The 72,089-nt window shown below is 33.0% G+C and overlaps 4 protein-coding genes across 4 annotated transcripts; 2 read left to right on the top strand and 2 right to left on the bottom strand.

Moving 5' to 3' along the window:
- The first annotated feature begins 13,772 nt into the window (after nt 1-13,772).
- Nucleotides 13,773-23,982, top strand: LOC115993082 (proline-rich receptor-like protein kinase PERK15). The gene is made up of 8 exons (XM_031117361.1): nt 13,773-14,106; nt 17,522-17,875; nt 18,383-18,469; nt 18,563-18,633; nt 21,103-21,179; nt 21,362-21,509; nt 23,180-23,341; nt 23,764-23,982. The coding sequence occupies exons 1-8, from the start codon at nt 13,944-13,946 to the stop codon at nt 23,980-23,982; spliced, it is 1,281 nt and encodes a 426-aa protein (XP_030973221.1). The 5' UTR covers nt 13,773-13,943.
- A 16,803-nt stretch (nt 23,983-40,785) lies between these two features.
- LOC115990176 (G-type lectin S-receptor-like serine/threonine-protein kinase At1g67520) lies at nt 40,786-43,511 on the bottom strand. The gene is made up of 6 exons (XM_031114029.1): nt 42,920-43,511; nt 42,656-42,795; nt 41,921-41,981; nt 41,435-41,672; nt 41,185-41,335; nt 40,786-41,094 (listed from the first exon to the last, which is right to left on the bottom strand). Exons 1-6 carry the CDS (start codon nt 43,509-43,511, stop codon nt 40,786-40,788), a joined length of 1,491 nt encoding a protein of 496 aa, XP_030969889.1.
- A 10,514-nt stretch (nt 43,512-54,025) lies between these two features.
- On the top strand, nt 54,026-63,433 carry LOC115990175 (proline-rich receptor-like protein kinase PERK1). The gene is made up of 7 exons (XM_031114028.1): nt 54,026-54,410; nt 54,989-55,075; nt 55,178-55,248; nt 57,171-57,247; nt 57,431-57,563; nt 58,687-58,812; nt 63,203-63,433. Exons 1-7 carry the CDS (start codon nt 54,026-54,028, stop codon nt 63,431-63,433), a joined length of 1,110 nt encoding a protein of 369 aa, XP_030969888.1.
- Nucleotides 63,434-66,806: 3,373 nt separating this feature from the next.
- LOC115990174 lies at nt 66,807-68,116 on the bottom strand. Its single transcript, XM_031114026.1, has 2 exons — nt 67,498-68,116; nt 66,807-67,117 (listed from the first exon to the last, which is right to left on the bottom strand). The coding sequence occupies exons 1-2, from the start codon at nt 68,114-68,116 to the stop codon at nt 66,807-66,809; spliced, it is 930 nt and encodes a 309-aa protein (XP_030969886.1).
- Nucleotides 68,117-72,089: the final 3,973 nt, after the last annotated feature.

The raw sequence follows: 72,089 nt of genomic DNA, 5'->3' as shown, positions 1-72,089 counted from the left end.
CGGAACTGAGACTGACATGTATGTCACATTTATCATATATTCATTAGATGGTTCTCCATATCTAACGAATTATTTTAGGCGTAAATGCTCTTTTCGTCCCTATATTTTGGAGTCATTTTTATTTTGGTCCCTACATTTTTATTTTATCACTTTTAGTCCCTAAACCAATTAGCGCGTGTCATATCAATCCTTGCCGTTAGCCAACTTACAGAAAAAGCTGATGTGGTTGACGACACTATTAAAATAATAAAAAATATATATATTTTGGCATTAAAAAATGCCACATCAGCATTTAAATTAAAAATTCATTTTAACTAAATAAAAAAATTAAAAACAGAATTAAAAACAAAAAATAACATGAATTGAGATTTAAGAGTGCCTTGAACAAGAACAATAAGAACACAAATCTAGATTTAAGAACAAGAAGAAAATTTTCCTTTATTTGACATTTTCTTTTTCTTTTTTTCTTAGAAAACAAACACAAGATTAAGCAAGAACAAATTCAGATCTAAGAACACAAACCTAGAAATTAAAATCCAAAAATTAAAAAATCTAAAAATTACCATTTTCTCAAACCCAACAAAATCATCAAATCCCAAAGCACCAAAGTACCAAATCAATCCAAAAAAATACAACACAACCAATCCAAACAAAAAAAATCTCAAACTCAGAAAAACCCATCTCAAGTAAGTTGAACCCAACAAACCCACCTCACTCTCAAAAACCCAAACTAAAAACAACAAAAACAAAACATAAAAATCGAAATCAAAACACTGACTCTAAAACACTATGAAGATTTTTCTGATTCTCTCATTAGCTTCAATCTTCTACTTTTCTCTAAGCAATTCCATTGAAGACGATGTGATGTGCTTGCAAGGCGTGAAGAACTCTCTCTTCGACCCAGCCAACAAACTGAGTTCATGGACCTTCACAAACTTGTCCGTCGCTTCAATCTGCAAGCTCCAAGGAGTTGTGTGCTGGAACAAGAAGAAGAACAGGCTTATCAGCCTTCAGCTTCCGACGATGCAGCTTTCCGGCGAGGTTCCGAAGAGTCTGAAGTATTGCCGGAGCCTCCAAACCCTATATCTCTCCAACAACTCCATCTCCAGTCCAATCCCTTCTCAAATTTGTAACTGGTTGCCACGTGTCTCCTTGTAGATCAGACCGCTAATACGCTTCACTCCACCCCTGTGAGCCAAATGACGAATCACAGGCTTCGTGATCCCCTAGATCTGGGGTTTGTGGACCCATTTTTGCTCTTTGATTTTCTGTAGTTCAATTTCATAAATCTGGGGTTTGTGGAATCATTTTTGCTATTTGATTTTCTATAACTTTGGGTTTTTGATTTTCTCTAAGTTGACTTCTCGTGCCTGGGTTTTGATTTCTATGTTCTTCTTGGGTTTGTGTCAATCTTCATTTTCCCGTATTTGCTTTTGTTCATGCTTTTTGATTTGGTGATGTTCAAATTTTTTTTTTTTCCCTGTAGGTTTGATATTCATGTTCTTTGATGTTCATGATCTTTTATTCTGGGTTTGCTCTTTGATTCTGGATTTGATGTTGTTGCTGGGTTTATTTCTTGATTTAAGAAGAACATTGAAGAACAAGTTCTTATGTTCTCATGTTCTTAGATCTGACTTCATGTAATTTTTTGTTTTTAATTTTTTTATTTAATTAAAATTAATTTAAATGCTGATGTGGTATTTTTTAATGCCAAACTAATTTTTTTATTATTATTTTAATAGTGTCGTTAGCCACGTCAGCTTTTTCTGTTAGCTAGCTGACAGCAAGGACTAATATGACACGTGCTAATTGGTTTAGGGACTAAAAGTGGTAAAATAAAAATGTAGGGACCAAAATAGAAATGACCCAAAAATGTAGGGACGAAAAGAGTATTTACGCCATTATTTTATCCGTAAGAGCTATAGCGTTAATTATGACCATTACTGGAGATTTTCATCTTCACGCAAGCATAAACATCTGATTTTTTTATAGTAATTATGGTGTATAAAAATACATATAGTGGGCTCACAAATTATGAATGGTTGTGATTGATTACCACTCACATTTTGTAAGTTGGAAATTCCGAAAGAATTGAATGCTCACTTGGTGTGTAAAATACTAATGAATGTTTAGACCCCCAATTTCAAACTAACCAACACAAGTTTATACCAAAAAAATATAGTGCGGAATGATAAGTACAAGCTATACCCAAATAAACAAACTACTCTACACCATAATTAATCACATCTATAGCAGTAATTAAAAGGCAAGAGTAAGGGTTAGAGAGATGCAAACATAAAGATAATACCGGCACGTGTTATCAAAGAGGAAACCGAAGAATTCGGCGTAAAACCTCTCGCAGCCCTCCAAGCGGTAAAATGATTCACTAGAAAATCAGTTGAGATACATGAATAGTAATAGACCCTTCAAGCCTAATCTACCTGATGCACCTAAACCCTTCAAGCTTCTTACTCAACAAGGTTATGTTGGGGATATTACACAAAGTAATAATGGAAGAATAAGGTTAACATCAAAGACAAACAGAAAATAGATAACTTAGAGGCACTATATCGTTTTCCTTAGACAATATTTGCCCCCCCACACTTTTGTTGCTAAAGGGTTATCGCAAATTTGTCCTCAAGATACAACCAAGATGTTGGGTTCTACATATAGCAATTCTAGAGAATGACTACATGATTTCTTGTGTTTCTTTCCAACTTTTGATTTTGTGGAGGAGTTTTTCAAGAGAACATAAGCCTTTATTTATAACCATAAGGTTATGTTTCATGAAAATGTATGTATGGAGAGTTAGTTATTTTTTCATAATACGGTTATCAAAGATTGAAACTGCTTCAACCTTTCTGAATAGTCACCAAAATTTTTTGCAAAAAATTCTAGAAAATTCAGATATTCTTATTTTCTCTTAGAAAATTCTAGAACTTGAATTTTCACTTTATGAAACCATATTCTCCAAACTCAACATCATTATTACAACTTATCCTTGTATATACCTATATATACAACAACCCCCCACTAGGTTGTAATAATATGTCTCACTTGATTGATATCCTATTATAATGGAAGGTGTCTTTCAACTTAAACCTTCCTTTAATGTAATTGCTCAAGAAATCAACAGAGTTAATAGTGGCTTGGTGCTTAAACCAAAACTCTTATGTGTTGAAATTGAAAACAACACACACATGAGAACACCAACAACACATTTAGAAATCTAAGTTGTTAGCACTATTATGGCCTTGTGCTTTACTTGGTTTAGTGAACATGTACAAGAGAAAACCCTTTTACTCTTACTAGAAGCGGCACTACTCCTATGTTCACAAAGGTAAAGTTCCTTCTTATGTCCTGGTTACACAGACATTTGTGATCTATGAACTTTATTAAGAGTTTAAAATTTATCCTAAATTTCATTGTAACAGTCTGCACTAATCCATCTTGAATGAGACATAAATTTAGTGCTTTTACTAACCACGTATCAATAGCTTGTTGTTACCTTTTAAACCTCTTAGATATAATCAGTTTGAGGTTGGGTTCCCACTATTGGTGATTCTCTTTAAAGAAGGGTTTTAGTCCCATTCCAATGGATGTTATCCTTACCAAGTCTCAAGACACACTTTGGTAAATGACCTATTTTATATATAGAATTACGTAGGTAATAGACTAGTCCAACCACATTTGACTTGCCTTACGTATTATTGTCTTACACTCTTAAGTCTAAGTTCACATTGTATACAACTCATGTATACCATATGCATTGTGGTTTCACAACTACAGTACAAGGAATGACTTACTATGGTCATGGCCACGACACTTTATCAAAACCTTAGCCAATTTGTTTCCTTGTTCGTTACCATTATATTCAATGCTCTCAATTTAATTTTATAGTAGAGTAAGAAATACACCTTATTTCTTTAATGCTTACATATAACACCCCTACATGTAGTGATTATCTAACTAGATATAAATGTTTCACTCACATCAATAATAGAATTAAACTTGAATATTCTATATAATAGATATTCATCACAATTAAGTACTTTCTAGTGATCAATCTTAAGTTTTAGAAACTTAGAAAGTCTACATACTATGAAGGCAATGTCTAATTTAGTTCCATACATGATACGTAATATGTACTTAATACACTAGCAGACTCGAGCTATGCATCTGCCCTTCCAGTAATCTTTTTATTTAATATTGGAATCAAAGTGTCTTTGCCTCTTTAAAGATATTAAAATCTAAGAAGCAAGTTCTCAACACTAATCTCAACACAATGAGATAACACAATTCCCAAAAGAATGAGAAATTACTAATCTCAACACAATGAGGTTACTCAAATCTCAACAAAATGAGATAACATAAATCTCAAAATGAGATTAATATAGTGCACATCTCCACTATATTTCTTTACTTGGTTCTAATTCATAAAAGACTTTCATTTAATTAAGTAAGGACATAAAAACCCACAGGTTTTTCAAGCAAACTTCCTTACCAAGATCACTTTTCAAGAAAGTCACTTCATATCTATATGATGCATACTCAAATTATATGTGGAGACACAATCCAATATTTCATTATTGATCCTTGAATGTTTAATTAATGAACTCACTTGTACTCTCTTTATTTCACAAAGAGGTACTTTCAAAATACGATCACAATATGTGCTTGTTTAAACTTGAGACATCTACCACACATGGCAAAATTTAATCACAATGAATTTAACATCCCTCGATATTAATTCCCAATACCTTTATCAAACACATCTTTAATGAATATTAGCATTTTTATGAGTCCATGACTTGTTTAAGGGTTATACACCCCACAATTTGGGTTCTCAACCATTCCAAAATTCACATATATACAAACACACCATAATTACATATATCAAAATGTAATAATAGAATATAGTAAATTTCTTTAAAATTATATGAATGGTTTTAAAGATATCAAACTAATAAGACAAATAGTTACTAGTGTATAGATATCAAAATCTATCTTTTCCCTTTGTTTCATACCTTTTACTATTAACCTTAGACCAAAAGATTTTATACCTTATTTTAATACCCACTCACAACCAATTGGTTTTAAAACTAGAGGTAGATCCATTAAGACCCATTTATTATTATTAAATAATATCAAGTCTATCTCATCATTAATAGCTTTTACAATAGAAAGCTACATCTTTTTAGAAGCACAAAGCTTTCTCAAACTTTAGGATCACTTCCCTCAAAAAATATCATGGGTATTTAATTAGGACTATACTTTTATTACCTTTAACAAGGTAAACAAGAGCTTCACATGAAATAAAAATTTGGATTAAAATCCTCTTTATTTCTCAAACTTTGACTCCACCTTTGTTCACTTGGTGAACCACATTTGAATCTTTAATATTACTTAATGTGATATTTAAGATTGGAGTCATTTACTCGTGTTTAAATAGGTATCGGGGTATCCTTGAAATCATCTTTGAATTTAAACTTAATAAATTTAATATTCTTTAATTTCACTCTTATATTAGACATTAAGTTTAATAAACTACATACCCTCGAATTTACTCAAAACCTACATATACACTTTATATAGCTCTTTGACTAATCAATTCTTCGTGGTCTATCATTTACAAAAGGTTAAACACCCCCACAGTTTAAGATGATAAGCATTTGGTCAATTTCTCATTTCATAACACATATGAAATACTTTCGAGATGAAACTCTATTATGCACATAGCATACACTAAGCAAAGCTTCTTCCCATTGATCAGATATGAGCTTAGCTGATTGCACTCAAGTTTATAGTATTCACCATATCAAATAGAGTTATCTCTTTTAACCAAACAATTTTATTAGGGTGTATAAGGGATTGCACTTTGGTGTATTATGACATGTTCCTCACAAAGAATAATACACATTTAGAGATATTAATCATTTCTAGTTAATGCATCATTCAATTCAAATCATCATGCTTATATAAATTATATCATGCTTAGACATAAATTTCAAGAATTTGAAATTTAAAAGTCTCAATCTAGCATGCCACAAATAAAAGATTAACAATATAAGCACAACCAAAACATATTGATAAATAACACTCAGATAGTAGCATATCTATTGCCTACTAATATCCCATTCTTGGACAAGACCATTCTTAAATAACAAATTGACTTTTCTTGATATTAGGTACATGAAAATATAGCATTGGGTCAAGAGAACTTCTTGCCAAAACTCAATTTCACTTCAACAATGCAATTTCCATGAACTTTTGCCTTACTGTGGATGTCCACAAGCACTTCTAGTTCTATGGAAGACTCTTCATAAGTCTTGAATTGTGACTTGTAGTTGCACACATGCAACATTGCACCTGAATCAAAATACCAATCGGAAGGATCTGTAATTATAGCCATATGAAATATAGCGATCTTTATTACATACATCACTCATCATAGCAATAATGTTCTTAATGACAATTGCTTCATTGACATTTCCATCTTCATCCTTCTTATTCTTTAAGAACTTACATTCTCAAGTGTAATGGTCTTTCTTTCCATAAAGGAAACATGACATTCTACTTGTCACTGTTGGGATTCTTAGAGTTGTTCTTTTAAAATGATTCACACTTTTATTCACATTCAAGTGTTTATTGTTCTTATTAGAACTTCCAATTTTAATATTGTTCACATTCACTTTAGAATCGGTGTTAGATACACTTCTAACTAGACCTTCCTCTTCAATTCAGTGATGTAGTCTGAATTGATCTAAAGTGATATCTTTTGACATGTTTCTTAATGTCTTCACATAGTTTAGAAAATCACTTAGGAAAATATTCATATCATAAGGTTGAATTTTATCAACCATCTTGTTGGCTTTATTCCGTGCCAAATTTGCTTGTATTTTAGCAATTAGTAACCCTGTATTTAGGTGGGAATCATATAAGGGTAGTGAGTGAGAGAGTGTGAAGAAATGCTCAAGATTGTGCAAGGATGCAAAGACTTGCGGCTGGACTTGTGGGTGACTCGCGAGTGGCAAGCCGCCAAAGTTGGCACTCGTGTGGAGCATGCAGGGGAGCTGAAGAGTCATGCTAGCTGTTACACTAGAGGACAAAAGTCCCAGGCTGGTCAGGCCGTTAGCTCGCGGTTTGAACTCGCGACTCAGTCCAGTCGCGAGGCCAAGTCACCAGACCACTCTGTTTGGGTAAAACTGACTTTTCACATTCCTTCTCACCCTACTATATATAGACCTTTATACCCATGATATTCTGAGAGCTTCCAAAGAGAATTTTGAGAGAGAAACCCTAGAGAAAAACAAGATTGACTCATTCACAATCTTCACATAGAGACTCTTCAAATTCCTCTACTCTCTTCCTCTCCATTGTCAAAACCTTGAGAGGTACATTACCAAAACCTTTTCTCACTATACCCATATATGTGAGAATGCCATTTGGTGTCTGGGATTAAGAAGGGACCAATTTCATATTGGTTGATGCTATGGTCAAGTAGCGGAATCCGGTAAGTTAAAGAAGAAATAGGTTCGGTGTAACCTCGTTGGAGTAGGAGTTTGGAGGGCTTAGGTACATTAGGTAGATTAGGCTTGGAGGGTCTTCTGCTGTTCATGTATCCCAACTACATTCTTTAGTGGATTGTTTACCACTTGGAGGGCAGCGGAGAGGTTTTAAACCGAGGGCTTCGGTTTCCTCTTCAATAACATATCGTGTGTTGTCCTTGTATTTGCATCTCTTTTCCCTTAATCTTTTCCATTTAATTTCTGCTGTGGATGTGATTTTATTTGGTTTAGATTGTTTATCAATTCTGTTTTAAGCTTATGTTCATATTCCGCACATTAATTGTTTGACATTAAGCTTGAATTGATAATTTGTAAATTGGGGGTCTAAACTTTCATAGTGTTTTAAACACTAATTGAAATTTCACATATACTCTATCACTTTAAGAGTTTAAATTCCTATTCTTTAGATTTTTTACTTCACTTTATAACATTTAAACATGTTAAAATTTCATTCTTATATCTCAATTCAAATAAATTTGCAACACATGCTTTTAATGCCCACGAAATTCAAATTGCCCATGAACAAGAAATTCGTATCTTCAATGTTCAAACTATGAACATGGCTTTTAATGCATTCACAATGTGAAAGAATCATCACCTTGTCTTGCCAACAAAGAAACTTGTTTCTTTAAGCCTTATTCCATTGAATCTTTTTTATGATCGATTCATCATTTCGATTCATCATTTGAAGAACTCTTCAAATCTAAGCCAATTTCTCTTTCTCCTGTGTAAAATTGGTTCCATCAAAACGATCCAATTTCACCAAACCATGGTTCAACATCTTCAAAGTTGTACTATCATTTACTCCTTGTCTAGTAGTCAAATTTTGTCTAAGATTGTTGGGGATATTACACAAAATAATAATGGAAGAATAACGTTAACACAAAAGACAAACAAAAAATAGATAACTTGGAGACACTATATCGTTTTCCTTAGACAATATTTGCTCCCCACACTTTTGTTGCTAAAGTGTTATCGCAAATTTGTCCCCAGAATATAACCAAGATGTTGGGTTCTACAGATAACAATTTTAGAGAATGACTATAGGATTTCTTGTGTTTCTTTCCAACTTTTGATTTTATGGAGGAGTTTTTCAAGAGAACATAAGCCTTTATTTATACCTATAGGGTTATGTTTCATGAAAAGGCATATATGGAGAGTTAGTTATTTTTTTTAAGTGAACATAAGCCTGTTTCATGAAAAGGCACGTATGGAGAGTTAGTTATTTTTTCATAATACGGTTATCAAAGATTGAAACCTCTTCAACCTTTTTTAATAGTCACCAGAAAATTTTGTAGAAAATTCTAGAAAATTCAGATTTTCGTATTTTCACTTAGAAAATTCTAGAACTTGAATTTTCACTTTATGAAACCATATTCTCCAAACTCAAACATCATTATTACAACCTATCCTTATATGTACCTATATGTACAACAGGTTAAGCCTAACCGTGTTTTCTCTAACTTTCCAGATCTCGTAATAAGCCTATTGTATCAACCAAATGAATTGGTCCTTTCTGAACTGCTTCCCAAGCACCAAATAACCTTCTCACTAATATGGGTATGGTGAGGTAAGGATTTGGCTAAGTATCCTCTCAAGAGTATGACAATGGAGAAGGTGAGAGTAGAGGAATTTGGAGAATCAAATGTCTAAGATTGTGGATGAGTCAATCTTGTTTTTCTGTCAAAATTCTCTCTGGAAGCTCTCTACATTTTGTGGGTATAAGGGTATTTATAGTAGAGTATGTGAGGAATGTGAAAAGTCATTTTTTTGCAAAACAGGGGGTTCTGGTGACTCACTCACGACTGGGACAAGTCGCGAGTTCCAGTCATGAAGTAACTAACTGGTCAGACTGTCCTTTTTATCCTGTAGTGCTCCAGCTGTCATGACCCTTCAACTTCCTGCATGCTTCACACGTGTGACACTTTGACGAGTCATCAGTCGTGAGTCACTCGCGAGCTCCAGTCACGAGAATGCTCTTGAATGTACACACACTTCAATTCTTCACACTCTCTCACACACAACCCTTATATGATTCTCACCTAAATACAGGGTATCTAATTGCTGAATTACAAGAAAATTTGGCATGGAATAAAGACAACACATGGTTTAATAAATTCAACCTTACAAGAATTTTTAACAACAATTGACTCAAGAACTTAGAAGGTATATAAAGCATACATGTAGGGGATGGATGACAATTCGTGGTAGCGGGTCATGTATGTGTTGTGTCAAGAGAAAAATATTCAGTTATATGACCTAATCCTAACTTGACTCATTTAATAATCATATCAAAAGTCCAGACCTCTCAATACTAACATGATTAGTTTATCTAGCGAGTTAACATAACACGAGTACACGACTCATGTAACACTTAATATATATACAAGTTGTGCTGGGGTTGATATAGATATGACTCATTTCAAGTTGATTACGTGTTAAGCAGGTTAATATAAGAATAGACTCACTTATTAATTGTGTCAAAACATATTCACTAATTTAGACATGAATCTATTTACCCCAACTTGAAAAAATTGTAAAATGATTGTGTTGTAGTCATATGTTGCTATTGTTACTGTACATGATATTTAGTAAGTAGTTCTGTGTTAAATTACTGATTGTTCCAAAAATTTAAACTCTTAAGAAATGGTAAATTTAATCATTTAACCATAAATTTCTAATACTTCCCCTCACGTGTGGGCTCAAACTCCCCTTTAATAAGAGAGGACCCAGTATGTGAAATTTTAAATGAGAAATGCTACGTCCACAATAATTTTACAATATTTTCACAACATTTCCTACCTGTCACTACCAAGTCACAAAACACAACTTAAAATAATCTGACTTGGAAAAGAAAACAAAAAAATAAAATGAAATTCAAAACAAAATAAAAAAATTAAGAAAACAAAACAAAAAATCAAATGAAATTCAAAACACCAGCATATTTTGGTGAGGAGGGAAAAGATGGGGTTTTGGAGAAGAAGGAATCTAGCTCTCACACACCAGAGGCAGAGGTGGAGGTAGAAGGCAGAGGGCAGAGGCAGAGGCACTTGACTTCTTCTCCCTGCCGTCGCCCATCATCGATACTCTATCTTCCTCAAAACGGTGAGACCCACATCTCTTTACCTTTCTCAAATTTTGTTTCTTATTGTAATTACTGAGTTGTGATTGTAATTTGTTGTTTCTTGCTTTGTAACCTTTCATTCTCATTGAAAGAAAGTTGGACTTCTCTGCATTCACAACAAAAAATAATAATAATTGGACTTCTCTATTTATTTAGTTTCCAAATAAAAATGTCATTAAAATTTTAAAACTTTATTTTTAAGAAATTTTTTTGTTATTGTTTTCCTATACACCCATTTAAAAAAAAAAAAAAAAAAAATCAAATCGATGCTTGAGGTGGGAGGATTGAAACTGGAGGTATAAATGATAGTGTTTGATACAATGCCTGAAAGAAATCTTTTTGAAGCCTTGAATTGTTCCAGATTGATGGTTAATGATGGTTGTGATCCCAATAATTATAAATATGTTGGTGCTTTATCTGCTTGTATTCTCATTACGTGATGCAATAGCTGGTAAGGAGATTCATGGAAGTATTTATAGGCATGAGCCATGAGCAAGAGTTGAATGGCAAAGGTTGGGATGCAAGTGCATTCCCTTGTCATCAAGTGTGGACTTGAATTTGATAATTTTATTGTGATAACATTGATAAATCTTTATGCGAAGTGAGGAGAATTGGGCTATGCTTGTCAGGCATTTTTGGAAGTGGAGGCGGACAAGCCACAATTGCAGGCTTGGACTACCCTAATGGGAGGCTGCGCTCAACAAGGAAAAGCAAGAGAAGCAATTGATCTTTTCCACAAGTTCCATTCTTTGGGTTTGAAACCTAGTGAAAGAACATTCTCATCAGTACTTGGAGTATTTGCAGATACAACATTAAAATGGGGTTCAATTCCTTTATATTAATTGGCAATGCAATTCTGGAGTTTTACATGTGGGTTGGTATAGATTTCGGAAGCCTCCAAACTGGAATTTGAATGCACTTCGAGGGTCTTGTGTGCTTCTCTTTCAATCTTTTTAAAACAATAATACCGATTTATGTTTCTAATTGATGAGCTTTCTCTTTTCATTCATAAGTGATTTGGGTCTTGCTTTTGAAGTTGTGTGTGCAATGTAAAACAATATATAGTGATTATGAATATATGAAAAATTAAAATGTTTCATTAATTGTATTTAAATGATGTAAGTTTTTATTATTATTAGTAAGTTGTACATGCAGTTAATGGGTCCTCCACTCCCCACCATTTGAACAAGTAGTATTTGAAGAGCCAATTACTAGTCCAGCCATGTACCTTGTAGAATACAATAAATTCATCACTCATCCAATTGAAATGACGGTGTACACCTTGATAGATATACTAAGTTCTAAAGATAGATTGTTTATAACTCAATGGAGGATCACATTTCTTGAAGTTGACAATTCTTTATTTATTTATTGGTCTCGTTGTTGGAAAAAAAGAAAAAGAAAAAGGCACAAATTGTTGTTTATTTCTTTTTGGCAAAAATACAAAACTGACCCTCTAACTTTTAGTATTTTTCATTTTAGTCTTCTAACTTTTAGTTTTGTCATTTTAGTCCTCTAACTTTCAATTGTTGTCAATTTGGTATTCCGTTAAACCTCAATTATGTCCTGCCGTTAATTGAGCCAAAACGATGCTGTTTTTTATTTTATTTTATTTATTTTATTTTATTTCATTTTTAATTTTTTTAATAAATTTCGGAATTAAAAGAAAATAAAAAAACTAATATTAAAAAGAAAAAACATTTACTCAGTCAAAACTGAGAAATTGGGGAAACGATTACACTTGGACTCACTTTTTTCATTTCTCTCATTCCCAAAGAAAACTCTTTCTTCTTCTTCTAATTGTTTCAAAACAGTTAATAATTATCTAATCGATCTGAACACCACCGAGGAGGACGAAATGCTGTTGTCGGGCTCGTCTTCAACATCTTCAACGTTGTTCTCTGTAGCTGGGTTGAATACCAGTGGTGGGTCGGGTTCGAATTTGGTGGTGGGTGCATTAGCATCAGCTTCGGCTTTGTCTTTGGTGTGTTTGGAGCTATGGCCCACTGATATCTATGTTGAAGAAAGGTAGTGAATTTGAGAAAATGGATGGGAATTTGAGAAAAACACAGAACCTAAATCGGTGACGAAACAAAATGGAAAAATAATCGAGGTGATTATTACGATGGCGATAAAACCCTAGTATTTTTTTGGGGATGAACGCAATCGACGATGGAGAACGAAGTTTGTGTTTTGCTTTTGGTATCGAATTCTTGCAGAAAAAGCAAAAAGCTTTTCTGGTTTTTTTTTTTTTTTTTTTTTTTTTTGGGTTTGGGAGGAATTGAAATTGGAGAGAGATGGAGAGATTTTAGGGGGGTGTTTGGTTTGTGTTTTTAAACAACCATTTTCAGTTTTTAAACAACATTTCACGCATTTCAACGTACTTTTTCACCCACATGTATTTCCACAAATGTTTTCAAACAACAATTTTCAGTTTTTAAACACATGTACCAAACGGGCCCCAGGTTTTGTTTCTTTGGTTTGAATTTGATCAGAGCGCTGTTGATCGTGCTGTCAAGGAGAGAGAGAGAGAGAGAGAAATATAATAAAAGAAATTTTTTTAGTATCAGTTTTTTATTTTATTTTATTTTATTTTAATTTTCTTTTAATTCTGAAATTTATTAAAAAAAAGAAGAAGCCAAAATGACGTCGTTTTGACTTAATTAACGGCAGGACATAATTGGGTTTTAAAGGAATACCAAATTGACAACAATTGAAAATTAGAGGTGAAATGATAAAACTGAAAGTTAGAAGATTGAAATGAAAAAAATTGAAAGTTAGAGGACTACTATTGCTTTTTTTTTTTTTTTTTCCCTTCCAGCAAGGCTTGAAAAAGAAATTGTAGTCGACTCTTCCCCACCATTTGAACAAGTAGTATTTGAAGAGCACAAACTGGTTCCGGTTTACGTGGAAATCGTGCTTTGCCCTGCGTAGTCGTGAGGCTAAGTTTTTTTGACTCTAGTAGTCAAGACTGCCAGTCTGCCACACAATTTTTCTTCACCAACTTAACCATATAATTATATATTAATTATAGATATGTCATTCTTCCCTCCAACTCTCAAATTCTACTCCTTTCTTTCCTTCATAGAAGAGTAGGTCAGGTCAGGTCAGCTCTCACTCCTAGACAGACTCGGTATCAGTACGTACAGTATAGAAAAAACCATCACCGGAAAATCCCTCTGGATAAGTCGTTTCCGGGTCTTCCACCGTCGTCACTGGAACCTCCTCCGGCAGATGAATTGCTACCAGATATGACACCGTCACAGTCAGGGCTGATAGGAGGGGCAGTGGTAGGAGGGTTTGTTCTGCTTGGTGTTTTGAGGTACTGCATCATTTGGTATAGGAGAAGGAAGGTAGACAATCAAATTCCGTCTAAATCTGAGGATGGAATTTCACGACCAAAACCACAACCAGGTGAACCTAAAAGTTAGGGTCTTATTTTATTTATTCTTTACTTTAACGAGTTAGTTAATTAGTTTTATACTTTCTTATATTTTTTGACATATAATTTTACTTTTAGTCATTAGTTTATATTTATATATAACATGGGATAGAGTACAGTTATAATCGATGTAAATTTTTTATTAATTTTAGATTCATTCATATATGTGAAAATATACTATTGGTCTTCAAGTGTAGCACCATAGTGATTTAGTCCATGAAGTTTAATGTTTTTTATTTTATTTATTTTAAATATAAAGCTTCTTAAAAAAATTAATGTAGAATTAATAAATTGTACAAAATTTTTTTTTAAGGAATTAATGTAGATTTTTTTAATATATTTTATTTAAAAATATATAATTTATTAAATTTAAGAGCATTTTAAACATATTTTCCCAAAGAAAAAAAAAAAAAACTTTAGTTAAAGCTTTATTTTATTTTATTTTTTTATAAGTTCTGTCTGTTTGCTTGTATAATGATTTTGAAAAATGTTTTCTACATTTTCAAGTGATAAGAAATTTAGTAAAAGTTTAAAATTAACTTGAAAAAAAAATTTCCATTAACCGAAATATTATTTGTAAAAATTTGAAAAGTTTTTTATTGGAAAAAATTTCTATAAAACAATTTTCAAAACACACCCCTCTTCTTTATCTCATTTGCACACACTGCCTCCCCCCTCCCCCCCCCTCCCGTCTTTTTCTCACAAACCCTCACGGTAGTGGGCAAATTGGGGCAATGACAATCATTATTCACAGATCTGAGGCTCTGTTGTGACCCAGTTATCACCGTGGAGCTCAGTCACACTCATTGCCCCTTTAGATCTGGGCCACATCATGGAGCTTTGTCACAATAGTTAGATCTAAGAGCATTTAAAACATATTTTCACAAAGAAATTTTTAAAAAATCTTTAGTTAAAGCCTTTTTTTTTCCCCTTCTTAAGTTCTTTTTATTTGCCTGTAAAATGCTTTCTTTAAAATATTTTCTATATTTTCAAGTGTTTGTTTCATTGTAAAATTTGGTCAAATTTGAAAATATTTTCTGTTTATGAAGAAAATCTTTGCGAAAATTTGTAAAATTTTTTACTAAAAATTTTTCAATAAAAATTTACAAAGTACATGCCCCGCTTCATTATCTCATTTGCACACGCTCCCTCCCCTATTGTATTTATAAAGAAAGAAGGATGACATTATCTTTCATTTTTTCTATTTTGTGACTTTAAGTAAGTCTTTCTTTTAAAGCAACACATTTCACATTGAAAATATTCTAAAAAAAAAAAAAACAGTTTCTCATTGAAAAGGAAAAAACAGAAATGGTACTGTCACTGTTTTTTTCTTTAAAATGAGCCAATCTTCTCCTTGGTCTTTCATTTTTGAGGAACAAAAGTCCTATAGCAAACCTTTACCCTTTGCGCTAAGACTCCAAGAGACATTGCTTGAGTATGCTTGAGTATGCTTGAGGCTTTCACCAACACTGCCACATGTCTCTACCATAAAGGAATTGATTTTTGTTTTGGTTTTGTTTGTTTGTTTTTCCTTGTTTTCACACACATGCACACACCACGAGGGAATTGTTGTCTTGTTGAAAACCCAGCTTCTCAAATATCAAAAACCTAAAACCTATAAGATTCTCAAATATAAAACCCAGCTTTTGCATTTCCAGGAAAACCCAAAATACAACAAAATTTCCATCTAGGGGTGTGCATGGGTCGGGTTGGGTCGGGTTGAGGGGATTTTTTGACCCAACCCACCATGGTGGGTCAAAAAAAATTCAACCCAACCCAACCCATCACATAAGTCCAACCCAACCCACATGGGTCGGGTCGGGTTGGGTCGGGTTGAACCCATGGGTTTGACAAATTATTATTATTATTATTATTAAATTGAGTAAAAAAAAATATAAATATTAATATATTAAAAAAACTTAAAGATTAGTATCAATGTAACTCCTTAAAGACTCAACACTAATGACTAAATAATAATAGTAATTTATTAGGATTTGTGTGAACTAATTGGTTTTTATATAGGATAGGAAAAATTGGTTATTTAAAAAAATTTATTAATTATATAATATATTTTATATATATATTAAATTAGTATTAGTAGGAGGGATTAAGGAAATGTTGCTCTACAACTGGTTTTTAAAAAAAATTATTAAATATATAATATATATTTAAATATATATATATATATATAAGTGCCCTACAATTGATTTTTTTTTTTTAAATTTATTAAATATAAAATATATTTTAAATATATATTAAATATGGTGGGTCGGGTCGGGTTTGGCGGGTTGGCAATTTTATGACCCAAACCCAACCCGACCCGCTATAATTTTTTTTTTATAACCCAACCCAACCCACCAAGCCTTAAAAACCGACCCAACCCCGTGGGTCGGGTTGGGTTGGGTCGGGTTTGGCGGGTCGGTGGGTTTTCTGCACACCCCTATTTCCATCAAATCATACCCATAACCCTGCAATTTTAGGCTATATACTATATATGAGAAAGAGAGAAACTGCAAACTCTAAAAATCACTCATCTACCAAAATTACCGCATCTGAACTTCCACACATACCAAAACTCCATTGATGAACCAGAAAAATTTAGAAGCCCAAGAATGAAGATGATAAAATATTTTAGTGTGATCTTCAAAGATGGGCATAGATGATTGTTGCTTAGACGAAGAGAGTGTGTGTGAGATTGAGAAAGAAAAGGCTTTGGAGCTAGAGGAAAAGAGAGAGAAGTTGAGAACAGTTTGACTTGGTGAGAGAAAAAATAAAAAAAAGTGAAATGCAAAGCTATAGTAATCGTGTAAATATACACGGTTTTTTTACATGATTATTGAAGCAACAATGGAAATTTGCATAAATTTAACTCCACTGATGTGGGTCATTTTTGGAGTAAAATGTGTAAAGTTGTTTACTTTTTCTATTTTGGAAGGATTGAGGCGGTTGCTCTTACGCATTATGACTAAACTCAAGAGGTCTGTGTTATGCTTGAAACTTTTAACTACATTGCTCCATTTGTGGATTTGATTTGCAGTGCAAGCATTTTATTTTAACTAAGCAGTACAAGATTGACTACTATGGAAAGGTTTAATTATTGCAAAGACAACTGCTACAGCCTACATGTCTCTCCACGAAGAACATTTTTTTTTTTTTTTTTTTGGGGGTTAATTTCACTCACACCACTAAGGAATTGTTGAAAGCCGTTAAATTGATTAGTACTTGGAATCAATTGTTCATGTTCTTTTACCATTTTCATCATTATGTTTTTGGACGAAAGATGTCATTAATCTTATTATATATATTATCATTCAATCTTTTAGTCTTAGATGATGCCACTTTATATTATAACTAACTGACCAATGCCCTTGTTTTCTTCTCCTCCAGGTGATCCTACTCCAACACCATCAACTGGCCATCCTATAGCTCTTTCTCAAAGTATATTTTCATATGAAGAATTAGCCATGGCAACTAATGGTTTCTCCGAGAACAACTTTATTGGTCAAGGTGGTTTTGGTTATGTCCATAAAGGGGTACTTCCAAATAAGAAAGTGGTTGCAGTTAAACAGCTGAAATTGGACAGTAAACAGGGAGAGCGTGAGTTTAGGGCAGAAGTTGAGGTCATTAGTCGTATCCATCACAAACACCTTGTTTCATTGGTTGGATATTGCATTTCTGGGGAACAAAGATTGCTTGTTTATGAGTTTGTCCCAAATGGTAACTTGGAATATCATCTGCATGGTAAGTCATTATCTATAATTTGAATCTTCGATCTTTTGGGCAATTTTCACTAACTTATCTTTGTACTTTAAAATTGTATTTGCTTGGAATAAGTGAGAAAGATGTTTGTTTATTTTAGGAGACAGATTATCGTTGTTCATATTATTAGAGCCAATAAAAAATTATACGGTTTCGTGACATAGAAAGAATGATAAAAGGGAAATCCTGTGGCATTTAAAACTGCATAACATAACATGTGGCAATAATATTAACGGTAGTAGCACTGGTAAACGAAATTAAAAAAGTAATCATTTATTTACTCATGAGTTCTCTACTTATTGATACAAGACTACAGCAAGATTCCAAAAGAATACAGGCTAAAATGTGAAACCTGTATTCTTTTTTCATTGGTAAGTGTTGGATCACAGTTTATTGTTCGGATTTGAACAATTTGAATTGGTAGTCTAACATGTTTATGTACGGTGAAACTACTATAAAGCGTTTTATTGAGGAAAATTGACATTGCAGGATTGGAGAGTCCAACTATGAATTGGCCAACTAGGCTAAAAATAGCTATAGGCTCTGCAAAAGGATTGGCATATCTGCTTGAGGACTGTGAGTTCTCTTTGTTTACCACATTAATTGCGAACCTAATGAATATTTTCTTGTTATAGATTAAGTCTCCTTTTGAGCTCAATGTATCTTCAGGTCAGCCCAAGATCATACACCGTGACATCAAGGCAGCTAATATTCTTCTTGATTCTAATTTTGACGCAACGGTTAGGTTTATTAGTGGTTTCATGTGATTCTTGGTTTAAGTTTCAAATATATCTATCTGTGTTGAGATAGTGAAATTTGGATAACAATTACGAATGTAGCAAATAGTAGTGGGTTTTTATAAATTAAAAATAGCAAAAAATAAAATAAACAATAAGGAACACAAAAATTTACGTGGTTTGAGTATAAGTCTATGTAGTATGTCTAGAGGTTAAGGATAATACTTTACGGGCTTTTTGTTTTCCGTTAAACTAATTTTGCAAACATATTAGTTATATAATCAAAATTGAAATATATTAGTTATGCGAATGCTTTTGGAACTTGAGCCTCTGAGACTGGAGTTCCAAAGTTAAGAACTAGATTTCCACTAGAACCTAAAAAAAAAAAAAAAAAAAATGTTATCTCATGATTTTCTCCATAGACTTGAGATCCAAAAGTGGCCACATAAGTAATATGTTTCAATTTTGATCACATAACTAATTTGTTTGCAAAATTAGCTAGAGAGAAAAATTGGCCACACTTTACTAAGAAAATAGGGAGATTACATCTGTGGTACAAAGTCACAAAACTAAAAAGAATGTACTCAATGCACAAAATCTCACTTTTATGATGTCTGAGAGATGTTATGTTAGGCAACGTCAACCTTAATTTATTGTAGAAATTGATTTTTGAACTTAAACCTACAACTTGTCATTTTTAGTGAAAGACAATTGCATTGTACCAAGAGGCTCAACCTCTCTCTCACCATAACTAGCACACTACAAGAAATCATAATTCTTTAAGTCTAGCATACAAAAGGCCAAAAGTAATGTGTATAATGTGACACCCATATTTGATTTTGATATTGTCTAAGTGTGTGTTGTGTGAGTGTGTGGTGAGTCTTACATTAGGCATTTACCAAGTAAATATGGGCTTTATTAACAACTATAAAGAGCTTCAATTGTGACTAGCCATTTTGAGATATAACACAAATGTGGTTTAGCATTTTTCTTTGAGTTACAAGCTCAGTATAAATTGATTTGCAAAGGTAGCTAATTAAGTGATGTTCTAACTTGGACTTGGTAAAAAGTCTTCAACAAATCATGCCTCGCCACAAATCTTTACCTTAGCTTGAATTATTTAATTTTTTGTAAACAAAATGTCCTCCATTGCCTCCACCAAAGCTTTTAAGAGCTACCATTGATTTTAAAAAATAGTTAAACTCCAATCAAGTCCAAACAGTTCTTATTTGTACAAAGGAAAAAATTTAGTCATAATATCTAATGGATTATGTATTGTTGCAACCTTTCTAAATTGAAGGTTGAGAACCATTAAATTCAATTTTATTATGGTTTAAACCTCAAGTTACAATTATGGCTAATTCTAATTTTAAGCTAAGATACTAAATTAAAGCCCAATTGTTTTTATGATTAACAAATTAACATTAGTAAGCAATGGTAAACATAAACATCAATACAACCACAAAAATTCAATGGCACAATAACATACAGATATGTTATTGAAGAGGAAAACTCAAGTACTAGACATTAAAACCTCTTTGCAACCTCACCGCCAAAAATGATCCCTTAGAATAGATCGTAGCAATATAATTTTCTCACAAAACAAAACCCTTCAAGTAATGTAACAAAGATGCACTCAAGCTCTTCAAGCCCCTACTTGTAACTGAATTTGCAATTCCTTTCTCTACTCTAGCATCCAGATCCACAATTGAGTTCTAATTGCAATTTCAAGCTTGGTGGCTCTAATGCTTCCCAAAACTCCAATCAACTCTCACAATTTTTGCTAGGTTTCTTTCAACTTTCAGATGGTAATTAGGGTATAATTTCATGAGAAATGCTGTATATATTGGTTGGGTCAAGGTTGAAACAATGGGAGAATTTGTAATAGAATTGTCTCAAGTTTTGACAATTTCAATCAACCCAATTTCCCACAAAAGTCATATTAGTATTTCATTCATTTGGAATTGTTTGTATTTTATTCCTTTATATTTTTCAAAATTTTCATTATGACCTTATATGTTTGATTCGATTTTCATATTAACGGGTCATTTATTTGATTTAGTAATCTAACCATGCATAATATGTGTTTTGCCTGCAACAAGGAAATTGTTGTATTTCACAACATTTTAAAACTAGTATTTCATGAAATTGTTAAACATCAAGGATATTTAACAGTCAAATTAACAACAAAAATGGAAAATAGGATAAACTCAAACATGAAACAAAATATAAATGACCAAAGTGAAAATTTTAAAATGTAAATTACCGAAATGAAAACAATTCCAAGCTTTAAGGGTTAAACTTAAAAATGTACCACCTTTTTTTCTCTCATATTCGTTTACGTTTTGCATGTATTTTGTACGTAGGTGTTTGCATGGCATAAGTTACGTAGAAAACCTTCATATATCATCTAATACTTAAAAATACTTTTCCAAACCAACTTCTATGACAAGATTTTGGGCTTTTATTCAGGTTTCAGATTTCGGGCTTGCTAAGTTTCTACTAGATATTATGACTCACATCACAACTCGGGTAATGGGAACTTTTGGGTAAGCTCCATTTCTCTGTGTTCTTTAGACAATGCTAAGGTGCTGCCATGAAGTTTAATTAGTTCTGAAGCAGTCTAAATGCTATTAAGCAATGATAGCTTGGCTACTTCATTTCTAATTAGAAATTTTTTTATTAATTGCTTCTGAATGTCTTGAAATGATGTTGTATTCATCAAATGCAGTTACTTGGCTCCGGAGTATGCCAGTAGTGGACAGCTCACTGATAAGTCAGATGTCTTCTCTTTTGGGGTTGTGCTTTTGGAGTTGATTACTGGACTCCGGCCTTTCGATAAAACTCAATCCTTCCCTAATGATAGCCTGGTTGAGTGGGTGTGTACCATTTCAAAGTAGTAGTTCCTAATGTTTCATTATTCTTTTTATGGTCCTATTCTGCGTGTTTGTATCTATGTGTGCCTGTCTGCATTTGTCTTGCCAGTATCAGGTGGTCTTTAAAAAAGAAAAAAAAAAAAAAAAAACTCTTGTATAGCGATTTGTTAGAAAATACATTTAAATATGGTTCTTAAAAGAAGTAATGAAAAGAATTTGAGGGTACCTACTACCTACTACAAATAGATGCATAGTAATTCGTTGAGTTGAATTGTTTTTGTACTAGATAGTTGGATAATAATTCTAAGTGTATCTTCATTTAGTATAGGCACTTATGATTTAGAACAAGATATGAGATTTAATTTTTATAATTTACTAATTTATGATTTTTTTGGTTGTAATTGAATGGTTTTTAAACACCTTAAAAACACAATAGGATTAACCTAGGTAATTAGCCAAGTTGTTACTTAGTCTAAATTAACAAATCTAGGTTATCACAATTAAAACAATCATATCATGCAAAGTAGCGGAAAGATAAATAAGACAATGATATGATCACCCAAGAAATTAAACCGATAAAAACCTGGGAAAGATTTAACCTAGCTATCCTTAAGGTAAACCTGAATTCACTATGAAAGAATCGAAGTTGTTCAACAGGACTTAAACCACTAACATCCTATTGCTACCCACCAGTAGAAACTTACTGACACAACCACGTGCAGGCTCCGAAACCACGTACTTCTTCTTTCTTGGATTTTCCAGCAAGTACAAGCACACCCGCTTGTGTTTCTTTAAGTTCTTATGGCAGTAACTGAATGATCATCAAGCTCTTGAAGAAATCTTCTTCTTGATAATCCTAAACTTGTGTAAAGGAAAGCTCCTCACAGATCTCACAAGAGATTTACACAAACAGTAATATGAGCAGCATTAAAATGTGGTTAGGGTTTGCCTTTTATACCTAGGGCAAATTAGAAAACCCTAAATATTTTAAAACAAACTAGGGCTGAGTTGGAATTTTGCAGAAAACACATCTGACTCGATTTTCGATTGATCGAGCCTAAGCATCGATCGATCGAACTAGGCCGAGAAGCATAAATAAATTCTGGATCAGCTTACTCCAACTTTACATAAATGAACCAACTTTGAGCAAGTCTAAACATAACTAAACATCTTATTTTGATCATGGTTTGCCAACAATACACATTAGAATTCTAAATACATTAAAATCCTAAGTCTTTAGAACCTAACAGTAATTTTGTTATTTGAGCATCTAGGATTTTATTTTCTTGATTTTAAGTTTTTTTAAGGCTTTCCTAGTCAAATTAGAGTTATATTATGGTAAAGGATCAATTAGAATCAGTTTAAGAATATTTTTATTTGTAAAATAAGTTTTTTTGGAGCCTTGAATCGGTCTTTTATATGTAAAACAAAAATTTATATTTCTGAATATCAGTTATATTTTTAAGAGAGGCTTTCTCATTTTTTTTGGTGGGTTCGAGATTTTCTTCTGGATTTAAGGGTTTCATTAAGCTAGAATGAAATCTAGTCCCTATCTTTCTATTTTGAGTCATCTTATAACTTCCATTTATTTTTCCTCTTGCAAGATGTTGAATTCTTAATAGCAAAGGTTGAGTAACATGGAAAAGTTAACCTTTACTGTTATGGAATTTTAGGGAAGGCCTTTGCTCGCGCACGCTTTAAAACATGGCAACTTTGAAGCTGTTGTTGATCCAAGGTTGCAGAATGATTATGAACCTACTGAATTGACTCGAATGGTTGCTTGTGCTGCTGCTTGCATCCGTCATATGGCCCGGTCTAGGCCAAGAATGAGCCAGGTAATTCTACCAATTTTATTATTGAAATATTTAGTTCTCTTTGTCTAATATATCAAATCCATTTCTCCAAAAAAAAAAAAAAAAAAAAAAGAAGTTAAATCCAAAATTATAGATAAACCTCCTTTCACCAAAGTTTGTGAATTGTAAAGCCTATTGTCTTGTTTGTTACTAATTTTTATTTGTGATTATTTTGTAAAATATATGGTTCCAATATATTGCGCTGTTTTGGCAGGTTATTGAACTTTTAATGTTCGAAAGATTGAGTATATAGGAATTTAGATTTTCCAATTTTACTATTCAAATGCTAAAATGATTTTGAAACTGTTTGAAATTAAGACGTTATTCTTTGTGATGGCATGTACCTGTAATCATTTTTCATGATGCAGTATATAACCCTACTACCATTCTTGCATGGTAAGCAGATAGTTAGAGCTTTGGAAGGTTATCATTCTCTGGATGATCTAAATGAGGAAATCTCCCTTGGGACAGCTGGAAACATAGATTATGATAATGATCAATATAAGGACTTAAAGAAATTCAGAAAGATGGTACCAATAAGCCACGACCAAGGCTCTAGTGAATGCAGCGGACCTAGCAACGACTCAGCTTTGCACCAATCTGTCTCAAGCAGTGAAAGCTAAAAAAATATCCAAGCGATGGAATTGGGGAAAATTAAAAATGATGCCTCAGATTTTGGTGTAATCTTCTGCTTGATGACTCCAATTTCCTAGCTTGCACATTCACCTGCTTTCCTGTCCTGCTCCATTAAGTTACACTTATCATTCTACTTAAGCTTAATTTTAACTCTTAGATATCCAGTACCATATTATTTCTTAAAGTTTGTTTTTTTAATGTATGTGTGCCATTAGATACTTGCAGAGATTGATGGGCACTTGTCCTTTTGCTTATTTGTGTGGATCAGTGTTGTAGGTCTTTCATATTGTTGTGATCTGCTTTGGTTTCAGTGGGGAATGTAATTGAAAAAATTATTTCTGTTGATGACTCTGCAATTTTTATTTTATTTTATTTTTGGTGTGGCCTTGTTTTCAAATTGATTTGCTTGCAATAAGATTCAGATTTTGTGTGCATTCTGAGTTATTTTCCTTTGAATTTCAGATTTTGATTTGCCTTCAAAGTCTTTTTTTTTTTTTAGTAATAAATTCTGTTTGAGTGTCAATTGTGTTGTTTAATTGCTTTTGGATTTGTTTCTTTGAGACCATCTACCAAACAAGCTGAATTATGAATCTATATTTTCATCCAGTTGAGATGCTATCTCAGCCATAGGCTTGATCAGATTGATGCACCTTTCAATGGTGTCATTGGCTTGGCAAAGGTCACTTTTCAGAACTTTGAAGTCCTTTGAGAGTTATTGTGATGAGTGATGACTATCAAATATGACACTGAGTTAATTGGAGGTTGGGTCTTAAAATCCATATAAGTTTTACTGTCTCGGCTTCTGAAAATAAAAGGTTCGTAGTCCAGGTTCACTAGCATGCAGTGCTACCTTGAATAGAATTAAAAGAATTTGCAAAACATGGAAGCTATCAAATTTTATGAATCTAAACGTTGTACAACTAAATACATTTCTAGGGGTATTTTGATAATTTTGGATGTCCAAGGGTATATTGGTAATTTTGGAAGTGTAGGGGGTATTTGGGTTATTTTGGGTATTTAAGGGTATTTTGGTAATTACACACCCAACCCATTTCTGATCCAATCCGCCCATTTGCCACCCCTAGTCTTGACCGACTGATCTTGCTGAAAATTTTGTGGACCTTGATCCAATCGTTCAAAATTCTGAGTTGAAAGAAAAAAAGGAACAAGGGTTTTCCAAGTTCCATGGTAAAAAAAGTACAACGTTTCATTAATAATTGATAGATCTTCACTCCTATAGCACGTAAATTTTGACTACCCAAATCGTGAAATTATAAATCACATATGTATCTAAATTTACGTGCTTTGGGTCTAAAGACCTATCAATTAGACTTAAACCTCGGCCTTACCCCCCACACTCCACAAGTTTTTATACTTGTGGAATGACCACAACACCAAGGGTGTGTGGTGGACTGGTGGTATGTCAATTTGATCTTTAATCTTTAAATACTGTGTCAAAATAGTTTCTACCATTAAGTAATTAATGGAAAATACTAACGTGGCTAATAGCCAATTTTTTTTTTTTTTTGCCACATAGACTTCCATTTGAATTGTCATATCAGCATCATAATTAAATTAAATATTAATCTTCCTTTCTAAAATTTTAAAGAAAAAGAAAAAAAATTAAAAAAAATTCTTAATCTGCATTTTTTTTCCTTTCAATTTCTTGGCATCCAAACACACTCCGAAATCAAATCCTACAAAAATCAACCCTTAAAAATTTTGATTGAGTTGACGTAAATGTAACCTTCACATACTGAATTGAAAACATATTCAAACATTCACATTCAAAATCAAACCCACAACTCTAAAAAAAACAAAGATCTTTGATTGATTTGAAATGAAAACACCAATTTAGGTGGTTGAAATCCAAACAAATCCATATAGCCAACCCAATCTCCTCAAGCCAACTACAACCCATTTTGGAGTACTAGTGTACCGCATACGGTGGTTGAAACCCCAAAACTCAGCAAGTTTCAAGGAAGCTTAAGATTCTTTAAAAATAATCCAAAACAAACAAGTTACAACTCAATCATAGTCCAAGCTGAAATCGAGCATTCCATATGTGTCGGTCTCCAACGAGTCTGCCATGGGAGATCTAAAAGCTTCTCGGAAGGTGGTGGGAACCAATCTGGGTTTGGGTCGATATGAGAGTGAGAGAGAAAGAGAGAGGGATTTGGGTTTGGTTCGATTTGATTCTCAAAAAAAAAAAAAAAAAAAAATTATTGAAAGTGATTCTAAAGCTTGCACAGAGCCTATTTTGGGGCTGGGTCAGAGTTGTCCATTGAGGAGTTCAAGCTGGAGCTATATAGTTTGTAATCTAGCAAAGGCTTTTGGTGTATGTATTTTCAATTGGGTTTGTATAGGAAGCTAATAAATCTCCTCATGTGTGGCTAGGTGATCTTTGAAGAATAGTTTTTTTTTTTTTTTTTTCCTTCTTCTTCTTTTGATTTAAGTTCAAGCCCCCAAGCTTTTGCTAACGTTTTCTTACAAGATGTTTGCCATGGTTCTAACATGGGCTTCTCTTAAGTTCTCTGGTTCATTAAAAGTTCTTCATATTATCAAAAAAAAAAGAGAAGTAGTTTTTCTTTTTGGATCTTTTTGAATGTAGATATGTTTGATTATCGAGAAAGTGCAGGAAAAAATTAAAAGAAAGTATAAAGAATATGAAAAATTTTGGTTATTTGAAAATTTTCATTTAAATATTGATGTGACATATTAAAATGTTATAGAAAATTTTAATTATCATTATTATAATAACTAGTCGCTAACCCGTGCGATGCACGGGAACGCTACCAATTTTTAAAAATCAAAATAAATAAAAATTATATCCATAATAAAAGGACATGAAATATCATTACTGTCCAATTTTTAAAAATAAAAATAAATAAAAATTATATCCATAATAAAAGGACATGAAATATCATTACTGTCCAAAAAAGAGCATCAACTATAGTAGAAACATTAACTCGTATTATTCATTCCAAACATCATTTTTTTTTTTTTTTGTGCAAAACTAATTACTCAAACAATTAAACTGAATATAAAACCAAGCTTGAGATAACCCAAACTGTGCATATCATGAAGACAAGCATGTAGAATGGTAGATAAGAAGGGCTACCATGTCATAGTCCACAGAATAAGAAGGCTTATGCACCCTATAAGCATTACCTCAGCTGCTTATAACCATCTTAATATCCTTTGCTTTATAAAAAAATCTTTGAAGCAAAGCTATATCCTCTAATAACTAAATATAATAGTTTAATTCCTCTCTGTTTCAATTTAAAACCAAACTGTGCATAAAAGCAGAAAATTTTCCTTTATTCCAATATGTAATCATCATCTATTACATAGTGTGCATACTGAGAACTCCTTCCTTTATAACTACTGCATAACCTGCATTCCACTGTTTTTCTAATACCCGCAGTACGTTGACTACTTCTTGTTGGGTACATTATCAGAAAATTTTAAGTTGGGGATCAAGCACTTCATACAGCTTTACTTTTGAGTTTTTAGGGGGGGAAAAAAGAAGAAGAAATAATTAGTAAAAATTATGACACGAACAGAAAAGTAGGTGAAGCTTTTTGGCCAATCTTCTTGTGATATGGTTCACTTTTGGAAGGCAGAGAAGTACCACATTGGCTGTAAAGGCCATTGAATTGGACGCTGGAGTTGTACTTGTTAAAGATAGTGCTTAGGCTGGTGCTCATGTCAGTGGAATTTTCATTCCTTCTCTCTTTGTTTTGGGATTGGAGAAGTTCAAAGCAAGTGTAAATTTGATGAACATAGATGCAAAATGAGCAGTACAAATAACATATGAATCCAACAGGAACTACAATCAGAAATGAAGTCCTACTTGTTGTGAAAATCATTTATCCTCTGAATATTTAGATTCAAGACTTAGCTTGTTAGATAAACCCCTAAACCCTTTAATTTACAAAAGTAAAGCAATCTGAAGAGTAAAAATTAAATTGAAAGCATAAGTTTGAGCAGTACATGCAGTTTTTGGATTTTATATAGCAAATACTTCTGGTATAATACTTCAAAATCCAAATAGAGCCATGGTATTGCATATATAGTTTAGATTAAACTTAAATAAACCAATAATGATATAAAAAAGACTCCCACAGATACACATAGTCTACTCCAACCCTGCCCCAAACAAAAAATATACAGGCATTCAATAATCAAATAGAAAATAACAAACTAAATCTGAGTTTCCAGCCAGTTAAACAACTTCTTAATTGGATGCTTACATAATAATTCAGCCAATATGTTTAAAATAGGGCATTCCCACCACAATTAGAAACCTAAAATGAACTTAAAAGCTCAAGTAACCAACACGCAGTCGTGCATAAATTACAATAAGAATTCAGAGATTGGCAGCCATACATGAACCCAAATAAGAATTCACAAAATTAAATCCAAAATAAACTGAATAGAAATCAGAATTATAAAGAGAGCAATAAAAATTCAGAATTATAAAGCAACGCTAATGTCAAATTGGTGAATGAATCATAAGCAGATTGTATACACAAACATCTAATGCCTTCTAATGGCAATATCTAGATTTAACCTAGTCAAGCACAAAATGCAAAGACACTTAGTTGAAAGAACCAAAGGCTTGACAGGAAATATTCGGCAAACACATCATGGGGCAGCATTGAAGTTTTATAGGTCAAACCTCATACTCAACTACTTTAAATTTCAAATTGACAAATAATAATAAAAATTTCCAACCAAATTCAAAATTATAAAATCTACAGAGAAATTATAATCAACATTAACATTTTAACAGAATATTGATTTAAAATAGCAACCATATATTTGCTGTGTGTTTAGAAGAGAGCATACCCGAACAACCTTCAAGAATATTAGATCTAAATAAAAGTGAATGGAAGAACAAAAATAAAGAATGAAACCTATAAATTGAACAACCGTGAATAAAGAAGAAGAAGATCTCTACTGGTTTGCCGTGGGTTTGACGGGCTGGGTTGGGTGTGATGGTGCTGGACTGGGCTGGGTGTGATGGTGTATCGCCGACCGAAGAAGTTGAGGTTGCATGTGGTGGTTTGTTGGTGGGTCTGCATTTTGGAGGAAAGAGAAGTGGTCTTTGCCGTGGGTCTGAGGAAGGAGATCTCAATGTGCAAACCAACGTGCAACTCACTGTATATCAAACAAAAGCAATTTTGATTGCCATATAATTTGATATGGCACATATTTTTCAGTTACAATAATATATAGTCCACACTACCACATTTGTCATCCACGGACTCATAAAATCTAATGACTTGAAACTGGAGTTGAGAACATGAGAAAGATCTAGGATAACTTAGTACTCCATCAAATTCTTTATTCAACTATGGAACAGAAACATATATTGGCAAATGAAATAGCAAAGTATGAGATTTATGTAATAAGCGTGAGAGTGAGAATAAGTTGCTATGACAATGTGGTGACTTACTTGAAGCTGAAGTTCCAAACCTAAGACTTATCTAAGTGCGTGCACAAACTCAATTACAGATACAAAAGAAACATAGCTAAAACAGCACATAAGAATTCCATTAGCATAATCATAATGAAAGTGGCAGAACACAAAGTGCTTTAGAAAATACCAAGTCTTGACACATGGAACAATGAATTTTAGACTCGAATTGGAAACATCAGAAGAAGTAAAGGAAAATCCAACAATAAGAATTGTTAATATTACATAAAGTAGCCAATAAAGGTTGTGATGTTGAAAATCAAATTGTGATTAGACAAAAATGTACCACCATTACTGGAATCTTCGACCAAAAGTCATCAAACTATATAAAATTCTGATCTAGTGACTGAAACTCAGAGAGAGAGGCAAAGTTTTGGTAGCTGTAAATCAAGAAACAGAATGTAGGACTTTCCCTGGGAGCTGAAGGGAATGTCTTCCAGAATATATAAAAACCAAACTAATCTTCATAAAATCATAAATCAGCATTGCAGAAAGAATTATGGATGCAATTAAAAAGAATAAATTCAATTATATTAAATCATGAAATTACAACAGGCAAGCAGATGTCACAAACAACCAAATCGAATTTTACAAAAGAATAAAAAAATATAGATGCTGAGAACATAAAACAACAATCCAACAGAACCACTTATAAGCTTGTCTAACATACACCGGAGTATGAGTAGTTTAAGCCTCAGCAGAACCACTTTTCAAAGCTCTCTCCAACCTTGCCTCAAATGGAGTAGAGTGCCAATTCACTCTCTTATCCTGCACACCCACAAAAACTTAATCAGAACACTACTCCATCCCCTAAAACAAAAATCTCACTAATCTTTAAAACCTCAATAATTCTTTTTTTTTTTTTTTGCTTTTTGCTTGGAAATAGATTGATCATAGTTGATTTCTTTAGGTTTTAACAATTATGCATAAAATAGCATTGTTTAGGAACACAGCCTTCTTTTTACAAATTGAAGTATTTTTTCTGCTAAAACTGAAATAACTAAACTAAAATTCAAAAAAAGCTAAGTAATCCAAACTATTCTAAGTCTGAACTTGAAACAGTCAAAACATAAACCTACCAGCTGTATTTTTTCTGCACAAACTGATATAACTACACTAAAATCACAGAGGCAAACGTTACAATTCAAATTTAGAGAACACTAAAATAGTTAGAAATAAAGCAAACGAATACAGATGTGCTAAAAAACCTAGATAGCAAAATAAAACAAAGCTTGAAGGTAAAGCAAAACCGGATTGTTGTCAGATTTTGAAGGTTGGGAGGCTCTTCAATACATCTCCACTTTCTCACAAGAATTTTAATTTCTATGAGTGTTTCCCTGACTTCAACAAAAAAGAATAGAGAGAAAAAGGGGTTAGGTATTGAAATCCCTAAATTGACAAAAAAAAAAACCCTAATTAAAGACGAAATCCTTAAATTGACAAAAAAAACCTAATTAAAGACAATAGGAAAGCCACGAAATCGATGGTCTGAAGAAGTTTGTGGCAAATCGGTGGTCTAAAGAAGGTGTCTGTTGGGTCTTGCCATGGAGAGGGAGAGGCAGAGGATCGGAAAAGGTAGGTCGGATGGGTTGGGTGTAGGAAAGCCACGAAATCGATGGTCTGAAGAAGTTTGTGGCAGATCGGTGGTCAGTTTGTGGCAAATCGGTGGTCTGAAGAAGGTGTCTGTTGGGTCTTGCCGTGGAGAGGGAGAGGCAGAGGATCGGGAAAGGTAGGCTGGATGGGTTGGGTGTTGAATTGCCGTGGGTCTGATTGGCTTGCCGTGGGTGTTATTGAGGAGGAGCTGATGGCAGAGTATTCGTGAAAGGGAAAGCTGGGAGGAAGGTAATGGCAGAGTATTCGTGAAAGGGGAAGCATGGAAAGAAAAGGCAGAGTCGGGTAGGGAATGGGTTTATGACGTTTTTGTTTTTGGTTTTGGTTTTATTGTTTTTTGTTTTATTATTTTTTTTTAATGCAGTGTTGATGTGGAAAATTGTGGAAGCATTATTTTTTTTAATGTAGTGCTGATGTGGAAAATTGTGGAAGTATTATTTTTTTTAATGCAGTGCTGATGTGGAAAATTGTGGAAGCTTGAAAAGCTTCGGTTTTATATATATATATAGATTATTATTTTGAGAAGGAACTATCGTTTTATTTTGGACGTGCGGTTAGTCACGATATCTCTTATTTTATTTTATTTTTATTTATCTATTTTTTTAAGTTATGCTGATATGGTAGTCTAGATAGTAGTTGATGTGACATGAAAAATAATTTTTTTATTGTTATGTTTGACACATTAGTTTTTTTCATTCAAGAGATAACGATATAGACTAAATTGATACAGTATTGAAAAAATTAAGGACTAAATTGACACAATTAAAAGGTTAGGAACCAAATTAAAATATGGTGCAAAGGATAGAGACTAATTTTGTAATTTACCCAATTACAATATAATATCATATTCATTTTCTATTTAATTAATTATATTGGTACACTTTTATGCACGAAGTATTGGAGGGTAGTAGGTTTTAGTTAGCTCAATTGGTAATATCTCTTATGGTTAAATAAAATATCTGGGGTTCAATCCCCGTCTACACCACCAACTGACTGGTATCTTGATCTAATGATAAAGAGTTATCATTAGGAGTAGACATTTGAAACACTCTAAAAAAAGTGCTTGAAGGTATAAGAAAAATAGTTCAAGCTGCAGAGTTAGTTGCATATTGTAATTACACATAAATATGTGAGTCTAATTATTTTATCTAAAATATACTTCTTACGTGTATTTTTCTCATGTAAGAGATTAAAATTAATCAACTAATTATGGAGGCATACTAGTAAAAGTAGTTGAAGGCGAAAGAATAATTTCTTGGGGGTGGGGGCCAGGGGGAATTTGATAAGTGCTTCATGGATTTCATCTCATTGATTAATTTACAAGGTATTTTCATATTGATTGTTGAGATTGTAAATAACATGCAAAAGAAAGAAATTTGAGTATTAGACTCCCATTGATCTTCAGTTTCCTCTAAATCATTGCGATTTGCTAACCTGTTAAATTCTTCCATGTACTCATTAACTGTCCTAGTACCTTGCCTGCAATCCTAGTACTGTTTAAACAATTCTTGTTGGTAATTTGGTGGTAAGAATTGTTCTGTCATTAATCTCTTCATCCTCCTCCATAATCGTATCGAAAGCTTTCGTTCATGGGTATGGTTTAATTGAACACAATCCCACTAGGCAGATGCTCCTCCCTTCAATTTGTAAGCCACCAAACACACTTGTTTGTCATCTACAGTACCCATATAATCGAAAACTTTCTCCACCTTACTGACCCAATCCAGATACTCTTCAATGGAGACATTGCCATTAAGAGCATTCTCATCAGCTCTCTTATAAAAAATGCCATTTTGACACACCAAAAACCTACTTTATCATTTTAGCACATCATTTTATAACATCTCATTTATCAGATGTTTTATACTTCAATTCTATACATTAAAATAATATTTACTACACATTAAAATAATATATTAACTACTCCCTATCATCATCATTGTCAACAACAACAACGGCACAACTACCACTGTCGCAACAACGACCACCAACAACTATTGCCACAACAACACCGACAGCCACCATCGGCACAAACCCACATCCACCAACGCCACCTCAAAAAAAAAAAAAAAAAAAAAAACTCAACTAGAGAGATCGGCACAAAACCACATCCACCAAACCAAACAAACCCACATCCCAAACCCACCATCAGCATAAACCCATATCCACCAAATTAAACAAACCCACATCCCAAATTCACCAAATCAATTATAAAATTAATTACAATTTACACTAAAATTATAAATTGAATCGGACATACACCGAGACATTTTTTTTTCTTTCCTCCTTCAGTGTTTGTTACCTTTCAAGAGTGACAACCAGATCAGGACAATTGCCTCTGTCGCCATTGCTGATGGAAGTTTTCACTTCCGGCCATCGTGTCCTTCACACTGGAGTTCCTCTTCGTCGCAAAGTGGGTCAGTGATCAGTGGTGAGCCTAGGCGGTCTCTGTCTCTCGGCGTGGTGAGATTGACGATGGCGAGACGGCGTGGTGAGACGGCGTGGCGAGACGGCATGGCGAGACGGCGATGAGAATGCCAGACACAGAGAGAGAAAGAGAGAGAGAGAGATGTGTTGCAGACGGAGAGAGACAAATGATAGGAGGAGAGAGAAAAAACGAATTAAATAAGCCAAACAATGTTTGGCATTAATGTCCGTACCGTCTCATATTTGAGACGGTACTGAAGATATGTGTCAAATTTTTTGAGACTTGGAACAGCTGATGAGGGTTGGTTTTTGGTGTTTGGTGTGCCAAATGCCAAATATTTGGCATTTGGCACACCTGATGAGAGTGCTCTAAGAGCACTCACAACAGTGGTGCTATATTGCTATAATGCTATAATTTAGCTCCACTGATACCAAAATTACGCTCCAGCAGTGGAGCTATATCTATATTTTTTAGCTCCACATGAGCAGTACACATCTATTTATAGATGTGTACTGTTCATGAGAGCTAAACAAAAATAATAATATTTAATTCTGACTGGGATTAAAATAATACCGTTGCTTGCTTTTTTTTTTTTTTTCATTCTCACTTTGTGCCTCTCTCTCACTCCGTCTGCATTCTCATCCTCTCCCCAGAACTCTCTCAAGCTCTCTTCCTCTCTGTCACTGTGCAATCTCACCGTTCCGACCAGCCGTCCTCAAGCTCTCATCCTCTTTCTCACTCCGGCCCGACCAGCCGTCCCAAGCTGCTCTCAAAACTCACCGTCACTCTCCTCTCTCACCATCACTCTCTCAAGCTCCCTCATTCCCCGCCGCTGGCCCAACCCAGCAGTCCCAAGCCGCCGATCGTAGACCCACACCGCCGATCGCAGACCCACGCCGTCGATCGCCTATTACAGAGATTTGGGTTTTTTTTTTTTTTTTTTTTTAAATTATTTTTTATTTATTTTTTTTTTCTAGTGGTGGTGGTGGTGGTGTTGGTGTTGGTGGTGGTTGTGGTTGTGGTTGAGGAAAAAGATTTGAGATTTGGGTTTATTTATTTATTCATCTTTTTCCTGCTGTGGATCGGTGGTGGTGGTGGTGGTGGCTGTGACTATGGCTGATGGTAGAGGTGGATGTGGTTGGTACTGTGAATGTTTTTTTGTAGTGGAATATATTATTTTATTGTAGTGGTTATAATATTTTATTTTGATATTTATATTATTTAATTGTATTGAAAGCTAAAATAGATCCACTGCTGCAGCGTATGTATGCATATATATATATAGGTAAAATAGATAAAGTAAATTTTAGTGGAGCTAAATAGCTAAATATTTAGCTCCATTGCTGTGGATGCTCTAAAGGATGATAACTTTACTTTCATCTGATAGTCCCTTTACTCCTGATAATCTTGGCTATTATACCTCACAAGACCACGATGATTCCCAAGGACTCTCTCTGCATACTCCTCGTCCTCACTATTCTCTTCATTGTAGTCTTGTTGCCTATTTCGATTTGGACTGCGATGGGGAGGGTCATGCGATCGGTTATCACATCACTCTTTGTCATCACAATTAGGGTTTTGGTTAAGTAGGGTGGCAAGTGCTTCTTGAATCTGGTCCAGAGTCTGTTGGGTTGAATCATGAAACTATTGATTATCAACGTGAAAATCAAGGAACTTAGTCCTAGTGAGGACTGGGTTGTTGACATCCTCATTGCCGTTATTGTTGTGGTGGTCCCCATCTCGTCGGTTAGCCATTAGACTAGGGTAAATCAAGGCTCTGATACCAATTGATGTCGCAGAAGCCTAGATAAAGCATATACACGATGCTCTCTTGATGGAGTAGAAATTAGACTATTAGCTTCTGGTAGTAAACCTCGAATCCACGAGGGGTTTCCATGAATCCACAAAGAGAAAAAACTGGAATCCACCAGAGAAAGAATTTGACAAAAATCTGTGTTTATTGATAATAATCTAATTTGCCTCTGACAGTTACAAAACATATAAATATTGAGGAAAAAAAAAAAGTCTAAAACCCTAATTTGCACTAATTATATGATTAGGTGACAAAATATTGAAATGGAAAAATTGAGTTAAATGTAGAATCATAAACTATTGACCTTAAGGGTCGTCCAAAAATAAGCGAGACTTTATTTTGACTTTTGAATAAAAAGTTATTAAGGAAACAAATATTACTATAAACGGCAAAATCACAATTTTCGAGGTCTAAATGAAAGAATTCACAGTTTTCAGGGGGTACCACATGGCTAAGCCATGATTATTGTTTAGAAGGCCGTTTTGCTCCAGCTTGCCAAATTTCATCCGATTCCAACTCCAACTCCAAGGCCCATGATTTTTACTGGTGCCTTTTTGCCTTGCGAGTTGATTTCAAGCACGTGTGAGAGTCTAGGAAGGCCATGGCGATATGTTCTACATCACTAAGAGATACATTTTTTCCTTTAAAATTAATACATGTATATGAAAATGAGATGTAGCATAAGGATAGAATAAATGTCACGTCCACTGGGAGGGGGGACCAATTCATCTTGCTTAATATTTTGCGGAAGAGCTTTGCTGAAGTTTCCACATTTTTTTGGGTGACTGGAAGTCTATAATGAAGCAGACACTTGTGAAATATTAAGTCAATACAGCGTTCCATTAAAGAATACGATTATGTGGTATGCAATTTTGTTTTATTCAAAATTCATGATTGCGTGGTATAAAGATCTTTGAATTAAAAGAGGTTATTTATTTATTTATTTATTTTTGGTTTATTGATTTTGCAAATTGTCAAGAATAGAAAATTAAAAATAAATTATTAGGGAAACAAATATTTCTATAAATGGCAAAATCATAGTTTTCAGGGCCTAAATGAAGGAATTTGCCGTTTTCAGGAAGTACCTCGTGGCTAGGCCACAATTATTGCTCAAAAGGCTATTTTGTTTCAACCTGCCAAATTTCATGCGATTCCAACTTCAAGACCCATGATTTCTACTAGTGTTTTTTTGCTTTGCACGTTGATTTCAGGCGTGTGTGAGAGTCCAAGAAGGCCATAGTCGTCTATTCTACATCACTATGGTATACCTTTTTTCCTTTAAAATTAATATCTATATATGAAAATGAGATGAAGCATAAGGATATATAGAATAAATGTCACATCCACTAGGAGGGGGAACCAATTTATCTTGCTGAATATTTTGTGGAAGAGCTTTGCTGAAGTTTCAACATTTATTTGGGTTACTGGAAGTCTATAATGAAGCAGATGCTTTTGAAATATGAAGTCAATACAACATCCCATCAAAGAATGCTATTATGTGGTATGCAGTTTTGTTTTTTTTCAAAATTCATGATTATGTGGTATAACGATCTTTTAATTTTGAATTAAAAGAGATTATTCATTTATTTATTTTTGGGTTATTGCTATCGCAAATTATCAAGAAAAAAAAAAAAAAAAAAAAAAAAGGACCTGAGGATAAGTTTCGTGCTTTTCTTGTCTTAAGAAAGTCTCTTTTGGGTAAGCTGCTATAGGGGAAGGGATTAATTCAACGATTCATGTTTTAAGTGCAAATATGAAATATGGAAGAACAAGCTCTTATTGATTGGCATAGGGATGGGAGGTTTTGTTCGAGCCAAGTAAAAGTATTTTTCGTACCCATGTAACAAAGCGTGTGGACCCATTGCAGAAGATGTTTAGGAAGTTGATCCAAATTTCTTCGGGTGATTGAGACTGACTGGAATGAGATAGATGCTTTTGATATAATAGGAAATGACAAGGGAAAAAAGTGGATCATTGGAGTTCTAATGCTCCATAGTCAATCAAATGATTAATGCAGCCTTCTATCAAAGAATGATCAGGTCTTCAGCCCCCAAAGCACGTAACTATTTAAAAAGATTACAATAAAAAAATTTTGATTTTCTTCTTCTTCCTCTTTTTTTTTTTTTTTTTTGAAATATTCACTCCCTAGTCAGTAAGACAGTAAAGTATATTTTCCAAAGGTGCCTCATTGCATTTGTATATAATATTGATTAATTTTTTTTAACCACTAAATTATAGCTCGCGCAACATGCAATATACTTTATAATGAACGAATGCATTTATTCCTTTTGTTTTATTCCTAAAAGAATATTCATTTGTAAAGAATATTCCATTTGTTACGTAATTGATAGCACAATCTTCCTTTTGGTTACCATTGGCTCTTCTCCAACTGTTTTCATGAAAAATGCTTGTTGTTTTGGGGCAAGTAGTTGGATGGGTTTGTTAAAAAACATGTTAATAACATCTTTGCATGGTGGGTCTGTTTGCTGCATGGTTTTGTACGCACAAGTGACCAGCATGAATGCATCTCAATGCTTCATTTGGAGGACTTGATTAGTTCAATGTTGTGTCAAATAGCTCTATTTATCTACCTTCATTCCACATTTGCCATATCTTATAAGATTTCAGTTAGAAACAATGTAACTATCAAGATCAGATTATTTCATACAATTAATCTTGAAAGGTTTATTGTTTGGATTACTTGCGTGTCCTATATATAGGATTGAGTGGGTGATCTATATGTCATTTTAACAATATACTCTTCAAAACCTTAGATATATAAAATTTTTTTCTTTCTTAGTTGCATTTTCCTAAGTCCCATAGCTGTCTTTCACTAGCTCTCAGCCCAATCTCACCTCACTTATTTTCTTTATCACCATTGTCCTTCTGTAACTATGGTGCCAAGCTACTGTTGCCCTCATTCTTCACTTCTCTCTATCACTCTTAACCTTAGTCACTATCATCATTTACTTTCATCTTTGAACTCTTTGTTATTATCACATCATCACTATTGTCCTTTACTTCCTTTACCTTTATCTATTTTCCTTAAATTGATTGTTGGGATTAGACATTAGCTTTTGTGGTTATTTTGTTTGATATATTGTGATTGATTATTTGTAATATTTAGATATGCTTTAGCTTTGAATGATTATTTGTGATATAGTTATTCTATTAGTTTTGAATATTATATTAAAAAAATCTTTTTATTTCACTTTACATAATTCAAATCAATTGAGTTAATGCTATTAAGATTTTACCAAAACAAATGACTGTTTCTAGACAAGCGTTGTGGGGTGCTTAACACATTCCTCACATGTAATTAGACTTTCGAACTTAAGAATTAAGATTTTTTACCATCTGTATTAAATTAGGAAAAATGACCATTTTTCTTAACCTAAGATTGATGGTAAAATCAAATAGAGTCGGGTGACTAGTCACACATTAAAAAAAACCCAATGATTGGTGACAATTTCACTACCCTTGGTAATAATAGATTAAAATTGACTTAATTCAGTCACACACCAGAGATTACCCTTTTTCTAACCCTCTTTTACAGCACCCGAGCTACACTAAGGTGTGAGTGTCGCCGTGGTGGGTGGTCTACCGCTGTGAGGCATCGACAATTGAGAAAGAAATGGAACAAAATTAGAAAGAGTTTTAAGTCAAGTCAATAGCCTCGTAAAGGTATTAACCAATCCTACTACTATGGATTGAGATCTCCAAAGATCCCACATCCAATCTCTCTCTAGGGTTAACTAAGGTGGTAGAAATAAAATATAACCATTTGAACTACTGTGTGGTAGACATTTTTGTTTTATTTAGAATCCATAATTGTGTGTTATAAGGATTTTTGAATGAAATTATTTTTTTCTTTTCTTTTTTTGCTATTTCTTTTGCAAATTATCAAGAGGATAGATTTTTTATTCTGGTAGAAAGTCACTAGAAACAAAATACGTGTCTCAAGAAAAAAAAAAAAATCCTTAAATTCACAAGGAAAGTTCCTAGGAATTTACCAGACAAATAAAGGAGAAAGTTCCATGAATTTTTATTAAACTGAAATCTATTGAACTTGATTGACTAGAAGAAGATGTTAAAAGAGATCATAATTGATACCAGATCATATATAACATGACTCTAATTTGAGTAGAAAAACATTAATAAATGCATTTAAAATCATGAAAATGATAACCCTAAATTTAAAATTTTAAAAATTACATAAAAAAATACTAAAATTAATATCAGTTTTTTTGTTTTGCATTTCACAAGAAAGTCTTTTTTGGTAAGCTGCTGTAGAGGAAGGGATCAATTCATGTTTAACTGCAAATATGGAAGACCAAGCTCTCATGCAAGTTCTTCGTGTGGCATAAGGTCGGTTTTGTGTGAACCAAGTTAAAGTGTTTTTCGTACCCATGTAACAAAGCGTGTGGACCCATGAGTGGGGTCTTGAGTCAATTTATCTTGACGATATATGAAGTAGACGCTTTTGAAATGGTAACAGGAAAGAACAAGAGAGCACATGGTGGACCATCAGAATTCTAAGGGAATACAGCGTTCAATCAAAGAATAATAGGTCTTCCACTCTTCACCCCCAAAGCATGTAACTCTTTTAAAAGGATTACAATCAAAATTAAAATTAAAATTGATAATTGTATATTTGTGCCATTTGATTACTTCTTCTATTATTAATTATTAATTATTTATTTTTGATGAAATATGCACACCCTAGTCAGTAAAGTATATTCCCAAAGATGCTTCATAGCATTTGTATAATATTATTGATGATTAAGTTTTTTCACCACGAAATTATAACCCGCACAATATGCAAATATACATTATTATTAACGTATATGGTTATTATTATTATTAATTATTTAACATAATAAGAACTTAACTCAGAAAAACTTTAATTTTAGTCGAATCGAGATCAATAATAGATCAACCGCCACATATATTGTTTTATTTTATTTTAACTATATGAAATCTCATTCTCAAAAAAAAAAAAAAAAAAAAAAAAAAAAACTATATGAAATCATCCTCTCCTTTTTTTATTTTTATTTTTCCCTCCCCAATTAACCTATCACTTTTTCCCCTTACATAATGAAATGCACAACGGAATATTGCATAATTAACCTCTTACAATAGATAATAGATACTTTAGCAATCAATTTATCCCTTTGTGAATGGTTCATAGTTGGTATCAATATTTAATGATATTAGCTCTTGATGAAATTAATTAGTGTAGTAAACGATATAACCTTATTGTTGATACCCGATTTTGGTCGGGGGAGATCAAGCACACGTGACGACAATAGGTGTTTGTGTTCCTGACACAGAAATCTCTAATTACATATAGCCCCTAATAAAAAATCCTAATACATTTGAAATATAAAAAAAAAAAAAATGCTACCATGTCTATCCCTAGATGAACATACATTTGTAAATGATTAGTGCATTTATCTAGGATCCATCCCTGAAATTGAAACATCATTGATGGAAAAGCCTTCCTTCTTCATTTTGGCTACCATTGGCTCTTCTACGACTGTCTTCATGAAAAATGCTGGTTGTTTAGGGGTAGGTAGTTGGATGGTTTCATTGAAAAGCATGCAAATAATATCTTGCATGGCGGGTCTATCTGCTGCGTTGTCTTGTACACACAAGAGACCAATATGAATGCATCTCAATGCTTCATTTGAAGAGCATGATTCATTCAATGTTGTGTCAATTAGCTCTATACCTCTACCTTCATTCCACATTTGCCATGCCTAATAGAAGTTCAGTTAGACAAAATGCTTACTATCATGTAAGACCAGATTTCATCCTATTTACAAAGTTTTATTGTTTGGATTACTTACATGCCCTATAAGATTGAGTGGGTGATCTGAATAATAAAGATTGTTATTCTTCTTGCCAGTCAAAATTTCTAATAGTAGGACTCCATAACTGAATACATCAACTTTTGTTGAGATAATACCATTCATAGCATACTCCAGAGCCATATAACTGCTGAAATGAGAAATGAAAAAAGAGCTTAATGTTTCTAAAAAGATATTTAAACTCACCCATAATTAAACTAAATTATGTTAGGTCGAAATGTATTCTTACAAAGTTCCAATAGGTCTATTTGTCCTTTGTTCTGATTCCTTTAAACCAAATTTTATATCTAGGCCAAAATCAGATATTTTTGGATTCATCTTATCATCAAGTAAAATGTTGCTTGCTTTTAAGTCTTGATGAATTACTTTAAGCTTTGAATATTTATGAAGATAAACAAGCCCTTGAGCAATGTCTTCAATGATGTTGATATGTTTCTTCCAATTTAAATACCTCCTTTTTGTAGAGTCTGTTTCAAAGAATAATGTAATAAGTAAATAAGCAATTGATAAGTGATGACCTTATAGAAATGATAATAGCAATAATTACATACGCAATTATGCTAAACTTTGAGGAAGAAATCTAAACTTTTGTTGGCCATGTATTCATATTTTAATATTTTTTCTTCTTCTTGAATACAAAACCCTAAAAGTGTCACGAGATTAGTGTGCTGGTGTTTGGCGATGAGTATAACTTCATTTTTGAGTTCCATCAAACCTTGTCGAGAATTTCTGGAAAGTCTTTTTATGGCAATTTCTTGCTCATTGACCAATTTTCCCTGAAAATATTTTCCATTAGTTATATATTAATGTGGTCTCAATTTACCTGTCAAAATTTTACTAAGCCCTTGACTTGAGCTCAAGGGCTAGATCTTATTTCAAATTGTTCCAAAGAAAATGAGGAAAAAAAAAAAAAGAAAAAAAGAAAAAAGGAAAGAAAGAGAAAGAAGGTTTATGATTTTACCTTATAAACTGGTCCAAAACCACCCATTCCTAGCCTATTTTCAGTTGAGAAATTGTTTGTAGCAGCTGTGATGCTTTCAAAGCTAAAGATTTTCAAATCAGTCGAAGTCATTGCATGTCCAAATTCTTGTACTAGCATATTTTGTTTCGTCTTTTTCTTCCTTAATTAACAAACTTGAAAAACAGAATTTGAAAATACTGATACTATAATTGTTCGAGTAAAATTTACAGAAATATTGTTACTCATTGATCTTTAGTAATATAATACCTTTAAAATATATAGTAGGAGATTACCTTTTGCTTTGTATATTTTCCATAATATAACGATGCAAAACAGGGTGATAATAGTTCCAACTTCCTCAACGATTAGCCATATCCACCACCTGCTTGCTGTAATATTGACAAATAAATTTATACAGTTCTAAACATGTTATCTTCATACAAGCATGTAATGAATCAGTTAAATACATTTTTTAACAGGTAGACTTACCTTTGGATTCAGGGACGCATAACTCTCGCAAACCATCTGAACGATTACTTCTAAAACTTGTATCTCTGCGCTAAATCTCACCGGTGCCGGCGCGAGTGTCAAATGTATATCCAAAGTCAACCCAGGAACAATTGTTGTCACTGAAAAATGTCTTATTCTCATTTGAAATGAAGCCAAAATTAAAATACTTTTGGTTTGATAAACCATATGATGACGAGTTGGAACGCCCATTGAACCAAGGCCCAGTACTACAATGGATGTTACCTCGCCACAAGATGACCAGTTGGTTTCTATTGTTAAGGGTAAAGGATCCTAAGTCAGGGACATCACGGTTTCTCTTTGGTGTTGTAGGCCAAGAACGTCCTGTTCTATTGTTTACTCCAACTTTCATTCCTGGTGCATGTGTGTCAGTAGTGTTTGGCCGCAAATCTCGCTTCTCAGACCCTTCTGAATTCCCTTCGTACAGTACAAAATTGCCAATATCCACTAGAATAGCACTAGTATTACTTTCACCTTGAACTGAACATAGTATCTTAGACTGATACCCAATGTATGAAATTCTCAAGTGCCCATAATCATCTATAGTAAGAACACTACATTTGTCAGCAATTGGATTGCTTCGATTAGCATCCCAAACTGGCTTCTCATTGTTTCTGTTGTACCATATTCCTAGGTAAGCTATTCCTGCAAGCTGGAAGAATCGTATTATAAAGTTTTCATTATCTGAAACTAGTTCATCCCCGTCTTTGAGTTCTTTCCCATGGAATAATTTATCAGCTAGCTTCGAATATGATGGACCCAACAAAGGTAGCAAACAGGAAAACACAAGGAAAAGGTTTCGTGTTCTGCTCGCCATTATCAAAAAAGTCTTCGGTCATGTAGGAATGGAGTTAGGATTCAAGAATAGCACATCTGAATTGGGCCTTTTTCCTTTTGTATTCTGGCAACTGAAGTGTTACTTGAGAGAGAGCGTCAGGCTGACTGTGGCGGAAAAAATATCTCTGTCCTTTCTATGAGCAGACCTCCAAAAACGCGGGTCACACATGTTGGAAATATACTTTGTAAAATTGCCCAGGTTGATTAATAAAGTTACAAAGCAATATCAATAATATATCAGTCAAACAAGAAGTGCTCTGATTAACTTATAAGCAAAATAGACAAGTACAGAAGAGGAGAAGGTGCAGCTGACAAGTTTGCCAAGGAAATATGAGATGATTGAGGATTTTGTTTGTTGCCAAAATTCCCACGCCAGCCAAGGAAAATTCTAGAGCATCAACTTGGGCTTTACAACAAAATATTATGGGCTTAAGCTTTGAACATACCTAACTAATTTTAAAACATACCCAACAACCCATTTGTGTGAGGCGGAAATGTCATATGCTTTGGTTTGATACATGGAGAAGTTGGCCTCGTTTTTCATGAATTCATATGCGAGTCAAGTGGAGTTGTTGAGTCTTTTTTTTTTTTTTTTTTTTTTTTTTTTTTTTCCTGTAATGGTAGGAGTGGTTGGGTAAAGTTTGAATCTTTTGTTTAGTTGTGTGAGGTTGATATGATGTCATATGCTCTGGTTTGATACATGGAGGAGTTGGCCTAGTTTTTCATGAATTCATATGCGAGTCAAATGGAGTTGTTGAGTCTGAGTTTTTGTTTTTGATCTGTTTTGTTTTTGTTTTTTTTTTTTTTTTGTTTTTTTTTGGTTTTGTTTTTTGTTTTTTTTTGGAACGGTAATGGTAGGAGTGGAAGTTTGAATCTTTTATTTAGTTGGGATAAGCCTTAGCTCCAATGTATTGGAGCAAACAAAATGCGGACACGTGATAAAAACTACTAGAGATTTTGGATTATCAAGTTGATTTGTTTATTCCTTTGATGAGTTGCAAGTTTGAAAAGAAAACTAAAGGACTCAAGTATTCAAAGTATTTATTTGTTTGGCATGGAAGATTTCAAATCTTGACTATTAACTCGAGGATGAGATTTTTTTTTTTTTTTTTTTTTTTAAGTGGAAGGGTCTGATGTAGGACATAATTTACAATTAGACTTTATTTATTTATTACTTTTGGTATTAAATTTTTAATTTTCAGAATTTAGGCTTAGGGTATTTATTTCCTTGTTTTTAAGTGCTTTTAATGGTTAAATTTGGTTCCTATTATGTTTAGGTATTAATTAAGATTAATTTTAGAATATATTTTTTTGTCTTCAAGTTTTACGAAGTCTTTAAATAGGCCTCCCTATCTTTTGACGGATTTCAGACCATTTTTCCTTATGGATTCAACAACCTGCTTGAATTCGAGGAAACCTTGTGCATTCGAGATTATTTTTTAGAAACAAATGTGTTTTGTTTCTAATTTTTTAAAAGTTAACGTGTTCTTCTTCTTATGACTTCTACACTGGCATCATTCATGAAGTGATTTGTGAAAAGATTCGTTAGCAATCCGGCCCATTGCTCTTAACAGTCTCACATGATTCTCGACACTCAACCATACCCACTATCTCTAACCAATCAAAAGGCCCTAACAAAGTCCAGGGGCCATGCAACCAAGGAAGTCAATTTTGTATCGTATCGGCCGGTACGGTCGGTATATATCGTATTGGCCAATGCACCAGTACAGGTACACCCCTTGCTTCGTATTGGAAAAAATATCGGCCGTACCGATGAAATCCGACTGTTTCGGCTAGTAAAGATGTTTCGGACCAGTACAAACAAGAAGAAAAAAGAAAAAGAAAAGGAAGAAGAAGATGAGAAAAATGGGTCTGTGACTCACTGACTTGGTGCCTAATGACTGAGATCTGTACTCCAAATCTTTCATTTTTTCCCCTTCTATACCCTTTTCTAATTTAGATCCCATTCCTCTCCATTGTAGCTGCCACTGCAACTTCTTTATTCTCCTTCTTCTTCTTTTTTCCTATGTCTTTGGTTTCTTCACTACTAATGCACTACAACTGTCTGCTTTCAGCTTTCTGTCTTTCAAATTTTCTTATCTAATATTTAGTCAATGATGTCAGATGGTTAGGTGGAACTATGAAATACTCAAAAGTGTTGAATATTTTTCAAACTTGTCTTTAGTATCAATTCATTTCCACCAACCATGTGGCTTATGCTTTTAACTTTTTGTTTGCCCTTGTACTTTATTTTTCTTTCATTACCAAGGTATTAGGCACATGTGCTGATGTATATATAAATTATTATTATTATTATTATTATTATTATTATTATTAATGTTAATTAAATTGATGGGACTTGTTTTTAACTTGCCACTCCAATAGTAACCCACCCATAGTCACGTAGAAGGATATAAATAAATATAAATATATATAATATAACTACAATGGTAAACACTAAAATATATTTATGTTGTTGGTTTCTCTTCTTTTTTTTTTTTTTGATGAACTTGTTGGTTTCTCTAAAGTATATATTATTATTGTTGTTATTGATTAGATGAGTGACATAAATTTATCATTTTAAAATTTTATATACATATATATATATATATATCTCTCTATATTAGTGGTAATCCCGAAATGGTACACTGGTATTGACTGGTACCCGAAATATATCGTACCGCTGGCCAAACCGGTACAGCTTACGGTACGGTATTGACTTCCTTGCACGCAACTTCTATGTGCAGCATAAAGGTCTACATATTTAAAAATTCAGCATCTATGGCTAGCTAGCTAAGAGCATCTTTAGCCCTCGTATGCTCATGCTCCTTATATGGACCTTGTTTAATCTCATGCTTGGTCCTACGTCTCTACAAGCGAGTTACTTGTAGAAATAAATAAAGTTATTCTCATGTGTCATGTGTTTTCCTTGTTAGTTGTTATTAGGTTCTAAGACTTTAGGAACTAATGTATTAGAACTTTAATATGTATTATATTGGCAAACCATGATCAAAACATAAAGTCTAGGTTTAGACTTGCTTAAAGTGCGATTTAATGTAAAATTAGAATTGAGTGATTACAGGATTTATTGGACAAAATATGCGAGGCTCGATCAACTGAATCTCGTGCAGATTTAATTTTCTGCAGAAGTTCCAATTTAGCCCAAGCCCATATGACGTGTAGGGTTAAGTGTTTTACTTAAAGTATAAAAGGAAAAACCATAACTATATTTTAGTAGTATTTGAAGAGTTGTAGGTTGAATCTTTTGTGAGATCTAGAGTTGTTTACCTTCATACACACATAGAGTTATAAAGATCAAGATTTGTGTCAAGAACTTGATGATCTCTTTAGTTGCTACATAAAGAACTTTAAAGAAGATTTGAAACCTTTGAATGGAGTCTCAAAGTCACAAGTAGGAGAACTTGTGGTTGCTGCAGATCAAGGAAAGAAGTAGTCTGTGGACTTGGAGCTGTCACGTGGTCGTGGTAGTAAGTTTTCTATTCGAGGTAGCAATAGGATGTTAGTGGTCTAAGTTTGATTTTAAAAATTTCAATTCTTTCATAGTGGATCTGTTTTTACATTGATGATAGCTAGGTTAAATCCTCCCCAGGTTTTTTACCGGTTAGGTTTTCCTAGGTCATCATATCGTGGTGTTCTTTATATTTCCGTATTATTTACATGATATGATATTATTGTGTTAACCTAGAATTGAATAATTTATCTAAGCATTCACTTGGCTAAATAACTAGGTTAAACAACTTGTGATAAGGGGTTTAAAAACGTATAGTTGTTACCATCAAAGGTGATAAAAAATGAGAAGTTACTACTTATGTGAAGTAGTTATTGTCTCTATGTATAGTTGTTATTATTTGACGTGATTAAAAGGGGGCAAAATAGCCTAAATTGATATTATTTTTAACTTTTGCAAGGAGTAATGTAATACAAATTTTTTTTTTTAAAAAAAAAAAAATCCAAATAGTAAAGGCATAACTAATTAAATAGGTAACCGGTTGTGTGGCTTGTGCCAATTATAGATGATGACAAAAATTTTGCAACTACGGTACCTTAAAAAATCTGCATATTGTGGGTTCCAGTTAGTTCAACTGGTAAAGCCTCTGATAGTGTATAAGAGATCTGTGGTTCTGTTAGGTTCTAAATGTCTAGGATTAAATATTTAGATTTCTATTTTTATGTATGTTGGCAAACCGAGATAAAAACATGTCTAGATTATGTATTAGAAATTGCTCATGATAGTACAAATCAGGATTCAATAACTTACAAGCTGTAGAAAAGAGAAGTTAATTTCAATGAGGTTCAACCAATCAAAATTAAGTCTTGTAAGTTACTCCTATGAGATCTGTGAGGTTTTATGCATTCTAACTCAATAAGTATCTGCCGGATTAAGAGATCTACAATCAAGAATTGGTAGAATTAAGTTATTGCTACAAGATCAACAACGATTGGTGATCTGAAACCTTTGAGTGGGATCTCAAAGTCATAAGCGTGGGAGATTGTGTTATGCAAATCCAAGAGAAAGATTCTATGGAGTCGGAGCTACACGTGATCGTGTTAGTAAGTTTTACTAGAGGTAACATTAGGTTTAGGAGCTAAATCTTTTGTAAAGTTCAATTCTTTCTAGTGGATTTGTTTACCTTAAGGATAGCTGTGTTAAATCATTCCTAAGTTTTTACCTTGAAACTATTGGTTTTATTGATTTTTCTAGGTAATCATATTGTTGTCTTAGTTAGTTTTCTGCACTGCATGAGATGATTTATTACTATTTAACCTAGATCTCAAAATTAACCTAAGTAACTACTTGGCTAATTCATTAGGTTAAACATTATGTTTTTAAGGGGTTTAAACAAATAAACAAGTGGTATCAAGGCGGGTTAGCTCTTGTTTAGGTAGTTTTACCTTGAGTTGATCTTGACCCTTGCTGTCATGGAACACAACCACTCTCTTGTGATCTCTCCCCACTTTGATGGGAATAACTATGCCTACTGGAAAGTAAGGATGAAGGCTTTTCTTAAATCTCTTGATGAGAGAGTTTGGTTGGCAGTGGAAACTCCATGGGTAAGACCTGATGCGGCTGTGGCTGAATGGTCTACTACTCAAAAGGAATTAGCTAGCTTTAATAGTAAAGCAATGAATATGATATTCAATGTTGTTTCCATATAGGAATTTCAGAGGATTTCTAATGTGGAAGTTGCCCACACTGCTTGGAGTATCTTGCAAACTGTGCATAAAGGCACAAAGGAAGTAAAAATCAACAAACTTCAACAATTGACCTCTAGGTTTGAGAGTATCAAAATGGCAAATGATGAATCCTTGATGATTTTTATGTCAAACTGGATGACATAGTTAACTCTGCTTATAACTTGGGTGAAGTATATGATCAACCTAAGATAGTTAGGAAGATCCTTAGATCTTTAACTGAAGATTTTAGACCCAAATTTATTGCCATAACTAAAAGCAAAGATGTTGACACCATCCTTGTTGATGAACTTGTAGAATCCCTTCAATCCTATGAGTCTGACCTACCCAAGTCTACCAAATCCAAATCTATGGTTTTAAAGTCTATAGATCATTAAGATGATTGTGGATTTAATGATGAGATCTCTTGTACAGAGATTGCTTATCTTGCTTAGAAATTTAGAAATTTTCTAAGAAACAATAATAGAAGGACAAGAAATCGAAAAAATGCTGACCCTAAGAATGTGAAGAAGAATAAAATAACTAAAAACAATGTATCTGAAAAATAAAAAGATAACATTGTTCAATCTTCTAACCAGTCTTTAGGCCAATAGTGTTTTGGTTGTCAGGGGTATGGTCATCTTAGGTCAGAATGTCCCACATATTTGAGGTCAAAGGGTAAAGCTATGACTATTACTCTTAGTGATGATGAAGGAACTGATCACAAGTGTGAAAGTGATCAAGTAGGAAATTTTATGGCTTTCATTGCTATAGCTATAGTAGGTGAAACTGAGACTGTTGATGAGAACCCTACTGATGAGGAACTCTTTGAAAACGATAACTTGTAAGAGTCATACAACAAACTTTGTAAGATTGCAATAAAAGATGCCATGAATGTTGACCTAGGTTTGAAAAAGATAGAAACTATTGAACATGAAAAGAAAAATCTTTTGGTCAAACTGTTTGATGCCAATGAACTTATAATTATTGTTAAGATTGAGAATGTCTTTTGTCACGCCCCGAACCAAAGTAAAAGCTAGGTACGTGACAATAGCTACACACTTTAAAAGTTTACACCCTACAATTGTGAAAGACCTTCTTAATAACTAAAAATTATCCTCAAAGAAATTTCATTAATAAATCCAAAAACATCTTCAATAATGCAATTCTCAAAAGATCTCCAAATAATAATCTTCCAACATCACAAAGAAAAATAGACTAAATCTTTTAAGACTAAAAGTCTAAAGAAAAGATAAATTTAAACATAAAAGTCCAAATTTGATTTCAATGATTCCTAAACTTCACTCATATGCACATCCCAACGGAAGTCCAAACACATGCTACTCTTCCTAATCAGAATCTGAAAGGGGAAAGAGGGGCGGGGGAGGGGGGGGGGGTGTGAGTTGATAACTGAATAAGTGACCAAATACGAAACTAGTTGAAACAAGTAAATAGATTGACAAAATAATATAGATTTTTGAGATCAAAAGTTTTCTCATATGTAAAAAGTTATCACATATGTCAAAAGTTATAATATGCTATGGATTTTCAAAAATATACTGAAGATATTTCATAGACTTAAAATAATTCATAAATCCAAACATATTCACATTCTCAACAATCTTATACAATTATGACTATGGTTACGCTATATCTTAGTGACTAGGCATTAGATTTAGAAGAAACTAGTTCCATGCTAATGTATATTCCCCATTAGTTGGATCTAGAAACACGATAGGCTCATGATGTCCAGATTGAACTAGTTTCGATACCAATGAATAACCCCTATTGGCTGGGTATCAGAGTTCAAAACATAGTCATATTGTCCAAAATCATTTATATCAATTTAGAGTTTAAACAAAAATATATCTCATTCAAATACATATATGTAAAATTATATATTTAGTAATCAAATATATTTGTGATAATTCTTTATTCTTTACTTTAAATTAGTAATACAATTGAAGTAAAATTGTAATAAGTATAAATAATTTTCAGTGGTTAAAATATAGTAGTATAAGCAAAATAAAACCAATTAGGATAAAGTTACTTACCTCGACTAAGTCACCATAAAAGAACTTCTCCATAATACTTCCTCTAAAATTCTTAGATATCACCTCAAGTGTGTAGTCAATCCTTCTCTACTTGAGTATTTTGGGTAGTCTTCTTTCTCAAAATATCTGTCATTATACGTTGACTTAATTAGCTTATATATAGCTAAGGTTTTAACCTTATTTTCTAAAACTCCCTTAGTAATATTAATTATAAAATTGACCCCACAAAAGAGTTACTTAAATACCCCACCTTTTTAAGTCTTTTCTTTTTTGGGGTATTACATCTTTGATTGAAAAAGTTCAAAGTTTAGAATCTGAATTATTTGCTACTAGAGAACAACTTGATAGATCTTCTTCTTCTAAACTTGATAACATGTTGAATGTTAAAAAATCTTCATATGATAAGACAGGGTTAGGGTTTGTTGAGAGTGGTTCATCTTCTGTTGTGAGCCCCACAAAGTTTGTTCCTACTATATCTATGCCTAAACCTGATGTTTGGGCACCTAATTAGAAAGAGGTTCTAGCTACTAGGAAGATTAAGATAGATCTTAGTGAAATAAAACCCAAGAAACTTACTCAATTTGGAGGTAAGAAACAACTCAAGCCTTAGTGTCTTTGTCACTTCTATGGTGGAGTTGGGCATACTCACCCAAATTGCTTCATGTTGCAAGCAACCAAGTAAGCAACTAAACAAAAAGTATCTGTGTCAAAAGCACAAGAGTAGTCATTCATGTTGTAGAAAAGTGTAGAAAACTTTATTGCACAGCAGAAGGTTTTATTGCACAACAAAAAACTTTATTGTGTAGCAGAAAGTTTTACTACACAGCAGAAGGTTTTACTGCACAACAGAAAGTTTTATTGCATAGCAGAAAGTTTTACTTCACAGTAGAAGGTTTTACTGCACAACAAAAAAGTTAGTCCTGCGGTAAAAACTGGAGAAAAGTTCCTTTTGCAGTAGAAACAGAGGATAAGCCCACTTTTCAGCATCTTCCCTTGGACTTTAGACTCAACATTTGTGCACAAACTGGCAGCAGCAGAATGGTACTTTGGAGCCCATTTTGTGAAGAGATAGGCCCAACTTCCTTCTTAGAAAAAGCCTAGACTAAGCGTTGTCCAATAACATCAAGACACGTGTCTAAGGTACAAAAAACGTAAAAGAATTCTTGACAAAATAGACATGAAATCATTCTCTCTCTCTCTCTCTCCCTCTTTTTCTCCCTAATTAACCTATCATTTTTTTACCTTCATAAAATAAAATGCATAATGGAATATACATAAATAACCTCTTATAACAGATGCTTTGAGAGCAATTGCATCAGTTTGGCCAAATTTTTCTGTCTATTTTACACTAAGAACCTACTTTTTCTATTTTATATTACCACTTTTCCAAAGAACCCGCATCAGTTCATCTATTTTACAATATATTTTATTTAAATAATATATTTTTTATTATTTTATTAATATCTATCTTTTCAAATATCTTTTTCATCTTAACCTCATCTCAACCGTGTTTCTTCCTCTCTTTCTCAATTCTTCCCTGCCTCTAAGACCCCTTAACTCTCTTCCTCTCTCATGTCTCAAACCAACACGTCTGATACACTCTAAACTCCCCTCCTCTCTCATATAAACTCAGCAAATTTGGGTAGCAGCAGGGTAGATCTGTGGCAGCAACATCAATGTAGATCTAGTGGTAGCAACGGCGGCAGATCCGGTGGCTTTGGCTTGATTTTAAGTTGGGTTTAATTTATGATGGTTTGGTTTGATTTTCTATTGATTTTGGGTCAATTTTGTGGTGGATTATCAATTGTTGACATGGGTTGCATTGGTGGTGGTGGTTGGGTGGCGCTGGGTTGGTGGTTGGGTATTTCTCTTCCTCTTCTTTTATTCTTCTTTTGCTGGATTTTTGTGTCCGTTGGGATGGTGTGTTTCTTTTGCTGGGTTGCTGTGTGTTGGGCTTTGTAAAACCTAGTTGTGTTTGATCCAGCTTATGACCTGACCCGAAATAATATTGTTACAATTTTTAATGAGAGATTTTCTGAGGTTTAGTTCATGGAGCGGATCAAAAGGGGTGAAGAAGATAAAGAGAATGTAAATTCACAGGTAGATCAGAATATACCTGTAGTTGAAGTCCATAAATCTTGCAGGATCACTAGACCTCCACAGCATTATTCACATACTCTAAATTATCTCCTGTTGATTTATGGTGGTGAGCTAGAGTTTTATATTACTTGGTATATGCTAAGGCTTATAAAAGTGATATATATATAATTAAATTTATATAAAATTATTGGATTTGTATACATTTTATAACTTCTAAAATTATTTTTATAATCTCTGTGAAAATTTTAATTTATTGAGAAAAAAAAGCTTGATTTAAAAGTTAAAACAAAATTAATTATGATTAATATAATTAAAGGATAATTACGCCTAACTTAAAGAAATAAAATGGTTTTCTTGAATTATATAAAATTGAATTAATGAATTTTCACATATATGAGAAAATAATATTTGTGTGTACATGTGTGTGTGAGATCTTCTGGATTTAAAAATATTAAAGAATAAAAAAAAGTAATTTAAAATTTTCCAAAAAAATTATGTATTTTCCTTTTAGAGAAGACTAATTATATTAAAATCATACCATGAATGGCTATAAATATAATAGCAATGATAAAAATGAAAATGAATGTTTATCTATACTATATATGAGAGGATTTTTCTCTTTGGACTGAACTTTTATGTGGTTTAAAAATACTTATAAATTTTAGATTTAATAGGAAAAAAAACTTAAAAACAACCCGGTAAAAATATATTTCTAATTCCATTTAAAATGTCTATAAAATAAAATACTCTACTACTAATCCATGTTTTCAAAACAAACTTATCCAATTTTTTTTAATTTTCTTTTAAGGGAAAAGTATGACACTAAACCAAAAAAAAAAAAAAAAAAACCTTATTGCATGTTCTATATCAATTAGAAACTTTTTAACTTGATCTTCATCGCTTGAAATATCTGATCCTTATCTTTCTAATCTTTCAAATATCTGATGTCAATCTTTAATTTAATTTTAATACTTGGCTCATATAGCATATGTATTCTTATGAAACAGCCGCTTCTTCGTCATTATGTTTTGGTTGTGCCACTACCACCGAACTCATGGAACACATTATATAATTATTCAATTTTCTAGATGATGCCAATCTTTTAATTAATTTTCCAGTGACCCATGCCAACTTTTTTTTTTTAATCATGGTTTCTCCAGATGACGAGTGGCAACATATTCTTCAATCGGCAATATCCGGTGGACCTTTTAGTAATTCTGGTTCCCTATATACATTTTCATACGAAGAACTAGCCAAAGCAACTGATTGTTTCTCCAAAATCAACTTCCTTGGTGAAGGTGGCTATGGTTCTGTCCATAAAGGAGTCCTTCCAGAAGGGAAAAAGGTTGCAATCAAGCAGCTGAGATTAGACAGTAAACAGGGGGAGAAAGAATTTATGGCAGAAGTTGAGATCATTAGTCATGTCCATCACAAAAACCTTGTGTCACTGGGTGGATACTGCAGTTCTGAGGAACGTAAAATACTTGTTTATGAGTTTGTCCCGAATTGTACCTTGCATTTGCATCTACATGGTAAGTCCTTCAGTGATTAAATTTTATTGTTTCATCTAAATAATTTGGAATTTTCTTTTCCTTTGTTGAGATAGTTGTTTATAGTTCATGCCTTTTTCTCTTTTGACTGGGAACATGATAACATTTCATTGAGAAAAATTCTTAGTTGTACACCTTGCTTAATCTATAATGTAAGATTTACCTTGCGAGTATAATGCAAATCTATAATTTCCATTTCATTAAGATATCAAGACAAAAGACTGTTATCAACATATCAAATTGAAGAACTAATTGCACAATACAATCCGTGTGAAAGTTTGAAAAACTACATATTAAACTGTTAAAAATGTATAATGGTTTGCCTTAGTACATGTGTATTGTACAAGTATAACAACTGAACTACAAGAAACCTGTAAGTATTTATAATAGGCTAAACCCTGGACTAATGACGGTGAATAGACTTGTTGCCCATTTTGTTTAAGTGTTTGAGGTTTTAATTTTTAATTTTTTGACAACACTAATTTTTTAATTAAAAGAATGTTGGACTTATAATGATTTGGCTCCCAAAGATGAAATCATAATTCTATCACTAATTGAAGGAAAGGAGAAACCAATTATAGATTGGCCAACTAGAATGAAAATTGCTCTAGGCTCTGCGAATGGCTTGGCATATCTGCATGAAGATTGTGAGTTTCCTTTATGTACTATGTATCTTTACATTAAAAACTTTAATATTATTTCTCGGTTATATGTTTACTTTATTCTGAGCTAAATGTGTCTTTAATTAGGTCATCCTCAAATCAAACATCGTGACATAAAGGCAGCAAATATTCTTCTTGATGATAAGTTTGTCGTGAAGGTAGGGTTTCATAAGAGAATTGACATGATTCTTTATGAAGTTTCAAATACGTATACTTGTGTGAGATATGTGTATTTTTGACTCGTTACTCCATCTATATTTGTGATCAAATTTTCAAATATATAGATTTAGATCCGTAGGGAATAGTTTTAGCTCAAAATGAGCGAAACAAGTTGCCATTGATGTATGGGAAATTGAAAAGCTACAAGAAAGAGAGAGCAAGTGGCGGTAAAGAGGAAGAGAATTCTCAACCTCAATAAGAATCTTAAAAACTGATTCTTATTAACAACAATAAGCTAAGTTTGCAGAGGGTAAGCGACTCCCTCTCTTTCTGAATCTCGGGTGACTTACCCATTGCCTGCCTAGCAACACTCACATCCATTGATGTAAGGAGATGATGTATGATTCAGATTTTTTATTTTTATTTATTTATTTTTAAAACTTGTAATTAAATATTAGTTCTAATATCTTAGCTATATTTAGTCATTTAAAATTTTTGTAAATAGTTTGTACTTCTAGCATTATTTTTTAAAAAAAAAAAATCAGGAAACTATTTTTTGGTAAATATGCTATTACCATGTAAATTAATTGTTTTTTTTTTTACATTTATTGTTTATGTACACTTTACATTGTAGATTAAACAAATGTGTACAAGATTGTACATATTTGCATGAATAGTATACAATATTAAATACTATTCATAGAAATATGTACAATTTATACACTTGACATGAACATTACAAAGTAAATTTATAATTATAAAAAATAAATAAGAAGTAACAACTACCACAACATTTATTTAACATGTCTAACAAACTTCTTTCAACAATTATTCACATTCTTAAAACATTTAGCACATGTCTAATTAAGGGATAGCTTTGCTTGAGGAGTAGAATTCAGTCACATCAACTCGCCCACGACTGTAATACTTAATCAAGCAGTTTTTTCAAATATTTACACTATTTGGAGAGTGAAAAGTTATTTTTGCATTTTGCCTAGTTATTTTTTTAAATATATTTTCTAACAGACTTTTTATCATTTTCTATCATCATTTAAATATTATTTCTTCATTATATTTTATTATTATTTTTCCAAAATTGGATACATTATATCAACCAACAAATACCCAAAACTCTTCTCCATTTTCATCCATCTACAACATTCAAATCTCTTTTGCTCAGATTTTTATCAACCAACAGGATCCAATTTCTTTTGCTTAAATTTTATCATCCAACAATACCCAAAAATTTAGTTTTAAAGAAACCCAAATCTTAAGCTAGAGAGAGAGAAAAGAAAGATGGTACTGGGTGGGTGGTTTCGGGTTCAACAAAGAGGAGAGAGATGGTTTAGTAGCTTTGAGTTCGATAGAGAGAGAAGAGATCAAGCCACCTCCAGCTGCCATGCCTTTCTCTTGGCTCTTAGCCTGCATCGATAGGTTCAATTGGGCGCACATGTTCATTAACTCACTCACGGCTGCAGCTCACAACACCCCCTCGTCGTCTACCTCCACTACTTTGCCAAGATTGTCCATGTTCTCAGCCTATAGCCTCGACATACAATGACGAAGAGAGAGGGAGAGAGCGAAGAGCTCAGTCAGTGATACAGAGAGAGTGAAGAAAAAAAAAACTGAATAAAAAAAATAGGTGTTTCAATATTTATTCCGTTAAATTTGTTTAAAGAAACGACAAGGCTCTCCACACAAAGAGAGTGACTGCAACTACTCTAATTATTTTATTTTATTGTTATTTTTATTTTTATTTTTATTTTTTGCATTTTGGAGAGGTTGTTGGAGCTAGTTTTTATTTTTTGCATGTTGGAGATGCTCTAATTGACTTAGCGGCTTGTGGCAATTCAAGCCATGCCCTGCTACGCAACATTCTATTATACCATAAATCAAAAATATACTTGGATCTTTTGTTCAGGTTGCAGATTTTGGGCTCGCTAAGTTTTCATCAGATACTAAAAGTTATGTCTCCACTGCCGTAAAGGGAACTTGGGGGTAAGTCCATTATTTCTCTGCGTTCTTTAGATAAAGCTGAGGTGTGGCCCCAATTAAAGTCTAGTTTTGAAGCAGTAAAACAAATGCTAAAATGCAATGACGGCTTGGCTACGGCGTTTCCTTTTAAACTTTTGTATTAGTTGTTATTATACGTCTTTGTAATAATTTTGTATTCAAATGCAGTTACCTGGATCCAGCGTATCTTAGAAGTGAAAAGCTCACTGATAAAGCAGATATCTTCTCCTTTGGGGTTGTACTTTTGGAATTGATTACTGGACGAGTACCTAAGCGTGATACTGAACTCTTGTATCAGTGGGTGTGTATACCAATTTTAAGCAATAGGCCTTAATATATAGTTCCATATATATATATATATATATATATATATATATATATATTTGCGGATGACATTATATCATCATAGAACGTACTCTGCTTTTTTTTTTTTTTTGGGTGGGGGGTGGCGGGGGAATTCGCTGTTACAATAATTATATATATATATATATATATAAACTTTTAAGATAATACTAAAAAATATTGAAGAAATTTATTTATTATATTGTTGATTTAGCACATAATATTTATTACGATGTCAATTTGTAAAGTTTTTGTAGTAAAATTTATAATATTTTTAAAATTTTAAATCATTTTATTTGGAATTCATAAATCTTTGATGGTGGATGGGGGTTATTATTCTTTCATGCATGCATGAGTGCATATTTCTTGCTTGCCTGTTTGAGGGTTCCCTCACTCCCCACTTGTATATCTCTTTGTGAAAAAAATTCATTGGCTCATAATTAAACAACAAATATTGGGTTGTTTGTATGTAATATGTATGCGTGCATGTGTGCATTTGTATCGTGGATCTTGCAAGCCTCTTTGTGATCAGAAAATTATTGGCCCATAATTTAACAGCAAATATGGCTCTTCAAAGAACTGATCATGGAAAGAGTATAGGTTACCAACTACAAATAGTTGTATAGTAATTTGTTGTGTGGAAATGTTTAATATATATATATATATATATATATATATATATATGATAGTTGATATATATCCTTTCATATATGCGTTGGAGATTTTTTTATTGTTTTTGGTAAACAAAAATAGGAGTTAACTAGGTTATATCAACCCTCAGGCAGGGCACTCGGGTTAAATCCCATCCTTTTTGGATGCAGCCAACCCTTATGGATGCCCACCAACGAATTATATTTGAGATGTTATTTACACATGTTATTTGTTCTTTGTTGTAAACTAAGAATTTTCATTTTTAATAAAGTGTTCTAAATTTAAACACAAGGAAATTCTACGGGTATCCTTATGTAGTTTAGGCTGTCATAACTTCTATATTTTTCTTACCTTATTAAAGGTTGGAGAATTCTTAATAGCAAGGCTTTAGCGACATGGGAAAAATAACATTTGCTGTAATGCAATTTTAGGCGAAGCCTTTGGTCAAGCAAGCTTTGGAAAATGGCAACTTTCATGCTCTTATTGATCCAAGTATATTTGCCTGTGCTGCTGCTTGCGTGCGTAATTCAGCCTCGAATAGGCCAAAAATGAGTCAGGTAATTCTACCAATTTCTAATGCTGAAACAATTTAGGTTCTCTTTGTCTAATCAATAAAATAAAAAATTATAGATAAGCCTCCTTGATATTTTCTGTCTATGAACTGTAAAGCCCATCATCATGTCTAGAAATTTATATCCATGCTTAAAAAAAAAAGAAAAAAAAAGAAGGTATTTTATTAGAATTTATATAAAGAGAAAGAGGAAGCAGAAGTATGTAAAACTTAATGTGATTTAACCTAATAGCCTACGTTTATAGTGGAAACTGGAAAGACTTAAGTAGGGCTGTAAATGAGTTGAGTTTGCCGAGTAGTGCATGTTCAAGCTTGCCTCGTCGGTAAAATTAAAAAGCTCAAGCTTGGCTTGAGCTTGAACTTGAGAAAAAGCCAAAAAGCTTGAGCTTGACTTGGCTTGGCTTGATTCATTAGTCAAGCCAAGCTTGAGCTTAATATCAAGCTCAGACTTGAGCTCAAATCAAGATTTTGAGCTTGAGATCCAACAAAATTATCTTATATGCTTAAATCTCCCAAAATCAAGTAAACAAAAATAAGAAAGTAGCATACTCATTTTATCATGCTTCTAGTCCGACCTATGATTAGCCATTGTTCATATTGCAACTTCCAAAATTAAATTCATCCATTCATCCTTTATTGTCTATAGCTTCATCAATTGTTTAAAATATAATTTTTACATCCACATTAGATGATAAAGAACTAGAAAAAGACTTGTTTATAACTATTGTGAATGAGAAATGATTAACATGTTTTATAACTTTACATTAGATAATGGATAAGGAAGGACCATATGTGGCCCACTTATAATTTTTTTTTTAAAGGTAACTAAGTCTAAAGTGGTGCTTGATCAATTTAGAGGGAAGTGAAAAATTAAGGTAAAGTGTAGTGGTCCAATATGAGACATTTTATTATTAAGATATGTGTAATGAGTTAGAAAACACATATCAAGCCTATAAATGAGTTTATACTTGACTTGTTTTGTATCGAGCCCTATAACTCGCGAGCTTGTTCATGAACAAATAGTTTTGCTTGGGCTCAGCTTGTTTACTAAACAAGCCTAAAACTAAGGCTCAAGTTTGGCTTGTTTATAAACAAACAAACATGAACAAGCTTTTTATCGAGCCGAGCTTGAGTTATTTATGAATGGCTTGGTTCATTCCCAAAATCAAGTAAACAAAAATAAGAAAATAGCATACTCATTTTATCATGTTTCTAGTCCAACCTATGATTAGCCATTGTTCATATTGCAACTTGACAAAATTAAATTCATCCATTCATCATTTATTGTCTATAGCTTCATCAATTGTTTAAAATATAATTTTTACATCCACATTAGATGATAAAGAACTAGAAAAAGACTATTTATAACTATTGTAAATGAGAAAGGATTAACATGTTTTATAACTTTACGTTAGATAATGGATAAGGAAGGAGCATATGTGGCCCACTTATAAATTTTTTTAAAAAGGTAACTAAAGTCTAAAGTGGTGCTTGATCAATTTAGAGGGAAGTGAAAATTTAAGGTAAAGGGTAGTGATCCAATATGAGACATTTTATTATTAGGATATGTGTAGTGAGTTAAAAACACATAATAAGCCTATAAATGAGTTTATACTTGACTTGTTTTGTATTGAGTCTTATAGCTCGCTTGCTTGTTCATGAACAAATAGTTTTGCTTGGGCTCAGTTTGTTTACTAAACAAGCCTAAAACTAAGGCTCAAGTTTGGCTTGTTTATAAACAAACAAACATGAACGAGCTTTTTATTGAGCTGAGCTCGAGTTGATTATGAATGGCTTGGTTCATTTACAACCCTAGACTTAAGTAGCTTATTTTTATTGCCTTAAATTGTGTTGGGAAATTTAGACTTTGGTTGATAGAATTAATAAGTTTTAAACTCAAGTTGTTAATTAGATATATTATGAATAATTCTTGGTTAAACAAACAAACATTAATATAATGTCAAAATCATGCACAGCAGAATAGTAAATAAAACAAGATATGATGACTCAAGAAAACCAATGAAACAAATTAGTTTCACAGTAAAGAACTTGGGGACAAACTTTCCCAAAAAGTAATCCACTATAATAAAGAGAAGTTTCAGATTTATTACAAAACCTTTGTCCCTAAACTCAACAATCCTAGTAAATGAACTTACAGCAGAAACCTCTTTCGCTTTAGAACCTCTGAACTCTTCAATATATGAACTCTCCACCCACAATCACACTTGGAACCTCCAACTGACTTCAAGAACCTCTTGAAAGTTTTCCTCATAGTAGCAAGTTTGTGGTGGTTGCTATGACTTCAGCTTCTTTATCAATGAAATCTTCAGATCTACTTTGAAATTCTTTGGTTTGGTGAAATAGAGAAAACTTGGTTACAAAACTCTAGCTACATAAATGGAGTGTTTCTCTCTCTTAAAAACCCTCTAATAGATGGCTTATGATATCCTTTAAATACCGGTTCAAATGGATCTCAATTTGGGCTTTAAACGAATAAGTTATATGCTTTTTCGAGTTGCTGATTTTTGCTGATCTACAAATTAAGCTTGATCTATCGAGATTTCTATCGAGAATAAAATCTTGATCTATTAAGCTGTTATCGAGAAGACAGTAAGTTTCAGCTTCTATCGAGAGGTATCAAGCTGCTATTGAGGTACATGCTTAAAAAGTACTGAAAAAGTGTTTTTCTTGAATTTTTCTTAAGCAAACTTTGTGTCTTCAACTTGATCTTTAATTGCAACTTTAAGACACATCAAAACTCAATAAAAGACACATAATTTGGCATAGATGACAATACCAAAACACATGACCCTAACAATCTTCCCATTTGTCAATCCATGACAAAACCTCAAGTACAAAAGTAAGCCCAATACAATAATAACTTGAATACAATGAATGAAACCATATTCAAATACACTAGCCTATCTAAAAACAACTAGTCCAGAGAAACTATACAACGAACTAGGATTGACTGTTTTGATTGGCTTCATACCAATCTTTCTTAAAAGCACTTAACAAACATGTTATGCACACCATATGGAAAACAATGACAGATAATAAACAAGTAAATTGCATTTTGTCATAAGATATGCCAATTACATAGAAATATGAACCTAACAAATTGTACGTTATAATGAACCATTCGGTATATATATACACACACAACCACGCACACAACACATGGTTGCTTTCCTTGCATTTCAAATAATTTTACTATAAGTATGATTTAGATTATTCTATCGTATTTATAAAAAATAATAATAAAAAAAAATAATAAAAAAAAGATTATTTTACTTGCAACACAAGTAGGTCCTAGTACATTGAATCCAGATTAATTACAATGGATTTGAGCTTTTTGCCTCAACATCATTGACATCCACTCTCAAACTTATGGTGGAACCTTGAAAACTCCTTAAGTTTGTCATATGGAATTGTGAACAAAGACGTGACTATGAAGGATTAGATAGGGAGCACTATGTATAGTGGAACGATGACAATTAACAACAGATGGAGGTCAAAAGACGACTACTATGAGCAAGGGGCAGCTATGATGGCTGATGGCTACGCCAATAGTTTGTGGGGACACCAATAGAGGAAGTGGCTGGAGAATGGCAGATAGCCACTGGTGATTCCGGCTATTAGTAACGAACAGTGTTCAAAGGACGACAACCAGAGGAGAGTGACAATGTTTGCTGGAAAAGATTGATGGAGGATATCATGGTGGGAATTGGAAGACATTGGCTAAAGAGTGTCTAGGTGAGGTGTGTAAATGAGTTTGCAACCAATTTGGGGAACTAGATATGGGAATTGACTCTAATACCATAGAAGATTTGAAGTTAGGATATAACTTTGTTGCCATGTTAAAACTATTGAACCATAAGTTTGTACCATATTAGTATGTATAAAGAGAGGAGATTCAAAGAGAAAACAAAAGCAAATTAAAATTAATATGGTTTAGCATGACGACCTCCATACATAGCAGAAAGACCATGAATGGCAACATCTATACCATCTTGAAGTATTTGTTACAATGAGCCAATTGGGAGTATTTATAGAGAGATTAATCCTAACCTAATCGTATACTAAACCAAAGGTTAGTTTCCTCAATCGCGTTACAAGTAGGTCCTAGAACATTGAATCTAAACCAACTACAACGGAACCAGACCTTGAGCCTTGATATTTATAACAATATTTAATCTAATTAAGTTTTTTTTTTCAATATATATCATATATGCATAGCTTTGGCAGGTTTATTGAATTGCCATTTAACCTTCAGAATCTCCAGTACAGAAAATGAATTTTGATGCTCCAATTTGACTTTCAAAGCCTACATTGATTTTGAAACAGATATCATTCTTTATGATGGTAAAACACAGATAGTTCGAGCTTTGGAAGGAAATCTTTCTCTAGAATATCTAAATGGGGGAATCAAACCTGGGGACAGTGGAGAATTTGGTTCCTATGGGAGCAAGAATTATGATACCAACCAACGTAATGAGGACTTGAAGAAATACAATAAATTGTTACAGGAAGACCACAAGGAAGACACTAATGAGCAAAGCGAACCTAGTACAAATTATGTGTCTGCTCTGCAGACTGCACGTTGAAGGGGAATACTCGGGATAGGGCCATGCAGAGTGAAATTTTTTTCTTGAGATGGAAAATGAAAACTGTCAAATCCACACAAAGTTTTAAATAAGTGATTTTTATAATGACCAAGATGGACTATCCATTCACTTATAATTTGGTCAATTTTTAGAGTTGCACTTTTAATCGAGCATCCATGATTGTTAGCAGATATTGTATGTGTCCACGTTCTCTTCTTTTTGTTTTTGGATATAGTTTATGTATGAATAAAATCTTTATAGTTGGATTTCTCTTATAAGAAAAAGAATTACTGCATGCAGAGTTGAAGCAAGGGATGGAATCCTTATGTTATGTGTATTATGATCTGGATTAGGTACGGAGTTAGGACTTAGAATTAGGGGCAGTTTTGTTTCTGGCAATGTATGGAGGTTTTAGCCTTTTAATTTGCTGTTTAGCCACTTAGGGTTTATTTTAGCGTGAACTGTTGGATAATGACAAAATTATTTTGTTTAAAATTTTTTAAAAAGTTGGGCCATTTGTTTTGGATAAATTTGGTTGATTTTGCTTAACTTTTTTATTATTATATTTTAGCTATTGGCAATTTTTGTTGATCAGCTAATTTTTTTGGACTTGTATATTTTGTTATAGATTTTAGATTTATTATTATTTTTATAGCCTTTAAAATGAGGAAAATGCTAGAGTTACAAATGTTTTTATAAATTGCTAATATGGTTAGTAGTTATTGTTATGTAAAAAAGTAATGTAAGCGATAGATTCAAATGAAAACTAATAAGAATTTGCTAGCTCAACAGTTTGAAAAAAATTATTGTAGAAAAATTTGTGATTGTAGCATTATTTTGAAAATAATTAAAGATTATGGGGGGGGGGAAGATGTAATTTTTATAGAATAAAATTACTAAGATTAATACTTTTTTTTATAACACTAAAATTAATACCTCCCTCTCTCTCTCTCTCTCTCTCTCTCTCTCTCTCTATATATATATATATATATATACACACACACTATTATTTTCTTTGAAAATATTGGAGGAGAGTATTGCCCTCCATTGTCTAAGAGTTACTAGTTACTCCGTCCCTGATCCGGATTGACAGTCATGTTTCTCTTGCTATTAACTGGTAGTGTCACACTGTCCTTACGTGATTATTTTACATGGTCTAACATCACCTAAAGAACATGCTAGAATTTTTAGGCCAAGTATAATTTGTTCTATTCAAACCTAGTGTGGACACCGCCACATGACGCCCCTTGGGAAGGTGTTAGGACATATGTGAATCATGTTAGGAACATATGTCAATTTAGAATTGACTAATCCTTTGACAAAATGCACTTTAATTGTAATTGGGTAGATCTAGGATATGTTTAATACTTTAAGGAACAAGAGTTCAAGTCCAAGTGTTAAAGCCATGCAAATTTGTCCAAGAATCAAGTGAGGAAGTGCTAAATTTTAAAGCTCGACAGTTAACTCGACAGATAGCATCTATCAAGGTTTAAAAGGTAGCTTTTGCCTGATACTCGACAGTTGCTCGATAGATACCCTATCTACCGAGATTTAAGAAAATCAGATTTTCAGTTCTGATTTTACTCTAATCCGTGTATACATGTTTAGGCTTTCTTTTCTCACAACTCTAAACATATATAAGGATTATTTTAAGAGCCGTCACAATGGATGCAAGTGAGTGCAAGTGAGTGCAACTTAATGCAAAGGTTTTTCACAAGCATATTGTGATCGGAGACAATTTGCCTTAATTCATCTTTCTCTTCAAAAAGCTGCTGCGTTTGTACGCTGGTAGAGTTTTGTAACCAAAGAGTTTTGTGATCTTCATCATGTAGATAAATTGAAGAACTTTGCAGCCAACATTCTTCTCAAGTTGGTGGTTAGTCACGTACTTTGATTCGTGCATCGATTGGTTAGTCACGTACTGGGAGCCGTGCATTGAAAATGAGAGATTGTCACTACATAACAAGTCCAATTGGGTATTGGGGTAAGAGTTCAACTGTAGGTTAGTATAAGGTATTGAGATTCCTTTACTTGTAACCGCTTGTTGTGATAATAGTGGATTCTCGGGAGTGGTGACCTTAAAATCACCCAGTGGAGTTTTTGCCTTGGAGGTTTTCCCCATTCGCAAACAAATTACCGTGTCAACTTTATTTTTCGCTGCATATTAATTTAGTTGGTGATTTTTTTGTGCTACCATGCGTATTTCATGCAAATTGAATTAATTAATTAACTTGGCTAATTAATTGATTAATTCATCACAATGGGTCAATACATTCTTGGCCTATCAGAAGGGTACTTAAAAAAAAAAAAAAAACATGAAGATATCATTTTTGTTTTGATGTGCATGAATAAGGACTTAAGATGATGCGATCATTTGGCTATATAGCTACTTTAGCATTCTTCATAATAACAATTACGTAAATGTCAGATGGCATGCAAGCCTCAGCTGGGTGAGGAAACTACAGAGAAAACATCAATGTCAATACTTGAATCAAAGCATTCATGGCATGCAAAGGCATTGTTAACACTCGCGGCTTTTACTATGGACTATGGGCATTTTTGGTTCCTTGCTCTTCTTTACCCATCAGACAAAAGAAGTGATAGAGCCAGAAATTTAAGTCAGGTGGGGAAGGATTAAAAGACAAGATTGAAACTAAAAATTTAATCTAAAAAAATTAATCAATATTAATAACAAAATAAATGAACAACCATATGCAAATGTAATTGTTATACAGAATCTAACATAACATGTAAACTTTAATTTATTTTTTCACACCTAGCTTAATTTACTCAATTGCCTTCGACGGTTTTTCATACTTTGAAACTGCTGCTTGGTTTCTTCACACTCAATAGTCTTGAATATATCTTTTTCAATATATGTGACTAAGCAATCATTCATCCACTGATCTTTTATTTGATTGTGTAATCGATTTTTAATTATGTTCATTGTTGAAAAAGCTCTTTCAACAGTAGCTGTTGCAACTGATAAGATGAATGCCAAGGTCACCAATGAGTAAACCAATGGATATGAAACACCCTCTTTCATTTCTACCATCTTTTCAGCAATCTGTCCAATTCCCTTAAGTGCTAAAAACTCTTTACTTGACCACATGTCATGGATGTATGTCTTAAGTTAGTTATCCAAGAAAGAAACTTGAACTGTTGAAAAATCACTTGGATAAAGCTGAGCAAGCTGAATCAATTTCTCCTTGTTGAATGCAGAAAATAAGTTATCTGGGTTCAAACATGCAACACAAAGTAATAATTCATAATTTTCAAAACAACTATTAAGTTCCTGAAGTTGCATATCTATAACAATATAAAAAGGCTCCACTTGATAATGATGTGAATTTTTCATGTTTTGAGCTTTTTGTCATGGCCAAGGTTGATATAAATCATCCATATTAGAGACATCAATATTATTTTTTGCACAAAATGCAAAAACCTCCTCTAGCAAAGAGTTCCACCCATCATCTCTCATGACCTGTAAACGTTGCTTTGAAATATCAACCAACTTCAGAGCATTCACAATATCTTGATCTTTTCGTTGTAATGTCTGTGACAATTCATTACTTGTGCTAAGCACACCTTTCATCAAATGTAAACTAAACACGAATTCAAATGTTTGGAGTAAACCAATTAAGATATTTGCTTCTGTCCTCTGATTAGAATCTAAACCATCTTCTATAATAGTTTCAATCACATCAATTACAAAAGAAAACATGTGAATAAGATTAACAAGTGCACCATAATGAGAACTCCAACGTGTATCTCTAGGTCATTTTAGACTCATTTCTAGTTTCAAGCCACGACCAGTTGAAATTTCATTATTTTTTAGTGCTTCTATAACTTTAGCACTACGTTTTTCATGAAGAATATCACGACGTTTGCATGATGTTCCACAATATTGAATACCTTTGCAACCAAGTTAAAAAAGCTTGCAATCTGGATGTGATTTTTTGCTACTGCAACTAATGTTAGTTGAAGCTGATGTGCAAAGCAATGGACATAATAGGCAGACAGATTATCTTTCAAAATAAGAGTTTTTAGTCCATTTAACTCACCTTGCATGTTGCTTGCCCTGTTGTAGCCTTGTCCCCGTAATCTACTAATGCTTAAGCTATGTTTATTAAATATTTCCTTAATTGCACTCTTTAGTGTCACTGCTGTTGTATTATTAACATGTGTAATGCCTAAAAAGTGCTCATTCACATGTCCCAATTTGTCTACACAATGCAAAGCAATTGCCAATTGTTCTTTAGTAGACATATCACATGATTCATCGACTATAATAGCAAATAATGAGTCTCCAATATCTTTAATAATAGCATTTATTGTCTCAATGGCTGCAACATTTGCTATTTCTTTTTGGATATCAGGAGAGGTCATTTGATGATTTTCAGGAGCATTTTCGAGGATTGCCTTATTAATTTCTTCATTGTGCTTTGCAAGAAACCATAATAATTCAAGAAAATTTCCTTGATTATTGGAGTCTTTAAATTCATCATGGCCATGAAATGCTAATCCTTGCCGTTGTAGAAAACAAATACAATCCAGTGATGCATTCAAACGAGTTCGATATTCCCTTTTCTCAATATCTGATTGGTTGTTTATAATTGTTTGAATACTTTGTCTCTGGTTTAACAAAGCTTCACATTTTCTTTGAGCTATGATCCCCAACATGATTCTGTAATTTCTCTCTCTCTCTCTCTCTCTCTCTCTCTCTCTCTCTCTTTTCACTACAACAAAATGTATTTTTAGTGATGAAAATTAGTGAGGAAATATTTTTTGTCACTAAAAATACAGCTTTAGTGACGAAATATGAATTTCGTCACTAATAATGAAAAAAATTATAACATTTAGTGACGAAAAATAAATTTCTTCACTATTGTGATCTGAAAAATGGGTGCCAGTAGAGGGAAATTTTGGCGCGAATTTAATTAATCTATAGTGACGAAATATTTCGTCACTAAAAGTTGAAATTTTTAGTGACGAAATATTTCGTCACTGTAGGTATTACTATGGATAGTATTAGTGACGAAAACCCTTTGAATCTGCGACCATTTAACTTCCCGGTGACCCTTCGCATTCCTTCGAACCGGCGACCCTTCGCCTTCCCAACGACTGTTCGCCTTCCTTCAAATCGGCGACCGTTCACCTTCCTTCAAATCGGCAACCGTTCGCCTTCCTGGAGACCGTTCACCTTCACAGCACTCTCTCCTTAGACCGTTTGCCGAATTTTGACTCCTCTGCCATCACCATCGACGCCGTTGCTTCGACTCCTCATTCTCAAACTCCATTGCTGGTAATTTCCTTTTTTCAACGTTCACATTCAAAATTTCCCGATATTTCATAAATATATAAATATATATATATATATATTTTTTTTTTTTTATAATCTGATTTTTGTGTTAGCATTGTACCTATTTGTTTGATTGCTTGAGATTGTCTGCTGAATCATACATTTTTTTTTTTTTTTTTGCATCGCATTGGATTTTTTTTTTAAATATATTTATTTATAAATTTTATTAGTAAATTTTGTTAAATATGACATTCTTAATCTGTAACTATCGCCAATGGAGGAGTGTTGCCGAATATCCACCAGACCCTTCTCCCTAAGAAGGTTGGCAAAGGAAAAGGCAATATATGTTTTAGGAGTTTGTAACATATATGTGTTTTTCTGTTTTTGTACTTGTGCCAACTGAATTTTCATGCTATGTTTCTTGTTAATGAAATGAATCTCATTGCTTCTACATACTTGTCCGATGTGCTTTCTTATATCTGTCCTTTTTTAATGAGATTAAATTGAAGGGTGAGATTTTGGATGATGGTATTTATGTGATAGAATGGTTTTGTTGGGGAATTTACTGTTGGGTTTCTCCACAAAGTTATATTGCCTGTTAAGATGGTTCTGTTGTACTTTGGCGTTCTTTGCAATGCACTACCATGTTTCCTCATATGCTAGTTGTGTGTAATTGTGTTTCAGATTAAGTGAAAGAGCCTGCTTTTTTAGATGAATTGTGTAAACATGTGTGATGATATCTTCTTATTGGGTTCATTTGACTAAAATTGCTTGCGAATGTGCCTGTGGCCATGGATAACCTTATTTGTTTTGGAGTTGGTGGGTGAGGTGGTTTAAGTTGTAGCTATGAGCCTATGAGGGAGCAAGGTAGATAAAGGCAACCGTATTTTATGCATTGTGATTGTTTGATTAATTAAAAGTTAAACTTTCTTTTATCTCCAACTCTCTTTCTCTTTGGTGGCTAAAGAAATTGTGAGGAACAAGGTGAAGAATACAAGTTAACTTGGTATTTTTTCTGAAAGTTCTAAACTTAGCTTGAGCAAAGTAAGTATATTTTAGTTAAAAACTTATAAAACTCTATATATACTTGTGATGTTGGAAATTTGTTTTGTGGCGGGTTGTTGTGTTGGAGCAAACGGGTGGCTTGCATGGTGTTATAAGGTGGTTTAAATTCATATTGGGAGTGTTTTTGATTTCTTGCAAATGTGAATGAAACTTGTTGATTAGTAGCAATTGTGTTCCTTTATTCAATTTCAATACTTGTAAGCATTATAGTTGTGATGTTGGAAATTTGTTTTGTGGTGGGTTGTTGTGTTGGAGCAAGCGGGTGGCTTGCATGGTGTTATAAGGTGGTTTAAATTCATATTGGGAGTGTTTTTAATTTCTTGCAAATATGAATGAAACTTGTTGATTAGTAGTATTAATATTGTGATTGTTTGTTTCTTTCTCTCTTTCAAATGATAGGACAATATTCTCAAAGTGCAAGCGGATCATTATCAAGATCCTAATGCTATTCCCCTTACACAAGAGGAGATCTCAAACTTAGTGTTTAAGAAGAAGTCCGGTATTGTAAAAGGACTTGGCATGAGACCTTCCTCTTCTCTAGTAACCACCGCCTCCTCTAATTCATCGATGGAGTATATCCAATGGTTAGAAAATGAGATAATTGAGCTCAAAGAGGCAAGAGTTAGAGATCAAGAGGAGGGAGCTAAGGACCAAGATGCACGAACTAAGCAAGATGAGGTCCAAAAGAATATTCTTAACTTTTTGAGGAGCAAGGGTTATGATGATGCTATTACTTATGAGGGTGGTTCAACTTCAAGTTAAAACACTTTTTGGTTAGTACTTTATTTGCTTTCTACAACTTATACATTAGGAGTTGTGATTTTAATTTATTGGTGTGGTTACTTTTAATGCATTGTTAGAAATATTTCTTATAACATAGTTAATGTTTTTACTTTACGGTTTTAACGAATTATTGTTTTTATATTTGTGCAGATTTCTTATTGGTGGCTTTTAGGGGATTTACTTTTGGCATTACTTGAAGACATATGAGAACATCTTCTGTTAGTTCAAAAATAGGGTTTAGGTAGAGTTATTGTATGTATTGCAAACAATTATTGTATGGAAGGAGTTTGAATTAGAAACTTGTTTTATTTTTTACTTGTGGAATGTATGGATCTTTTTTTATAAATGTGTTGTTGAGATAAATGTGTTATTCAAATGTGAGGTTTTAATAATGTAATGACAGGTTACAGGTTAATATCAAAGTCATGAAAAAAATAAAAACAGAAAATAAGTTTTAGTGACGAATTTTTTCGTCACAAATATAGCAACAAAAAATTGTTTTAGTGACGAAAATTTCGTCACTAAATATAGATAAATTTTGTAAGAAATGGTTTTAGTGACGAAAAATTTCGTCACTATATGTGCCTGGATTTTCTTAAAAATAGTTTTAGTGACGAATTTTTTCGTCTCTATATGTACCCGAACATAGTTTTAGTGACAAAATTATTCGTCACTAAATATGATTTAGTAAACTAAAGTATTTTTAGTGACGAAATATTTTCGTCACTGAATAGTGTTTTTAGTGAGGAAAACATTTAGTGACGAAACATTTTCGCCACTAAAAGTTTTATTTATTTTTTTATTTTTAAATCAAATCGGACTTTTAGTGACGAAATTTTTCGTCACTAGGACTTTTAGTGACGGGGCTACAGTGACGAAATGAGTTTCGTCACTAAAAGTCTAATTTTGTCACTAAAGGTCCTTAGTGACGAAAAACTAGATTTTTTGTGATGAATTTTTTCGTCACTGAAAATACTTTTTTTTTTTCTTTCCAATTTTTGAATCCTTTAGTGACAAATGAGTCTCCCCTTCCTTGATCACTAGTATCGTGTCTAAAAAGATAACAACATAGACAATATGCAGTATCTTTCGTAATGCTATATTCCAAGCAACTAGGATATTTTTTGAACCACAATGGATTAAATCGATGCTTTGTTTTGCCAAATTAACTTTGTGTAAAATCATGGTCAACTGGTTGACAAAATTTATTTTGTAGATAATGCCTTCTAATTTGATCTCTTTCATTAGGATGATAGTTAGAAATTTTTATTCTTAAACTAGGATTTGGGGGAAGATTTGCAACATCCTCTTCGATACGAGTTTGTTTAGGATTTGATCTGGACTCATTATTATGACCAGGATTCCCCATAATCTCAATTAACTACAAATATATATGTCATATCATTAAAATAAAGAAAAATAATTACTAATTTATGATTAAGAATAATCAAATTAAGAGATCAATATAAATAAAAATAGATTATACATATAATTTGAATTATAAAT

The sequence above is a fragment of the Quercus lobata genome, chromosome 5 (genome assembly GCF_001633185.2).
Source record: "Quercus lobata isolate SW786 chromosome 5, ValleyOak3.0 Primary Assembly, whole genome shotgun sequence".
In the NCBI taxonomy this organism is placed as follows: domain Eukaryota; kingdom Viridiplantae; phylum Streptophyta; class Magnoliopsida; order Fagales; family Fagaceae; genus Quercus; species Quercus lobata.
This window is presented reverse-complemented; position numbering and strand designations above follow the sequence as displayed.

What these genes read in the sequence shown, in the direction of transcription:
- LOC115990174 (XM_031114026.1), bottom strand. Translation starts at nt 68,116, where the DNA reads ATGTTGGGGATCATAGCTCAAAGAAAATGTGAAGCTTTGTTAAACCAG. An exon ending in CAGGGCAAGCAACATGCAAG is followed by an intron (nt 67,118 to 67,497) that starts GTGAGTTAAATG and finishes AAACTATTATAG; the next exon opens with AAGATGGTTTAGATTCTAAT.
- LOC115990175 (XM_031114028.1), top strand. Translation starts at nt 54,026, where the DNA reads ATGGTTTCTCCAGATGACGAGTGGCAACATATTCTTCAATCGGCAATA. An exon ending in GGCATATCTGCATGAAGATT is followed by an intron (nt 55,076 to 55,177) that starts GTGAGTTTCCTT and finishes GTCTTTAATTAG; the next exon opens with GTCATCCTCAAATCAAACAT. An exon ending in GCCGTAAAGGGAACTTGGGG is followed by an intron (nt 57,248 to 57,430) that starts GTAAGTCCATTA and finishes ATTCAAATGCAG; the next exon opens with TTACCTGGATCCAGCGTATC.
- LOC115990176 (XM_031114029.1), bottom strand. Translation starts at nt 43,511, where the DNA reads ATGGCGAGCAGAACACGAAACCTTTTCCTTGTGTTTTCCTGTTTGCTA. An exon ending in ATGCGTCCCTGAATCCAAAG is followed by an intron (nt 41,982 to 42,655) that starts GTAAGTCTACCT and finishes AAATATTTTCAG; the next exon opens with GGAAAATTGGTCAATGAGCA. An exon ending in TTCCAGAAATTCTCGACAAG is followed by an intron (nt 41,673 to 41,920) that starts GTTTGATGGAAC and finishes TCTTTGAAACAG; the next exon opens with ACTCTACAAAAAGGAGGTAT.
- LOC115993082 (XM_031117361.1), top strand. Translation starts at nt 13,944, where the DNA reads ATGACACCGTCACAGTCAGGGCTGATAGGAGGGGCAGTGGTAGGAGGG. An exon ending in ATTCTAATTTTGACGCAACG is followed by an intron (nt 18,634 to 21,102) that starts GTTAGGTTTATT and finishes GCTTTTATTCAG; the next exon opens with GTTTCAGATTTCGGGCTTGC. An exon ending in ATGATAGCCTGGTTGAGTGG is followed by an intron (nt 21,510 to 23,179) that starts GTGTGTACCATT and finishes ATGGAATTTTAG; the next exon opens with GGAAGGCCTTTGCTCGCGCA.